Source organism: Arvicola amphibius, chromosome 11, assembly GCF_903992535.2.
Source record: "Arvicola amphibius chromosome 11, mArvAmp1.2, whole genome shotgun sequence".
NCBI classification, from domain to species: domain Eukaryota; kingdom Metazoa; phylum Chordata; class Mammalia; order Rodentia; family Cricetidae; genus Arvicola; species Arvicola amphibius.
The window spans coordinates 109186306-109258011 of record NC_052057.2 but is presented as its reverse complement, the minus strand read 5'-3'; the positions used below and the strand labels follow the sequence as shown (position 1 = coordinate 109258011).

At 43.3% G+C, this 71706-nt stretch overlaps 2 protein-coding genes across 2 annotated transcripts; one reads left to right on the top strand and one right to left on the bottom strand.

Moving 5' to 3' along the window:
• Positions 1–12108: 12108 nt before the first annotated feature.
• Positions 12109–30669, top strand: Ptgr1 (prostaglandin reductase 1). The gene is made up of 10 exons (XM_038347914.2): positions 12109–12219; positions 13939–14054; positions 15842–15887; positions 16799–16855; positions 19176–19343; positions 20285–20402; positions 23025–23180; positions 24959–25067; positions 27198–27316; positions 29621–30669. The coding sequence occupies exons 2-10, from the start codon at positions 13949–13951 to the stop codon at positions 29729–29731; spliced, it is 990 nt and encodes a 329-aa protein (XP_038203842.1). The 5' UTR covers positions 12109–12219; positions 13939–13948; the 3' UTR covers positions 29732–30669.
• A 6615-nt stretch (positions 30670–37284) lies between these two features.
• On the bottom strand, positions 37285–49096 carry Znf483 (zinc finger protein 483). The gene is made up of 5 exons (XM_038348432.1): positions 48682–49096; positions 46396–46487; positions 43433–43559; positions 42451–42561; positions 37285–38720 (listed from the first exon to the last, which is right to left on the bottom strand). The coding sequence occupies exons 1-5, from the start codon at positions 49094–49096 to the stop codon at positions 37285–37287; spliced, it is 2181 nt and encodes a 726-aa protein (XP_038204360.1).
• Between the last annotated feature and the right edge of the window lie 22610 nt (positions 49097–71706).

Below are 71706 nucleotides of genomic sequence, written 5' to 3'. Positions count from 1 at the left end.
AAGCTGTGGAGAAGGTAGAAGCAACTCCGTTCATGTTTAGGGCTATGTCAGAGCATGACTGACAGGGGAAAGAAAACCATAGAAGCTGAAGTCATCCGCCAGGGACTAATTACATCTGAACTAAAGCAAACTATACCTTTCACACACTCTTATAATACTAATATTGACAGAAAGGAAAATACCTCATAAACTGTAACAAATTAGCTGCTGCTTTTCTGGCAAGAAGCTTTCTCCAAAGCCTGGTAGGTGAGGGGAGTTAGCATGTACCAACCTTGCAGTTCAGACTTAGCTGGAGCAAGCCTACTGCAAGGCCCAGCCTCTGCTAGGGAGACTCACGCAAGCATCGTTTCTTCTTTATATTCTTCCAAGCAGATTCCCCCCACCCTCACCCCCACCCCCAGCAGGAAAAAATAGCCAAAAATCTAAGCAGGAAGAGAAGAATCAGAAATCTAGGGTTAGCCAGTTCAGTGACTGTGTTTCAGAAACTAGCTGAAGATAAAGTTAGATTGTAATCTTGAGAATAATCTTGAGAAACAGGGAGTTTCCCCCTTGTGATTATCATTGGGATTTTGGAATGCTGTGTTTCAGGAACTAGCTGATTATGACCCTGAGAGTGATCTTGAGAGGCAGGGAGTTGCCCCCTTGTGATCATCACTGGTAGTTTTGGATTTTCTACACCCTCCCTGCCCCTTTTGGATCACTGGGCTGTGATTTCTTCCTTTTAAAAACTCCTTATACCCGTCACTCAGGGTCGAACTCTTCCCCTGCGTGGGTTATGAGTCTCGGCCCCAGTGCACTGGTTCCCGTCTCATCTCATCATTAAACCTCGTGTGATTGCAGCAAGGACGGTCTCTCGTGAGTTACTGGGGGGGGGGAGGGGTCATGTTATCCCGAGACTTGAGTGAGAGACTCCCCACACTGGGGGTCTTTCACAAGAATATGGTCTAATACTGATTCACCTTCCGAACCAAAGTTTTTATCAGGGTGTGTAGTTCACTCTCAGGAAATCCCACTTGTACTCTTTACAAGCAGAACCTGGAGGGGCCAACACGAAAGGGCGTGTGCGGCACAGGAAGGATGAGATTGTCCCGTGGCTAGCACAGGTGAGAGGATGCAGAGGCTAGAGCGCGTGGTGAGGTTTGCCCTCAGTGACGGCCCAGAAGACGACACTGGAGGGCAAGCAGCGTCCCCTGATGTGGGTTCAGATGTAGTACTGCTCCCCGCCCCTAGAAAAGTGGATCATCTCTCCAACCGTTCCTCTTTTCTTTACGTTCCGTTTCAGGGCTTACCAGGGCATTGCCAGAAGTCCCGTTTCTCTGGACTTCATTGTTATCCGTTCTAAGTTCTTGCTCACAGAATCAGCCTCAGCAAGCACGGAGTGGCAATGAAGGCTGAAAGGGAAGTTAGACGTGGCGAGGGCCTGGGAATGACAAAGTCTATCACGTGCATATAGCCCAAGTACTTCCATACTTTGTTTCCTAAATCCCATCTGTGAGAGAAAGCACATGGTCTTTCTGAATCTATATTTCAGTCAACACGATGGCCTTTAGCTCCAAGCCGCTTTGCTATAAAAGAACAATTTCATTCTTTTTTTAAATGACAGAATAGTATTACGATTGTTCTAATACATATTTATTTTACATGTAATATATCAGCTATGTTATAGTTTCTTTTACTATATAAAGTGTTACATAACATTGTCTTTATTCAGTCATTGATGGGCACCTAAGGGAGAATGGAGGATGAAAAATGGCCGAAGGACATATATAGGATCAAATTATGCTATATGCATACCTTAAAATATTATGAAACCCATTATTTTGCATGTATTTATTAAAGTGTTTAAAACCACATGTCATATAAATTATATGTACAAATAAGCATAAAGTAAATAGTATGTAACATACAAATTATTCTACTTAAAAATTACGTATAATGACAGACATGGTGGTACATCCATTTAACCCCAGTAAGCAGGTAGCAGAGGCAGGCTGATCTCTATGAGTCTGAGACCAGCCTGGTCTACATAGTGCATTCCAGGACAGCCTGGGCTGTATAGAGAGACCTTGTCTCAAAAAAAATTAAATATAATGATCATATCAGAAAACCAGTGATTTAAGTATATAGGTAAACTCATATATTCTGTATATGTATGGCTTTATAGTATGGGTCAACAGGTCTTGCACACATAGTTTGGAGAAATGAAAATTAAAGCATGAATAAGTACATCTTTTTGTTTAATTGTATTTGTGTGCTTGTATGTGAATGTGTTGTATAGGAGTGCCCATGGAGGTCAGAAGACAGTGCTGGGTCACCTGGAGCTGGACTTATAGGCAGTTGTGAGCCACCTGACTTGGGTTCTGGGGTGCCAGGAGCCAAGCCTCAGTCCTCTGGAGGTACAGCAAGCACTTTTCATTGCTGGACCATCTTTCCATTTCCTGTTTTTGTTTTTCTAAAGTGTGTGTGTGTGTGTGTGTGTGTGCGTGTGTGTGTGTGTGCCTGCTGCATGTGTGTGCCACGTGTGTGCCGGTGCCTGCAGAGCCAGAAGAGGGCATCAGATTCCCTGGAGTTGGAGTTGCAGGTGGTTGTGAGCCAGCCTGTAGGTGCTGGGACCCTACACTCAGGCCCTCAGCAAGAGCAGCACCTACTCTTAGCTGCTAAGCTGTCTCTCCAGCCCTGTTAGTTGAATTTTTGGCCCTCAGAGGACAGAAGTGGATTTCTGCTTCCTTTCCTCTCACACACTCATTCTTTCCTGTTGAAAACACTTAAAATCCCTTCTGTAGTTTGGCTCCGAGGCCATCCATTTTTCAGCAGTTCTCCTGATCTACAGCCCTTATTCGGATCACTCAGCTAGGTTGGTCACGTCTGTTGTAGCTGTCCCATGCTGCCCACCACGGTAATTCAGGTCCACTGTCATCAGGTGTCTTTTGCCCTCTCGTTCCTAAGTCTGTCTCCCATGACCATTGTTATTCTCTTGGTCCACGCCCCTTTCCACGCCCACTCCCAGCGACCTCTGGTCTCTGGGAGTCATCCTGAATCTTCTCTCTTCCCTCTCTCTCTTCTCACTGTCCCCTTTTGCGTGTGCACATGCGCCTCTGTCTCTCCCCCTTCTCTGTGTTCTCTCTCTCTCTCTCTCTCTCTCTCTCTCTCTCCCTCCCTCTCCCTCTCTCTCTCCTTCTCCCTCTCCCTTTCTCCTTTAATAAAGCTTTATGCCTATTTTCTGTGTCTGTGCCATTAAGCTTCCGCCGCCACCATTAACCTGCCACCGCCGTTCGCCGCTCTTAATCTTTTTCTCAACTGGAATCGTGTTTGAACTCATCCCAGGGGTCAGTCCACCCACGCGTTAGCACTGCACACTCTATGTACAGTGCATTCGACTGGGGTCCTGGGGTCCTCAGTTTCTTTTCTCTTGTCGTAATCGCCACTCGGAGTGGCCCCCCCCCCCCAGCCTCCCTGGTTTCTGGGTCATCCGACCAGATCCAGCTAGGCCATAGCACCCCACCCATGGACAGAGGACTTGTGGTCTTGGGTGTTTGCGCTGTTTCGCGGGTTTTCACGATTTTGGCTCTGGATAGCAACCAGCTCCCCGGCTCTTTTCAATTCCAGCCGTGGCATGGTGCAATTTCTTCAGTTCCAGCCTTTTGCTCCCCTCTGCGGCTTGTGTTATGGCACGGCAGCTCACCAACAGAGCAGATCACGCCTTTAGGTCCCCCTCATTAAGCTTAAAATCCTTACAGCTCAAAAATTGTGACTTTTTTCATATAACACGTGGGTGCCGCCATGTTGATTGGGGTCAGGTGACTTTGTCGTCGTCTTGGCTGAGGGCCAGGTCAGGTAACTAAGTTCCACCATCTTTACTGAGGTATTAACTGTCTGGTTCTCCAGTGTTAACTTTCTATCTATATATAATAATTGTTCTTTATATCTCATTTCAGACAACAAAATCCTAAGTCTCATATTTTAAACTGGTATGTACTTTTAAGTCTCTTACAAAAATGCCTTAAGCTGTTCTCTACCATTGTCAATTCTGGCATTAACATTCCATTGCCAGCAGTTTCTTCTTTCTGCCTTTTTACGAGTCTGGATCTTACCTGTTAAGAGCCAGTATACTGCAGCTATATTTAATCCAGCCCTCAACTGCTCAGAGATCTGGGGAATGTGATATTTAAATATTTAATTATTAAAAACTTTTCATAACAAAAAGAGACAGGTTGGCTCCTAGCAGCAGCTCTCTGCTCCCTCCAAAGAAGACAGATGTGCACAGAACAACGTCCTTCTACAGTTCACAGTGACTGCCGAGCGCTGACCATTGGGAAAAACTGTCTTTCATCTAAACTAAAGACCTCTAGACATGGATGGGATGGCTGGAATTGACAGCCTAGCTGCTCAGGTCAAGGTAGGCCTGTCTTCCTACAGATTTCTTAGCCCACAAGGTCTTCTGGAGCCTGGCAGGCCTGCGCTAACCAACAAAGGTCAAACACAACCTTCAGCGACTGTGGAAGACCCAAAAAGAGTAGCTCTGGGTGCCAACCAAGTAAGTTCTCTGTCATTTTTTAATCAGTAACTCAAGTAAAACCTTATCCTTCTCAAAGATCTCTGACAGTTTGATAGCTGAGAGGTTTTCCCAGATTACCTCACCAAACAAATTTCAAATCAAATTTATCTCTTATGCTACAGTCATTATATGTCTAAAACTTCTGTTTTCACAAATTCAAGGAGTTCTTGTGAGTTCCAGGGAGCCAAATTAAAGAATCCATCTTAAACAGGTCAGGTACCCCCTCAATTCCCTGGTCTAAAAATTTTTTCCTTAATTTAACTTTGTTCTTTGTTCTGCCAATACCTTAGAGACACCAGACATTTCCATGCCACAAACACCCGTCAGAAGCAAAGAGACCAGCTATGCCAGGATGTGACCAGCACCCAGCCTTCTCTCGGGTTCTCCCCCCCACAAAGACGACGCCCACAATCAGCCGGAAGCAGTTTTGAGAATTCGCCACCCCAATTCCTTCAAACTGTGGTGTCTAATTTGCTTTTTATTATAAGGAAGACCTGGGAATGTTATGGTTTTGGTCCCTGTCCCTTTAAGAGACAAGCCACGCCCATTCCCTCCCCATCCGCTGAGGCAGGCTGATCTTCAGCTTCCGGCCTGAGTTTGCTCTCTTTTCCATCTTCTTCTCGGAGAGGCAGCTTCGCTTCTCCCTCTCTCCCCACTTCTCTGCTTCCCCCCTCTCTCTTTCCCCCCTCTCCCTTCCCCCTTCATAACCCCCTTGAATAAATATTCAACCTCACTCTGTAAATCATGTCTACCCATGTCTCTGTCTTCTGCCCGCCCGCCATGTGTCTCCCTGCCTGGGACCAGCAGCCTTCTCTGCCTGGGACTGGCTGCTCCCAGAGCCCACTGCCTGCCACCACATGAGCCACCACCACTGCTCAGGCCACCGCTCTAAGACCGGCAGCCTTCTCTGCCTGGGACTGGCTGCTCGCAGGGCCCGCTGTCTGCTACCACATGGCCTGCTACCACCATTTGAGACTTTATAGCATTTGCTGCTTGCCTACAGCTGCCGCCTGGGACTCCGTAGCATTTTTTTTAAAGAACAACAACCATTACACTTTGAAAGACCAAAACATGCACTGGTTATTTTCTAGGTTTCTGAACATGACTTTGTCTGCTTTCTCCTCAAGTTCCAACCTAGGCTTTGCATTTCTGTCAGGATACAGTGAATTGTTGGACCGTGTACCCTCTTAAGATAGTTTATCAGATAAATGCAAGGTAATGGCTGTTTCATATTACCAGTTGGACTTGAACCTCTCCTCTGCCAAGACTTTCACACTGTGAAGTTACCTTTGTCCCTTAATAATCTGTGACGATAAGTCAATATGTACTGTACAAATGCACTGCGCCTCACCAAACTTTCACCTACATGTTCCAGCCTGCATGGCTCTTGCCTCAGTCAATTATTAGTATAATAGTTGCAAAATTGTGCCATTCCAGTTCCACCCAGTTGGCTACTGTTAGTGAATGACATTCGATGTTTTGGGGAGATCGTTTCCTTACCTCTGGATTTATGAAATTGTAATTTATGGATGAACATTCTTATGGTTGGGTTATGTGGGTGTTAATTATTTGACTTGATGTTCACACTGTTTTATATTCAGTCAACGGAAGCTCCTAGGCGGTAGCTGGGTCCTTCTGACAGGACCCCGTTCCTTTTCTTTTCTCTGGACCACAAGTTTTTCACATACTTCACTTGGTACTCTCTCCCTTATTGATAAAGGTGTTTTAGGTTCCCTTGGCCTTTTGGGGCCCCAGCCCAAGTGGGGCAGAAAGAATCTTTGTTGCAGAATCAGAGAAGTGCTGGGGAGGGGCAGGTAGGGTGGTGGGAAAAGAAGCTGGGAGGGGAACCAGGAGAGACAGCCCTCCAACACTCAACATACTCTCGAGGAATAACACTGCTCACAGTACCTTCCAGAAATTCCACAAGTGTGGTCCTCCTTTAGGGTACTCCTTCCCATGAGAGGAGTCTGTGTCACCACCAAGTTGAGAGGGAGAATGCACAGGGGAAGTGTCAGCCCCAGAAAGAACGGAGCCACCCCACCGACCAGCAACCCGGTCTCTGGTTTATGGTAATTTGCCTCTTGTTTCCCCCCAGGCTCTGAGGAAGACAACAGTAAAGAGGACTAGAAATGCTGTACCCCAAAGGCTACTCTTGTGCAAGACTCACAGCTGATGTGACACCATCTGACTCTCTACCTGCAGCGAGGGGCAGAGAGCATGCTCTCTCCAGATGTGGTACCCCTCATGCACTAAGGGTTTCCTGCAATTGTGACAATAGCCTCACAAACTGGATTTTTAAAGGTTCAATTGTGTGTGTGTGTGTGTGTGTGTGTGTGCGCGCGCGCACATGAGTACACACGCCCAAGGAGGCCAGAAGAGGGTCAGGGATCCCCTGGAGCTGGATTACAGCGGGCTGTGAGCTATCTGACGTGGACACTGGGAACCAAACTTTTGTTCTCTGAAAGCGCAGTGCAAGCTCTGAATTGCTGAGTCATCTCTCCAGCCCCGCTGAATTGGTTACATAATGGCTTCACAGGAGGTTGTAACCAAGAAAGGGGGATGCACTTGTCAAGTTTCTAAATATGTTGCCACAGAAGAATATTCACAAGGAATCCCCACCACATCAATAATAATTCTTACCATGTGGGCTCTACACATTGTAGTATTCATGTTTTTTGGTGAGAAACATTCTGTTATTAATTACACAATTTTATCGTTTTACGTGTCTTGCTCCCTAGGGTCACTAGATCAGAGCTCAGTGAAAAACCTACGAGCAGATGACTGACTTGAAAAGGCTTTTTCTTAGAGCAAAGCAAAGGAATCTTTCTCCTTTGCCCCATATTCTAACTCTAGATTATTTACTGCGACTTTGCAAAGTCACCATGACTTTACTGATTACAGTCGTCCAGACCTGCTAAGTCAAAGTTATTACCAAAAGTATCTTATTTGACCTGGCACAGTCCATGGCCACGCCTTTCTTTCTACGGTTGAAAATTAAACCCAGATTCTCATGCACGCACGCGAGTTCAGTACTCCCCCACTGAGCTACGTCCCTGGCCACATCTCATCGCTGTGTTCCATTAGTTTCAGTCTCGTGAATATCTGAGACACCTTGTGTTATGGGCACTTTGCTCCTGAGATTTTTGTTTGGCAAAGATTTTTCACACCGGCTGTTTTATTAGCTCTTTCAATACCCCAACTATTAGTATTCAGGCATCTGTACTGGCCTACCCTTGGGGTCCTGACAGGATACGATACATCAGGTGCAGCCACTAAGAGCACCCTTGCTCTTAGTGCATTCGCTAGGTTCCCCATCTCTCTCTGTCTGTTCCTTTCTGTTTCTCTGTCTATCTCGCTCCAGAGGCTGGCTTCCCCACTTCCCCTTCTCTCTTTTTACGTTCCCTTTCCTCTAATAAAAACCCCTCCACGTGAACTCTGTTGCACGGCGTCTTTGTCTTGCGTGCTACTTTTTTTTTTTTTTTTTTAATTACACCACCAGTCATATGGTGTTTTTCTCATCTTAATCTTCGGAAGCCCCTGACCTATACTCAAATGTATTGAGCTTGATAGCTTCCCTTAAACAGTTTTATAATTACATTTATTGACTTATTTATTGTGTGGGGTGGGTACAGGCATGTCACAATATATAGATAGAGGACAAGTTGAAGGGGTCAGTTTTCTCTTCATACCCTGTAAGTTGTGGGGGTCAAACTCAGGCTATCAGGGTTAGCGACAAATGCCACTTGAGACATTTCATTTGATTTAGCTCACTAGCTTCAAGGTATGCTTTTTAAAACACCACACACACACACACACACACACACACACGAAAACAGAAGTGAGGGTCTTGCTACTGGCCAGTACTATACATTCCATGATACACTTGGTTCTTGATCTTCAACAGCTGAGCAGGCCTGCAGGTCTGTGGGTGTCTCCCTTGCGGTCTCTGCACGTGTGTCAGGGAAGCTTTAGTCACTCTCAGCCCCTAGGGCAAGGGGGCCTTCTTGATCAGTTGTCAAGCCCTCCCCTTATATGGAGGAAAGGTGGGCATGGGTGCTCGCCAGGGAACAGTGTACAGGTCTGATGGTTTGGGTGCCACTGGCCTTCGTGGCGCCTAAGTTTGAATGCTTGGTTCCCAGTTGTTGGCTCTGTAAAGGATTAGGAGGTGTGGCCTTGCTGAAGGAGCTTTGTTACTGGAAGTGAGCTTTGAAGTTTCGAAAGCCCATGTCCAGTCTCTCTCTGCTTGCTCCCTGAAGATCAGGATGTAAGCTCTAAGCTACGGCTCCAGCACTCTGCCTGCCTGCCTGCTGCCATGCTCCTTGTCACGGTGGCCATATACTGACTCTCTGAAACAGTGAGCAAGTCCCCAATAGAATGCTTATTTTTTTAAGTTCCCTTGGTCATGATGTCTCCTCACAGCAATAGAAGAGTAACAAAGACAACAGCTTAGACTGGTTCTTTTCCAGGTCAAGTCTGCATTCTAGAGTTCAGAAACCAAACCCACAGTGTCTTAAAAAAACACGCGGCTAATCTGCACTGTATAAGGAGTCCAGTGGACCCAAGAGTGCTCTCTGTCCGGAAGTCCACCTAATCTCTTTCTGCCTGGCCATTCGGCTCTTTATTAAACCAATCTCAATGACACATCTTCACACAACATGAAGGAATATTCCACAACATCATTCTGTTTCTTTCTTTCCTACTCCACTGCTGTGTCCTTAGGATCTACAGAGTCCTTTTATAGGTGTCAAGCATCTTTTGATTGCTGGATTATACCCTACATTTTAGGCGAATACCCTATTAAAGACTGAATTCTGCTCCTATTCATATGCTAAAGTCCATCCCATCCTACCTCAGACTGTAAGCGTGTTTGGAGAGAGGATCATTAAAGAGGATAGTGAATGGAATCGTCTGAGTGAGCTGAAAACATGTGGCAGGGAATTAGGTGGGAATTCTAATGCTGACTCAGGGTGACACAGGTCCTGCAAAGGGAGGAGCTTAAGTTAAACGCTGGTGTTAGGTAGGACTCAAATTCACTTTGACTGCTGTCATCATAAGAAGACTTAGGAGACTTGCAAGCATGGAGAAAAGGCCATGTGAGGACATAGGGGAGGGCAGCCATCAGTGAGGCAGGAAGGCAAGTTTCGGGAGAGAAAAACTCTACATTCCTTGATCTTAGATGCCCCTATTCATTATATATGTCAAATACATCATCTTTCCTGTTGTTTGCATTACAACAAGTGTGTGGCATACACTTCCAACCTCAGACCTCTTTCCTCAGGAGCCATCTATTCTGCTGTTTGACACGGGGTCTCTTGTGGGCCCGGAGCTTGTAAGTCAGCTAGGCTGGCCTGCCTGTGAGCCCCAGGGACCTGCCTGTCTCAGTCTCCTCACTGCTGGAATTACAAAAACGCTCCACTGTGCTAGGGTCTTTTACTTTTTGTTTATTTCTCTTGACTGGCCTCAAACTCACTATGTGGGTCAGGCTGGACTGGAACTCACAGAGATCCGCCTGCCTCTGCCTCCTGAGTGCTGGGATTAAAGGTGTGTGTCCACTACCACTATGCCTGGCCTTTAAAGTTGTTTTTAATATAGATTTTCAAAATCAAACGCAGGTCCCCCTAGTCTCCACCGCAAGCACTTTTCCCACTAAGCCATTTCCCCAGCATCTTGCCAGTCCACCCGCATTCGTGAAACGAAACTCTTGCTTCTGAAATCCTCTAACCCATGGGTTTTGTTGTGGCAGCCCTAGCCAGCTGCCACACACTCTCTCCATTATGCCCACCTTCTCACCTTTGAAAGGTAGGGAGGTCAACAGAGCGCTCTTGCTAGGAAGCTGATAAACCTGCACAGCTGACCCAAGATCTAGTTCACGCAGCCTTCCTGCGGGGGGGTTCGGTGTCTTCCACTTTGAGCTTCAGTGGCTGAAAGCCTGGCAGGCAGGAGAAGAAACATAAGGGTTGGTCGGATGACCCAAGGTGTAAGCTGGTTTCCCTGCTGACTGACAGAGGCGAAACACCACCGCTTTAGTTTTGACAGGGACTCTCAGACGGGCCAGGGAGATACAGATTGCCATGACATTTTTTTTTTGGAAGGCAGAGTGCAGCAACCTCAAAGGGTTAACCTTAGGAAAGTGTTGTTTCTTAAGGTCAAAGTGGTTGGCTACAACATTGTTACTCTAACCAAGCATTATATCAAAAGTCTATTCTTAAGGTGCTTGAGAGATGAATGGCTCAGTGGTTAGGACCATTAGTCGCTCTTCCAGGTAACCCGGGTTTAGTTCCCAGGGCCCACATGATAGCTCACTACGATCCCTGACTCCAGCTCCAGGAGATTCAACATGCTCCTCTGACTGCTTGCAGGTACCAGGCGCACATGTGTCATACATATTTTCAGGCAGGTTAAAGCACACACACACACACACACACACACACACATATATAAATAAATAAATGCCACATTTTGAAATTAGCCTATGGAGAGATAAAGGCATTAGAATATAATGTAGTTTTTAAGGGGGAGGAGAGCCAAGGGCGCAGGCGCTGTGGCCCCCGGCTGTGCTACACTGGAGGTGGCTGCCAGGAAAGAGGTCAAACGATTTACTGAGAGCTAGCCCTCATTGCACCAAAGCTTGTACTAATTGAGACCCAAAGTTGGGAACTAAGACGGACAGGAGAAGGGAAAGAAGCTGCTCACTCAAACATCTGGGGATCAGAAACCTCAACATAAAATGTCAGGATTGCCTATGGGGATGATGGGCGTTCTAAACCGTCTCCAACAAGATTGTATAGAGAATGTTTGTGACTGAGTTTTAAAAAAGAATGGTCTGAGCACTCCCCTCTGCCCCAAACCTGAACAATGTTCCTCAGGAAGCCTCCTTAAAATTTCATCTACAAAGGACTGTCTTTAGGATAAAGTAAGCCAGCTTGCAACCTCAGGACCCTTCCCCACCCATCTTTAAGCTTAGGTGTAAATTACATTCTCTGAGCAATGTGGCTTAGGGATTGTAAAATCACCCAAGAGCATAGTTTTATAAATGTCCCATTTAAATCTAAAACAGGTAAGCTACCTGACTTTCTCCACTGATTCCTCTGGAGCCTTCTGCCTTCTAGTCAAGGAAGGGACTTTACCATATTGAGGAGGTTCCTGATCTGGGAACTCCTCAGGCTGCTGGCAGCAAGCAATGATGGTTGCATTTCCCCGCTGCCATAATTAAGCCTTGACTCATTCTTTACAAAATACAGTTTTAGATGCCATGACTGCTCACCGTCTCGGTTAAGGTTTCAAAGAACCTAGTACCTGCCTCTCCCAGGGACGGGAAATAGTGACAGCAGCATCAATTAGCTTAATTAATGTTGGCCAGAGGTGGCAGGATATTGCCTGAAGTAACTGGGTAATTTATTGATTTCTTTGATTCTGGTCTTGTGAACGTAAATTGAGTTCTTCAGGAAAAAATGTTTTTATTATTTAGAACACAGGGAGACACCTACTCACACAAACCCCTCCGTTTGTCCCTCCCCTGCCGTGCTCTGACCCAAGCTCTAGGCTGAAGCTGCTCCTCCCTGGAGAAGCCCCGCCCTCTCCGACCGGCCCTCAAAAGTCAACTGTTGGGCGCTAAGCTGAGCATTCAGAGCGGCCTCCCAGGAAAGGAGTTTCTGTGAGCTTCTGTAAGTAGACACACTAATATTTTTGATCCCTCTTCTTTTCCTCTTCCCTCGCCCGACCGGTTCTTTCAACCCGCTGAGCATCTAGATCTTGGTTGAGCAAGTGAGCGCGGGAGGTCTCCCCCACCCAGACGTCCTTATACCGGTGCTTAGTGATCCCTGGGTTCTGCGCTCAGGAAGTTAGGAAGTCCAGAATTGCCTCGCGGTCCCTGCAGCTTCTTGGAGAGACTGAGACCTGAGTTAGCGAAACGGCAAAGTCGGCCTGCAGTCCGACTGTACTTGCCTGCGGCGGAAACGCCAGCACCCAGGAAGATCTGGGCTGGGAGTTTGCAGGATTGCTAAACTGAAGCAAATAAGAAAGACGGGTGGGGATTCGCGCGTGAGAGGTAGGAAACCAGCCGAGCAGGCCGGGTCACGCACCAAGGCATTGTACCAGGAACCTTTTCAAAGGGGTCCTTCTAGACTTGTGGCAAGTTCAGAAAGAACAGGTGCGATTGTTTTGAAGAGAGACGGAAATATGAAGAGTCTTAAAAAACAAAACAAAATGGAAATCCACCTCTGAGATGGCTCCGCGGGTTAGGGTCCTTGCCCGGCAAGTCCTACAACCTGAGTTCGATCCCTAGAACCCAAGGATGGAAGAAGACTCGAACCCACTCCTGAAGGCGGTCTTCCGCCCTCTACAAGCTCTCGGTGACACGCATGCGCCCCCCTCCCCCAGGTCATGCACACACAAAATAACAATAAACTAGACTCAAGCTGAGTGTGGTGGAGCGTCCCTGCTGTCCCAGCTTGTGGAAGCAAGGGGATGAAGGGTTCCAAATCAGCCTCCGTTACCTAGGGAGTTCAAGCCAGCCTGGACTACACAGCCAAGCCCTGTCTCAGAAAAACAACAAAGTGAACTCGGAAGTGTGCAGTAGAACGATAGTTATCAGCGACTGAGAAGGGTTGAAGTATTGGTCAAAGGGCACAGAGTCAGGTAGTGTGACTCTTGTCAACAATGATTAGTTCAAAACCAAGCAGATTTCAAGTGTTACATCATAAAATGGTAGGTAAGGAAGAAGACGGGCTTGTTAAACACTCTCCATCGCTTGCACTGTTTCCTCTCAACGTAAACTGTGAGCTGTCAGTTGAGGGAGGGGAGGGGTGGTTGGAGAGATGATGACTCAGCAGTTAGGAGCACTTGTTCTCGCAGAGGGTCGTCATCAGCACCTTATGATGGTTCACGGGAGGATCGGGTTGCGAGCTCGCTCAGAGCAGCCTGGGCTACGGGAACTTCTTGTCGAACCCAGAGACAAGTAGATGGGAAGAGCTGGGCTTTGTATTTCCCCGCTCACCGTCCTAGTGTGAGAGGGACGTAATGAACAAACTGGTCAGTCCTGAGTGCTTATCTGGAGAATTCACTGAGGTCCCACGTGCTGATGTATAGTTCGGTGCCCCGAACCCTTTAAAGCACAGTGCAGCTTAGATTAGCTATCTGTTGGTTTTACCTGGAAGCAAGTTTAAGACAGTTTTCCATTTTGGAGCCGAAACCAGAGACAATGAGATGGAGCAGCGGCGCCCCCCAGTGGCTATGAGGTTCATGCTTCTGTAGAAAAAAAAAAAGGCATGACTGGTTCCTGTATTTCAGGCTTTTCCTAAAGAGTCACCGCGGGAGAGACCTGTTGTGTTTTCTGGCCTCGGGGCTATGAGATGATCGTTGACCACCTGTTTACCATGTTCTAGGTACATCACGATGGTGCGGGCCAAGAGCTGGACCCTAAAGAAGCACTTTGAAGGCTTCCCCACTGACAGTAACTTCGAGCTGAAGACAACTGAGCTCCCACCCTTAAACAATGGAGGTAAATTGGAGCTGACAGAGGCTGTAACCATTAGCTTCTGCCGCCTAATAGAGAATCCATCCCCAAGTTTGACTTCAGACAGTTTTTCTTATTAGTTTACAAAAGTTCTGAGTGTTCAGTTTAGGCTAGTTTAAGCTGGGTGATTCTTTGTAGGTCTCACCTGGGCTAAATGGTTAGTTACTTTAGGATAAGTCTCATTCATCTGCCAAATAATAGAAGACTTTCTACTGGGGTCAGGCTGCAGCATCACCCCCCCCCCCCCTTTTTTTCCTGGACAGCCGGATTGGGTTCTTTCCTTGTAGTGGTCTTGTAGGTTGGTGAGCTCCAATGTTCAAAAAATTTTCAAGTTTCTACTTATATTGCTTTTCTTAAAATCCCATGGATCGAAGCAAGTTGCCCAGATTCAAAGGCTGGCAAAATTTCTTCTTCTCTCTCTTCCGCCCCCCTCTCTCTTTCTCTTTAGGTAACCACTGGTTTTCACCCTCAACCCATGGAAGCAGATTTCTTGATCGAAAGCACACAGTGTTGGGAGGCATTTATGTCCGTTTTGCAATCCACCACAACCTTTTTAGGGTTTCTTCCCTATGCAGCTTTAATGTCATCATGTGTTCCCCTCCCCAGTATCTTTGATGGAGCTCGTGCCTGGGTGCCTTACCCTTCATGACTTTGACAGAGGAGGCTGTTTCCTCTGTCCTGGTGAGCCTAATGATGACAGAGAGGTGAGCATGTCTCAGCAGTTCTACCCAGAGCCCAGCCCGTGAGCGGTGTCCCTAGGGTGCTGCAGTGAGTTAGCTCTGGAGAACAGGGTGCAGTCCCTTGCCATGACAGAGTCACTCACTGAGGTTAAGTTGCAGTGGCCAAAACTTGGATACAAAGTTCCAGAAAATACACAGAAGAGGTCACTTTAGCAAAATATGTCTTCTTTTGTATCGGTTGAAGAAGTTAGTAAAAATGCTATGCATTCTGGTTTTTTGTTTGTTTGTTTTTGTCAAATTGGCACAAGCTAAAGTTATCTGAGAAAAAAAAATATCGCTATGGAATTGTGGGCAGGCAAGTCCGTAGACATTTTCCTGGTCAATGATTCACATAGGAGGGATCAGCCCACTGTGGGCTCTGCCACCCTTGGTGGTCCTAGATTGTATTAAGAAAGCAGATGAGAGTAAGCCAGGAAGCGAAGTTCCTTCATGGCCTCTGCTTCCATTCCTCCCTCCAGGTGCCTCCCTGGAGCTCCTGCCCCTGTGTCTCTTTGTATTCGACTATGATTGGGGCAGATAAACTGAAGTAAACCCTGTTCTACCCACATTGGTTTTGGTCATGGTCTTTATCACAGCAGTAGGAAGCTAAGGTGTTACATGACCACCGTACCATGGCGGCTGCAAAAGTGACCGTGTTAAGTTACTTAACTTGACCTTAAGTAGGATGGAGCAATAGTTGGAAATGTCAAATGAATCGATCCTCCTAAAATAGTACAGGTCGCAGTACCATCATCACCGTCATCTTCATCAGCAGCGGCTGGGCTGGGCCAATCATGAAAGTCTTTCTTCTCTTCAGTGGGAAGCACAGGTTGGGAGCTGGAAGTGTGAAACTCGCAGTAAGAGAGTTTCCCTTACATGCACAAGGTTTTGGAATCAATCTCCAGCATGGTAAAATTAATCATTAATAGCACGGATGAGCAGGAGCCCCTAAGCAGAAAGACTAGGCTTGTTTATTCAGAATGCCAGGATATTGCAGCCATCCTGGCTTGCGTCGCTAACTGCATCTTGATGTTTTTGTTGTTGTTGTTGTAGAGGTCCTGCTGGAAGCCCTGTTCCTCTCTGTGGATCCTTACATGAGGTACTGTCTCCCTCCTCAGGTTTTCATGTTTGTTGGCCCATAGTTCAGCTCGTCTTTTAGGCTAGCCAATGATGGAAACAGCAGGCTTTCTCTGTTCTTCCTGTATTGTAACAGTGGTGAGATTCCAGGGTCTCAGCTTCTGTAGCCCAAGGTCGGCTCTTTGCTGTGTTCCCTTCCATTGCTCCATGTAGCTGCTTCCAGGAGAGATGGGAAAAGGGGGCAGGAGCTGGCCTCCATTTGCCCATTCCCTATGGGCAACAGTGGAGCAGAAGGTGCTAAGACGAAAACCAGGCCTTGCTGCCTTCTCTTCCCCAGTATTTTGTGTTTTGTGATTCATAGTTGACTCAGACTTATAACTTCAAAAGCACGGAGGGCAGAGAGGGAACAAATGCCCTTCCACGGCACTTCAGCAATTCCTTTTAACCTAAATAAGTAATACAGATGATTGGCAAAGATTCGACTCTCTGTGGAAAGATACCACCTCAAGATATTACCTAGCAACCGGGCATGGTGGCTCATACCTTGAGAAGCTGATGCAGGAAGATTGCAACTTTAAGACCAGTCATAGGAAGACCCTGGTAAATAAAACGAAATGGCAAATAGCATCCTTTCAGGGGTGCTTAGAGTTGGAGTAATAGATACCAGCAGGGCCCATGTTGTATTTTGAGTATCGTTGACAGAAACTCACCTCCAACTGAGCAGAGTGGTAAGACTCTCACATTCATTCATAGAATGCATAATTTGGGGTCCAAGGCAGAGCCACCTCATGCTGCTTCTCACCTGGTTTACTGCCCTGGTATATTGGATGTTGTTTTGACCCGGTGTTTTGCCATTTGGCTTGATACTCAAGATATTTTCCTCCAGATAGTCTTCACGCTAAGAATAATTTTTCCTTTTTTTTTTCTTTTTAGAATTGCATCAAAAAGGCTGAAGGAGGGTGACAAGATGATGGGAGAGCAAGTGGCCAGGTAAGGGTTTACGGCCGCCTTGGCGTTCAGATAAATGTCCTCCAGCTCCTGCTGGGTCCGTCTGTTCTCTGCTCCCGAGGCTCCTCCTCCAGCCTCTGTGGTTTTCCAGGAAACCGTTTGGGAAGGCCCGCCCCCTTTTTGACTGAGAGGGGTGGAAGGATGCTGTAGCTGTGCCAAATACCTTAGGGAAGTGATTAAAAGGGAGGAATGGCTCGTTTTGGTTCACTGTTTCGTAGGATTCAGTATGTTGCCCTTGCCTCTGTTGGTCCTGGGCCTGAGGGGAGAAGGATCATGGCAGGAGCAGCCTGTAGGAGAGTGTCTTCCTGCCTCCTGCAGACAGGGAGAGAGAAAGGGAAGAGAGAGAGGGAGAGGGAGAGAGAGGGGGGAGGGAGGGAGAACACTGCACTAGCTGATAACTGGTTCTTTTGGCTCCTTTTTTTTTTTTTTTGGTTCTTCAAGACAGAGTTTCTCTGTGTATCCCTGCAGACCAGGCTGGCCTGGAACTCGGAACTCTCAGAGATCTGCCTGCCTCTGCCTCCTGAGTGCTGGGATTAAAGATATGAGCCACTGAAGGCCAGCTTTCTTTGATTTTTTATTTCCTTCATAGAACATAACCAGCCAGGGGTATGCACTGATTAATCTCCTGGATGATTCTCAAACAGTCGAGTTGGCAACACTAACTCTTATAGATGTAGGGGTATCATCTTAGCCTCTCTACCATCCTTACTTTTAGCAATGTAAATAAAGCTTTATATATTTAATTAATGATGATGATGATGATGATTGGTTTTTCAAGACAGGGTTTCTCTGTAGCTTTGGAGCCTGTCCTGGAACTAGCTCTTGTAGACCAGGCTGGCTTTGAACTCACAGAGATCCGCCTGCCTCTGCCTCCCGACTGCTGGGATTAAGGGCTTGCACCACCACCACCTGGCCGATTCATGATTATTGTAAAAATTCAAATAAATTGAAATTTGGAAATGGAAAGTTCCCCTTCTGAGTCAGTTGTTACTGTATTATTTCAAAACCTGCTAAGTACAGACTTCTACTCTGAATAAAATTATATGCTTGCTAGCAAATAGGGTTTTCTCAGTAAATCATACACTGTTTGTTGTCAGTGCATAAATATATCATCTATATTTATTTAAAGTTATAGATTATTCCATTACATTCTTCCATTTAATTCAATCTACTACTGATAACAGCTATTTTCAAAGTTTTCTATTACCAGTAATTCTTTATGAAGTTTGCATGCGTGTGTGCTCACACACATGAGCACACGCATGTATCTGACCACTTAGACAAGAAGGCTTTGCATTATATTCACCTCCAGGTGTGATGGCATACACCTTTTATCCCAGCACTCAGGAGGCAGAGGCAGCAGGAACTCTGAGTTCCAGGCCTGACTCGTCTATACAGTAGATGAGAAACCCTGTCTCAAAAAAACAAAACAACCAAAAAAAAAAAAAAAACACTATAGTCACCAGAGTGTAAATTCTGCACAAGCTTGTGCATGTGCTTTGATTTTGAGCTATTTTATTTGTTATTATTAGTGTGTGGTGTGGAGTATAGTCGTGCATGTGCTAGAGGTCAGAGGTCAGTGTCCTGGGAACCGCAAGGGCGGAGTAGAGAGGTGGAGTCAGGTATTGAAGAAAAGAAGCCTGCTGGCCTGAGTTCCATCCCTAGAACCCATGATGGAAAGAGATCGGACTCTGGACAGTTGACCTCTGACTTCAATACACATGCCATGGTATTTGTCTCCCCCTCCACCACACACATGAATAACAAATAAGTTCAGCAAGGTTGAAAAAGAATAGCCACTGTTTCACAATCAGAAGGTTGTGAACTCAGTGGGCTGGTGAAGGTAGAAAGCATATTGTTCTGGTTTATCATGTGGATGAGAATGAGAAAATTTGGCTATAAAATAAAGAAGATGGAGGGGAAAGATGAGATTATGAAATGGCTGAGTTGTGCCTTACTGCTGAAAGGACGACAGAGAAGGAAATGCCAACGATGACAGAGAGGGTCCCCAAGGGAGAGGGGAGGCTGATGTGTAGAGGATGGAGGAGAGAGGCCCCTGGATCCAGAGGACAGAGGACCATTGCTAAGAAAGGGGAGAAATGGGCAGAGAAAGGGATTGGTGCAGGACCAGTTGAGAATGTTCTTTGATGGCTCCCATATGACTAAGAGCTAAGGAGAGATTCCTCAGAGTCAGTCATGGACGACTTAGCTCAATGCCCTCTGCTGAACATTCCCTACAAAGCTTGCTGACCCCATGAATGGGAAAAGATATCACCTGTCTTACTGTCCTTTTATCTTCCAGAGTTGTGGAAAGCAAAAACCCAGCCTTTCCCACGGGAACCGTTGTGGTGGCTTTATTAGGCTGGACATCACACTCCATTTCTGATGGAAATGGACTGAGAAAACTGCCTGCAGAGTGGCCAGACAAATTACCACTGTCTTTGGCTTTGGGGACAGTTGGCATGCCAGGGTAAGTGTTGTCATGGCATGTTTTGTTTGTCAGAATGTCTGACGTTATAACTTAACCAACAAGGAGAGACGTAAGGCACAAGGGCTGATTAGAGAAAAACTGTTAGGAATGAAAAAGGAAGGAGCTCAAACAGAAGACTCTGTTAAGTGAATGAATGCAGAGAATGTTATACATATAAGAATACAATATAATCTTTAGAAAGAAAGAAACCTTGGCTTTTAAGAACATTAAGTAAAGTAAGTCAGGTACAGAATGAAAAATTCCACATGTTCTTATCTTCATCGTGTGTCAGCTTCTATTTATGTGAGAAATACCCGAGAGCAAAAATTTAAATGGAGGAAAGTTTTCTTCTGGATCATGGTTTCAGTTCATTAGCACATTTGTTTTGAGCCTGGGACAAGGTCGATGACCATGGTGTAAGGGAATTAATTATGGGGCAGAATTGTCTATTTGATGGCACCCAGGAGGAAGAGAAAAACAGGGAGCCAGAAATGAGATGTATCTCTCTAGGGCATTGTCCTCAGTGACTAGGTCCCAGCTCCTAACAAAGCTATCAGATTATGAATCCATCATGGGATTAATGTATTGCTTACATCAGAGCTCTCATGATTTAATCACTTTGCCAAACCCCCGTCTCTGAACACTGGTGCACTGGAAACCAAACCTTTATCACAAGAGGCTTGGGGAAGACACAGCTCATCTCCAAACTGTAGCATAAGTGGGATTTAGAAAGCTGAACCAATAGATGCTGAGATTATAATGATGGGGGTTGAGAGATATGTGGTTTAAAGATACAAACATTTTTAATTTTAATTTTGGGGGGTCTCAAGTGCTGAGTGGTGTGCACCACCACTGTCTGAGGGGGAAAGTGTGGAGGGGAACGAGATGAGAGAGAGAGAGAGAGTCTGAATCTATTCCCACATCCTTATGTGTTCCCGTAGCCTCACTGCCTACTTTGGCCTGCTTGAGATCTGTGGCGTGAAGGGTGGAGAGACAGTGATGGTCAACGCAGCAGCAGGAGCAGTGGGCTCAGTAGTGGGGCAGATAGCCAAGCTCAAGGTAAGTGTCTTCCTCTAGCCTCACCTCTGCAGGACCCACGGCGTGCTGGGGATGCAGCTGTGACTACAGAGGACTTTCTGCACTCGGGGGGGTGTACGTTCAACTTGCTGGGACTTGTTTAGAAGTTAGAGGCTGAGAAAGGGGAGAATGAGGAAATGAGAACAATAAAGACGAACTGATCAGTGTTAACTGATAACACAGCAGATATCAAGTCAGGTATGAACCCATCTGGTTTACTGAGTATACACATACACACACACACACAGATACACACACATATATGTATGTATGTATATAGTATATGTATATATAATATGTATATTATATATTTATATATACAAATATATATATAAATATATATGTACGTGTATATGTATATATATATACATACATATACACGTACATATATATTTATATATATTTATCTATTATTTATTATTTATTTATATTTATATTTATATATTTACACACACACATATATAAAATGTCTTATTACACACACATATGTTTTGTTTTTACTGTGCCTTTTCTTGCTCAGTTCAATTGCCATCCTTCATGATTCCAGAAATACAAAGAGGGACTTGAGGTCAGCCGGACCAGGAGTCATCACCCACATGTCTCTATTGCAGAGGCTGTTGCATCAGAAAGAAACGAGCAATCAGTATAGGTGGGGCCATTGTTTGGGAACGAGCTCCTGGAACAAAAATGTAGGCAGTGTGTAGACTCTATTTTGGGCAGCTCTCTGCTCAAGGGATCCAGTCTCATGGCGAGTGTACAGGACAGCAGGAAGCTCAGACCTGGTTAGGATTTGTTTTCTCATATTGGAGATGTTCTCAGGTGATTTAGCTGGGTGATGTAGCTTTGTCAAAGGCTTCTGTACAGGACTTAGGACGTGTTCTTATAGGGCAAGGTCAGTGGAATAGAGTTGAATGTAGAGTTATACCCGATAGCCAAGGACTGGCCTCTGTTACTGAGGTTGTAGGAAACACTTAGGTGAGTAAGTCCATGCATGGGGAAAGAAGCTGAATCTCATAAACACTGTCTCAGCTTTTGTTATGTTAACCTTACAACCAGCGAGTTACATTTGTCTTCCAACGTCGTGCTAGCATTCCATAAATTCAAGAAATAGTGGCACACTATAGATTGAAACCTTTGGAATTGATGGCTTTGGGGGAAGGCTGGTAACTGAACCAGGGTCTAGGACATGTTAAGCACAGACTCTACCACTGAGCTGACAGCATTTAAGGAGAATTTTGCCTGTATCGTTCCACATGAGTTTGATTTGTAGGCTTTTTTTTTCTTTTTCTGAACTCAGAAGGTCTAGCTATATTTAACATAAGCTAGATTTACAAAATTAAATTAGAAGTATTTGCAATATTTAAATTGCAAATGTGTTATTAAAAATATGGAGGACTATAGACATACTCCATGGGTAAAGGGGCTTGCTGTACCTATCTGATGATCCGAGTTCAGCCTCTGATATAAAGGTGCAAGGAAAAGGGGAGAACCAGCTCTCCAAAGTTGTCTTCTGAACTCCACATATGTGCTGTTACATGCATGTACCCATACCTACATGTCATAAGTGCATGCACATGGTTAGTAATAAAGATAAGATTTTTAAACTACCTGAGAGAAAGGGAAAATGATATTCCAAAGAAGCATTGCACTGTGCTGGAGAGATGGCTTGGTAGTTCTGAGCACTGCTGCTCTTCCAGAGGGTCCAAGCTCAGTTCTCAGCACCCGCATAGCGGCTCCCAATCACCTGTTTTCTAGATATAGAGGATCTGATGCTGTCTTCTGGCCTTTCTACGCACCTGCACATGCACATGTGTGTATACACAGACACACACACACAATTAACACAGCGACAACCAAGATGAACACCACACCGAGATAAGATTTATGTCACTGGAGGAAAAGAGATGCCCCAGAGTGAAGAGACCAGGAGGTCAAGTGACCAGGTTGTTAGAGCAGCAGGTTAAAATGAATCACAAACCAAATAGATCTACTGAGTGGTCAGGCTAGCTGTAGTTGAGTTCTAGGCTGGGGACCAGTTTCACCCTTAGGGTCTGTTGACGTCTGTGAAATTCCTTGCATTTGGTGTGTGCTGTGGTTTGGATAGGAATTGTGTCCCCATAGGTTGAAGGCTGGTTCCTACTTCAGAAGTGGGACTTTTGTTAAGTGATTGAATTGTGGGGGCTCTGACCTCATCAATGGATCAGCCTACGGATAGGCTCATCGGATGGTTTGATGACGTTGTTGGTAGATGGGACAAACTAGGAGAGCTTAGCTGGAAGAAGTAGGTCACTGGAATTGTCTTTGAAGGTTGTTTTAGATTCTTCTTATCCTGTCTCTGTCTCTTTCTGCTGGCTGCCATAGTTGCGTGGCTTTCCTAATGTCATGCCCTCTGCTGTGATAAACATATCATACACTCCAGAAACAGGAGTCAAACTGTGAGCCAGTTGTCTCTTTCCTCCTTTACATTGTTTTCTCAGCTGTTTTTGTCATAGTGTGGAAAAGTTGACCCACACAAGGTGTGCTCTTGAGTAACATGATTGTGTAAGACTGGGAACGTGGAATTGGGCCCTGCTTCATTAATAGTCTGCATTTTTCCCCATTTAGGGCTGCAAAGTTGTTGGTGCCGCAGGTTCTGATGAAAAGGTTAACTATCTTAAGAAGCTCGGATTCGATGTTGCCTTTAACTACAAGACAGTAAAGTCTTTGGAAGAAGCGTTGAGAACGGCCTCTCCCGATGGTTATGATTGCTATTTTGACAATGTAAGTACAATCTGAGCTTACCTGATTTACCAGTAATGTATTCCATAAAGGAGCATGTTTCTAAAGTTTCCATCTAGAATATACAAATCAAGTACACTCTTTATGGGGGAAAGATTTGTTAAGATATACAGACCATGGAATTCATTCATTAAACTGCATAGCCAGACATAGTATAGTAGCTATACTTATAATGCTACTGTAACACTCATGAGGCTGAGACAGGAGGATAGCAGGCTCAAGGCAAGCCTGGGCTTCATAATGTTACCATGTCCCCATATTGAACACTGAATAAATAAATAAACAAACAAATAAACCCACTGTAAAATTTTAGCCTAAGGATGTAACTCAGCAATAGGGCTTGTTGCCTGCCATATACACAGCCCTGCATCTAGTCCCTGCAGTGTAAATGAAAGAAAGTTCAGATCTTAACCATTTTTAGTATCAAACTGTCTTTGTGACCACAGTTGTTGAATATTTATCACTCCCCAAAGAAACATTAATCCTCAATTACCTCCTTCTCTCCTCAAAAATGTGTTCTTTTGTGACTGGCTTCTTTTACTTAGCAAAATGATTCCAGATCACCCATGTTATAGTAGGTAATCATACTTGGTTTTTTTCTAATGAGTGAATGATATTTCATTGTATGGATTACATTTTGTACCTGTTTATCAGTTGATAGGTGTCTGATTTTTCACTGTGTAATGCTACTGTGAACATTCACACACAAATTTTTGTTCGAATTCATTTTCATTTCTCTTGGATATCCATCTATAAGTAGAATTGCTAGGTCGTATAGAAACTGTTTACATTTTGAGGAATTGCCAATGTACTTTTGCAAAATAACTACACTATCATACATTCCTACCAGTAGTCTCAAAGGGCTAGAATTTTCCCATAGCCTTAATGTTACCCTTCTTCTTCTTCCTTCTTCTTCTTCTCCTCCTCCTCCTCCTCCTCCTTCTTCTTCTACTTCTTCCTTCTTCTACTTTTTCTCTTTCTTTCTTTTTTTTTTTTTTTGCCATGATAGGATTTCTCTATGTAGCTTTGGAGCCTGTCCTGGAACTCAACCTGTAGACCAGGCTGACCTCGAACTCACAGAGATCCACCTGCCTCTGCTTCCTGAGGGTTGGAATTAAAGGCACGCGCCACCACTGCCTGAGTTGTGACTGGTTTTCTTATATCCATCTTATTATATTCTTCTGGCTGAAGTGATTTCAGTATGATTTTGATTTACATTTCCTTGTGACAAATGACACTGAAGACATACTCATGGACATACATGTATCATGTTTGGGAACATGTGTACAGAACTTTGGCCTAGCTCTCAACTGGATTATCAGTTCTTTATATATGAGTACATGTCTCTTCATTGCAGTTAAATTTCGTTATTGCAGTAGCTGTGTTCTGTAAAGTAACCAGGAACATTGAACTATGGCTCCTAGGCAAAATGTCTACATGTGAACATTTCTCGTGCGGATTATAATCTTTAATCCTAATCCCCCTTCTTTGTAGTTTATTTATTTTACAAAGGAGAAATGAGGTTTGGATTGTTATACTAAACTGGTCTTAAGTAACTTGCCCTCATTATGTAGCTGGGAATAACCTCAATTTTCTGATCCTTTTGCCTCTGCCTCTTGGAAATGTCCCTTTCTGATATGTATTTTAGCCGCAATCATTACAACTGCTGCATTGAGTTAACCAATTTTGTTGATTCTCCTTACTGGATTTTTAACATTATTTAACGTGTTTTGTTCTTTGTTTGTTTTCTGGCTATTTAGGTAGGCGGAGAGTTTTCAAACACTGTTATACCCCAGATGAAGACGTTTGGGAGAATTGCCATCTGTGGGGCCATCTCTCAGTACAACCTCACTGGTCCACGTTCACAAGGTGTTGTGCTCCTACATGTAGGAGGACTAGACAGATTCACAGACATGGGGATGGGGCGGGGGTGGTTGTCATGTCTTCACGGGTGTGGGTGGGCCTTGCCTCCTAGAGCAGCAAGATATCTGTGCTTCATGGGGGTCTGACAATTTCCCCTAAAAGAGAAAAAGGCCTGGCTGCTCCCACCCTCCGGGCACACATGCTCTTTGGTTGGCCTCTTTCATTTCTCTTGTGCTCTCCGTCTCTCTCTTCCTCACTTTCCTATACTGAAATCTCTCCCTCCCTCTCCTTTATACTCCCAGGGGTCTAAAAGCAGAGTGAGCTGAGAGCCCTATGCTCTTTGCTTCTGTGTTGTGAGGGATCCTGTGTGAGCCTCTGTTACAAGATGAATGGCTGACACAGACAGAGCCCAGTGCTTCGACTTCTCACATCAGCCTTCTCTCTGTTATCAGGACGATAGATTTAGTTGAGGCTCCCGAGGAAGAAGAAGAAGAAAAAGGAATCTTTGGGTCTCTAATCAGGATATGAGTGACCACAGAACAACTGCTTACTTCTTCAATTCTGGGCTTGATGTGTAAATAAAATCCCATAGTACGGATTTCCAGCAGAACTGCCTAGATGCAGGGGAGCTTAGAGCAGTGGGGCTGAAGACGGACTCATTGCAGATTCCCTCATGAGTTATGGAAAATCAAAACACTGCCTTCTCCAGCCAGGAAACTCCAGATTCACTTGGCAATCTCATTGATAGGGACCCCCCTCCCACCCATCCTCTTTTGAAATTGATGCTAAGGTGGAATCTTGGGAAACCATCTGTCCACCAAACAAAGACAGCTCCGGGATATATTTTCTTAACCATAGTCTAAATAGGTACAATCAAATATTTCTGACCTAGGGTTTTTTTTTTGTTTTGTTTTTGGTTTTGGTTTTTTTTTTTTGCAATTAGTCTTTTGAATTTCTGCTACTCAAATAGGTCTTAGAGATGGCAGTAGAGTTGTCTATTTTAATCAGATGGGATTCTGCCTTGCTTCTGAGGCCCAGAAATTCTAGCACATTCCAGTGTCAGGATAGCTCAGAGACAAGTCAATATTTCTACCAACTTACAACCATATTTGCTTTGTTGCACTCAAAAAAGAAGCCAATGTTCCTGTTGGGGTACTTAGCTCAGCAACAGTATTTCATTCTCCTCCAAGATGAGGAAATGAAGGTTCCCACCTATGTGGGTCACATATGTGTGGGTATGTATGGAGGTCAGAGGTCAATCTTAGGGATCTTCCCAATTGCTCTCCATTTTGACTTTTTGAGACTGTTGCCTCTCACTGAAGCTGGAGTCCATCAATTCATCTAGATGGCTGGCCGATGAGTTCAAGGGATCCTTCTACCTGATGTTATAAATTCGCATTGCTGTGCCTAGCTTTTACATGGGTGCCAGGAATCTGAACTCTTGTTCTCATATCTAATGGCAATCATTTTACTGGCTGAGCCCAATCTCCGTAGCCAAGGCTGGACCTTTAACTCTAAGGGAAATAAAGTTGCTGTGGGCCTGTTGAAGAAGCGCCATGCTGCAGGGGTGGTCTGAGCATGGGCTGTGTTATGACTTAATGCATTTGTTCTGAGGCACATCCCAACATTTATATATGTCCCGCATCATGTGCCAGTTTCTATTGGTTCAAGACAAGGCTCCATTTCCCTGACTACAAATGGTTCTTTCTTCCAAGCAGTGAGTGGAGGCTTCAGCCTTGAGTGACACCAGTTGTCCAAGACACCAAAGATGCCTTGCTTCTGTTCTTCCGACCTTGCCATTCCATATTCCCACTTCCACTGACTCTCGGAGACTGTATAACCAACTCCAACCCTGCACCATGCCTCAGCTGCTGGCTCCCAGGCAGCCAGTGTGGCTTCTCCTTTCCTGCTCTCTGTTTCCCTGTGGAGCGTATATACTCACTGGCTCTGGGGCTTTCGGTGCGGATGTCTCTGGGGCCATTCTTCTCCCCACTGCTTGGTTAGTGCTGGTCCTGTGGATCAGAAAGGAGTGGAGGAAACAGAATGGGGAGGGGGTGCTTGGAGAGCCGTGACGGTGTGTCTCACTGTGGACACGTCCCAGGACCCTATCACAATGAGTCAATCCTCCTTTTCCAGGCCCACCCCCCGAGGCTGTGATTTATCAGCAACTCCGCATGGAGGGGTTCCTCGTTACCCGCTGGCAGGGAGACGTCCGCCAGAAGGCTCTGATAGACTTGATGAATTGGGTCTCAGAGGTAAGGGGACCCAGCCACTCCCACGGCCAACCAGCTCCCACAGACTTTTTGCAACTCCCCCCCTTTTTAAGATTTATTAATCATGTATTTTATATCTGAGTGCTCTGTCTTCATGCACGTCAGAAGAAGGAATCTGATCCCACTACAGATGGTTGTCAGCTACCATGTGGTGGCTGGGAATCGAACTCAGGACCTCTGGAAGAGCAGTCAAGTGCTCTTAACCTCATCTCTCCAGCCCCCAGTTCTTCCCTTTTCTGTTTCTCCTTGTCTGTTGGATCAGTATTTTCAGTTATAAACATTCTTTCCTCATCTTAAAAAGGAAAATAAATTTCTTTAAATTTTTGTTTGGGGGTTGAGGGTGAAGGCCGCAATGGAACCTGTGTGTCACCCATGCTATTCTCTTCTCAGCATCCTGAATCCTGAAGTTACAGGCATGCACCATTTGAGCCCGTAGCCTCTCTGAGTTTCATTGCTATTCAGACCCATCCACTTTATAACAAAACACCTACAGGTGGTCTTGTCTATGTTTACACAGAGTTTCTTTCTTCCCATTCTTTTTTCCCCTTGCTTTTTTTTCTTGATTCGGGGTTTCTTTGTGTAATAGTTCTGATTGTCCTGGAGCTCCCTTGGTAGACCAGGCTGGCCTGAACTCCCAGAAATCTGCCTGTCTCTGCATCCTGAGTGCCTGGCTACCTCTCTCTCTGCATCTTCTCTTATCAAGCCATTTGGTCCTAAAGACAACAGTTGGGAGAACAGGTGCATGCCGTTTGGGGGTGGAGTGGAGAACTGCTTCTAACAATAAGCAGTGAAGTTGAGCTGCCTTAATTTCTTTCTAATTCACCTCTTTGTTTCCTGCCCCAACCCCCTACTCCCCAGCCCAATGCTGGGATTCAACTCAAAGGCTTCACAAACTCTAAGCAAACATTTTCCCTCATTGAGAACCCCAACTTTAAAAAAAATACACTTTTTATTTTAACACAATTACAAATTGATAAGAAAAACTTGGTAAGACAATATAAGAAGCTTCCACATACCCTCCTGTTATACCTTAATTTCCCCTATTATTAAAATTCCACTAGTATTTGCATTAGTTTTCTAGGGCTGCCGTCACAGAGTACCACAGGATGGGTGGCTTAGGCATGAGAAATTTATCCTAGAGGCTGCTCACCTGAGATCAAAGTACCAGCGGGTTCTTGCTTCTTCGGAGGTTTTTCTTCCTACATCGTCTTGTGGCCTTCTCTGGGTGTGTCTGCCTTAGTTTCAAAACGGACACCAGTCCTGCTTGCTCATGACATGCTCATATGACCTCATTACGTTTTAATTATGTCTTTAAACATCCGGTCTTAGAAGATGCTTGCATTCTGGTTACTGGGGAGGTTAGGACTTCCGCAGAGGAATTTGGGTGGTGGGTAGGACACAGTTCTGCCCACAGAAATATTCCTTCTGTAGTTTTAATCATCACACCAGATTTTAGCTTTCTATCCTATGTGGGGGGCAGGGTCTCTGTCCTTGTAAAGTAGGAATGAGCTAGGGCTTTCAAGTCAGGGATTCAAATTCCACTTTCCGTGTGCTTTTTGAGTGACCCCAAGTGGTGGCATGTTCGTAAGTCTATAGAGAGTATTCAGCCATCCCTGGAATAGATGATGTACAAATGTTATCAGGTAGCTTGGGTTTCTACATAAAACCCCTTGAAAAACAAAAACCCTGAAGCTGGGTGTAGCAGTACATGCCTACAGTAGGAGGTAGGAGGACCAAGGATTCAAGGCCAACCTGGACTACAATAGCCAAACTCTGTCTTAAGAGAACCAAACAATCCTTGAATCTGTAAAGTACATAAAAAATCTCCTCTGATATGAACCCTTCCCTCCCTCTCTTCTAAGTAACTGGTAACACGCAGGGTGAACCTTGGTTAGAAGGGCGAACAAAGTGTAAGTTCCATGGAATTCTTGTTTCCTGAACAAGCCCCACCTCTTCCAGTCTTACTTGAGGTGTGGTGTTTCCTATCATTGGGCTACTAGATATGAGAAAAACAGCATCTGTTGAGAGTATACCTTTCTTTTTCCCTCTCTTCTGAGATCATCACATTGTTAAACTTTTCCGTGCAGTGTACACAGGAATCGCTTTATTGTTGCCTGTTTGTTACCATTTACCCTGTGAGTACCCTGTCCATAGATCTTGTTATCCATAGATAAGAGGGCCGACATCTCAGAATTTCAAGATTCTTCTTGTATATCTGATAAAATTGTTGCTAGGATGAGAACATTTGGAAAATGAAATCAACCCATAATTGTTGTTTTGATGCAGGGTAAAATCCAGTATCACGAATACATCCACGAAGGATTTGAGAAGATGCCAGCAACGTTCATGGGAATGTTGAAAGGAGAAAATTTGGGGAAGGCAATAGTGAAAGCATGAAAAAAATGACATAAGCATTATCACTGGAGGATTAGATTTGTTTTTAATCATTTGGTACAAATGCACACTGCCTTATGTAAGAAATAACTGCAAGAAATTTGACCTATCTAATAAAATACCTGTGTGATTTGTTAAAAATCTGTGATAGAGAATGAAAATCTCCTGACAAACAAGAAGGCATGTTTCTGCCTAGTTCTGCCCCTCCTAGGTGACTGTAAGAAATAATGGCTTTGGTGTCTGTTCTAATTTTCTTTTCTATTGCTGCAACGAAAGCAATTTAGTTCAGGAAAAGGTTTACTCGGCTTATGCTTTCTGGTTACTGAAATTAGGGGAGGAAGCTGTAGGTAGGCCTGCTTTGTATTCTGTAAGCTTTGTCTCTAACCAGGGAACTCACAGCCAGGGACACTTGCTAGCTAGCTCATGCAGGCTGGTGCTCAGCTGACTATCTTGTACAGTCCACCACCCACTGCCTAGGAGATGGTACCTCCCACAGTGGGCTTAGCCTCCTACATCAGTGAGTAATAAAGAGGCTTCCACAGACCTGTCCACAGGCCAGTTTGATTGAAGCAGTTGTCAAGATCAACGTTCAAGCTAACTGGAGCAGTGTCCAAAAGCTTAAAGTGACCTAACTACATGCAGAAATATTTGATGGCGTAAGATTTCTACCCCACTTGCGTATAATACTCGATACTTATGATACTAGAAGAAAAACAAAACCAGAACACACTGCTAATATCTGGAGGTCTCAGTGCCAGCCTACACTGGTGTGCTGTGTAGTGAGGCTAATGCCACTTACCATACCAAGGAAGGAATCTGTCATTCAAAACAGCTGGAACTGAGTGTTAGAGCAAGAGACAAACCTTATATTGTATACTGGTGTTATTTGAATCCTGAACATTCTGGAAAAATTTGTTGACAAATAAAATTAAAACCTGGAATTCCCTGCTTTTGTCTCTCTCATTCTGAAGTTTTGAGACAGAGCTTCTCTGTATAGCCCTGGCTGTCCTAGAACTCTGTAGAAAAGACTGGCCTCGAACTCAGATACCTGCCTGCCTCTGCCACCCAAGTGCTGGGAATAAAGGCATGCGCTACCACACCTGGCTGCATTTTCTCTTATCAAGCCATGATGTAGGAGTGTTTCTATCTATCTGCTGTTTCATTGGTTAATTAATAAAGAAACTGCTTGGCCTGATAGGTTAGAACATAGGTGGGTGGAGTAGAAAGAACAGGATGCTGGGAGTGAGGCAGTCGCCATAGGCAACTGCCATGCCTCTCCTCTCTGGGTCAGATGTGATGGAGCCAGCCGCCAGGTCAGACATGCTAAATCTTTCCCGGTAAGACACCACTCGTGGTGATACACAGATTATTAGATATGGGTTAGTCAAGATGTAAGAGGCTGAAACTAATGGGTCAGGCAGTATTTAAATGAATACAGTTTCCGTGTAATTATTTCACATGTAAAGCTAGCGTGGGGTCTCAAGGGCACCATAATACAACTCACAGAACCAACTAGCCTCACTGGGGCTCAGAGACTGAATTGACAACCAGGGAACCTGTATGGGATTGGCCTAGGCCCTCTGCATGTTACAGTTGTATAGCTTGGTCTTCTTATGGGACTCCTAACAGTGAGCAGGCTGTCTCTGACTCTGTTGCCTACTTTTGAGACCCATTCCTCCTATCAGATTGCCTTATCAAGCCTTAATAGAAGAGATGCCTAGTCTCACTGCAACTTGATATACCACGGCTGTCTTATATCCATAGGAGGCCTGACTGTATCTGAAGAGAAACAGTGGGGGAGTGGATATTGTGGGGGGAGGGTAGGGGGAGGGAGGAACTGGGAAGAGGGGAAATTGATTGGGATATAAAAACAAAATTAGATAAATAACAACAACAACAAAAATATTTTTCTCCAACTCTACTGTCCAATTTGGTAACTAGTGGAGGCTACTGAGAACTAGAGATATGCATGGTACTTCTTTCAAAAAATTAAAATCTAGGGCTATAGAGATGGCTTAGCAGATAAGGGGACCTACTGCCAAGACTGACAACCTATGTTTGATCCCTGGAAGGCACATGGTAGTGGGGGAGAATCAACTCTCATAATTGCCTTTTTACTTCCACACACAACATGAAAGGTATGTATGTTCATGTATACACACAAATAAGTTATTTTTGATTTTTCAAGACAGGGTTTCTCTGTAGCTTTGGAGCCTGTCCTGGAGCTAGCTCTTGTAGACCAGGCTGGCCTCAAACTCACAGAGATCCTCTTGCCTCTGCCTCCAGAGTGCTGGGATTTAAAGGCTCCACACAAGTAAATTTTAAGAGAGTCTAAAAAAGTTAAAAACCAAACCAGGGCCGGGCAGTGGTGGTGCACGCCTTTAATCCCAGCACTCGGGAGGCAGAGGCAGGCGATCTCTGTGAGTTCGAGACCAGCCTGGTCTACAAGAGCTAGTTCCAGGACAGGCTCCAAAGCCACAGAGAAACCCTGTCTCGAAAAAAAAAAAAAAAAAAAAAAAACCAAACCAGGGCCAGGCAGTGGTGGCAGATGCCTTTGATCCCAGCTCTTGGGAGGCAGAGACAGTCGGATCTCTGTGAGTTTGAGGCCAGACTGGTCTACAGAGCGAGTTCCAGCACAGCCAGGGCTGTTATCCAGAGAAACTCCGACTCGGGGGAAAAAAAAACAAAACCAACCAATCAACCAACCAGACAAACAAAACCCAAAGCAGGATGTATTCTATATTAAATACAACTTTATTTAGTAGAACTATGACTCACTTTACTGCACCGTACAGGATGCTGTTAGCAGGGCAGAGGAGCATGCGTTTTTCAGTGACACACAAGTACGTCACCAACCTAGGCAGCATTGATAAAACAGAGATAGTTGTCTCTGCACAGGTGGACTATCATAATGCATTACGCAGATGGCACGAGTTTGAGCATTATGTGTATAATTCATAGCCACAAATCAAGGTGCTTCTCACTGGAATTGTGATTATTCTCTAGGTAAAAATACATGGAAAAATAGCTTAAGTTTAGTTAAAGGCAAATTTCTAAGGCAGAATTCAGTGCAGACACAGAAGCTCTTAGTGTAAGTGGCACAGGAGGGAAAGGGGACTAAAAGAAGGCCTAGTGCGTGGTCACTGACAAATGCCAGTCGCGTTTACAGCAGCAGCGGCAGACACAAAAGCTATCGAGTTCAAGTATTAAAGATAACACAGTAGGTAACACTGAAGATGATATTCCAGATCTATATCTCTTTTCAACTTAGTAAAAAAAAAATTCCCAAAAACCAGCTAAATAAACTAAATTTCTAACCAAAATCCCCTTAACAACATTTTAACACGTTTCAGATTTTAAGTGTGTCAGTTAGTTATAAAGTAACTTGGCTCTTGCACATGCACACACGTGCAAAAAATAGAACCATGGGTAGGTAAAAGTAAAGCCAACTACTATAATTCACTCAAAAACTTTGGGAAAAAAAAAGACAGCTTGAAAAATATCCACGGAAACAGAAAACACTACACCAATTAACAATTCTGCTCAGGGTAAACATGAGCAAATTACACATTACTCACAGAATATATACATTTCTATTATCAAAAACCAAGTGACTGAAAATTTGAAAAATTTCAAGTATTTTTTCATTTTAAATGATCTGTGTAAGACACTGACTAAGGAAAAACTTTGATTGTATTGTCTCAAAGAACTCCCAAATTTCCAAAGAGAAGCCAATTCATTGCCTCAGATATTAAACTTCTGATTTACTAAACATGTTTTTGTTTTTTTTTTTTTTCTTTCCCATCTGTTAGGGAATGTCAGCTAAGCAGAAAGATTAGTTTCTCTCAAGAAGATAAAATTGTAGCTGAGCTGAAAGACCAGGTAGGTCATCATTTTCAGGCAAGAGATAGCTTCTTCCTCATTGCTTCATTTCCGGGTCTGATTTGAGCTGTAAGTGTTCTTACTCAGCTTTTGAAAGCAGACATCTGCTCAAGTGTTTCAGTACGCATGTGCAGGTGACTAGGTTACGGAGCCAATGAGACAGAGCACATGTAACGACATTGTGTTCTTTTTTATCAATAGTAACTGGATGATGTAAGAGTTTAAGATTTTCTGTGCTAGCAAATTAAGCGGAAAATTTCCTTGAATGCCTGCAAATACTACCTGCCGAGTGAGATAACGCAGACACACAAAAACACACACTGCGTCATTATTTATGTCAGGGACTAACAAGAGCCAGATGTGTAAAGGAAGTAGAATTGTGAGGACCAGGAGCTTGGGAGAGAAGCAGACAGACAATACGCGCCCCGTGAGTTGAGTGTGGGAGGATGGAAAAGTACTGGGGATGAAGGTCAACCGCAAACGTGCAACAGATCACTCAGCCGGAAACACCAGAATGGTTCACTTTACGGTATGCCAAGTTTACATCAGAAGCAATTCTAAAGTAAAAAAGAATAAAGCAAATTTACTGACAGGGGCTTTGCTTTATCCTGTGACCCAAAAAGAAATTTCTATATAGAAACTCATTATAAGTCATTCTAAAGAACAAGGACTTTGTTTTAAAATGTGTCATGGCGCTGATGAAAATACTTCTCTCTGTAAACAAAAATGCTAAATACTAAAGCTTTAAAAAGCAATTCTATGAGGAGTCATAATCATAAAGCCTTTAGATGACCTGACCATCTAAAAACAGATTTTGGTATATGGGTGCTAGAGCAGACTGAATGCCTTTCAGGCAATTATTAGTTGTTGACAAACATTTTGCAGTGGGGTTTGTAGTTTCCTTCTAGCACACCGTGATAAAAGGGACCATATGTAGGTGAAGGGCATGCTGGAAAAGGGATGTATGTGCACGAAGAACTCGTTATAACTCAACCATTCTGACTTTTGAATAGATAAGGAATTTGAAGAAGAACTCAGAGACACGTGAAAGGCTGAGTAATGGGCACATTAGTCGTCAGGAAATGCAAACTAAAAGCATATGGAAATGCCACTTCACCAGGATGATGATGAGTTTTTAAAGATTGGGCACAGAAGTAAAGAAAACGGAACATTCACATACGTCTGGTCAGAATTTAAAATGATGCAGTCACACTGGAAAGCAATTTGGTAATTTCCTAAGAAGTTAAACAGAAATTTACATTTTTAAAATTTTTACAGAAACTCTACCTATAGATGTCTACCAAGAAAAACAATCAACATTAATGTCTACACCTACTTCCACCCTATGTTCACAGTGTTGTTCCTAGCAGCCAGAAGCCTAAGGAGAAAAAAATGAGAATATCTTCTCACAGGTAATGGATGAAATATCCACATGATAGACTATCAAATCTAACAACCAACCAACAAATAACATTTTAACAGAAAGAAATCACATAGGCTATAACATGCATAAACTTAAAAATGTGATGTCAACGGGAACAAAGACCAATCAATATAAAAAGCCTAGAAAAGGCCATCCATAAATACAGACACTAAATAAAGGTAGCTTAGACGTTACCTGGGGTCCGAGATGCGAGTGGGAATTATGTATAAATGGGCGGATCCAACAGGTACTCTTATTAGCATGATGTTCTGAAAAATGGATTATGGTAAGGAATGTACACTTCAGTAGAACTGAAGAAGCTCACTGGATTGCACATCTTGATTTTAAGCATATGTATTCCATATCTTAATGAAGTTGTAAAAAAAAAGTTTTGTTTCTAATCCCCAACTAAGGTTGGGATAAAAACAGCTTCTTGTGAAATTCCCTAGAACACACTGGAAGAGATTTCTTTCTCAAGAGTTGTTTTTATGTATTAATTTTTTTTTCAATAAAATATATCATTTCTGAAAATTGTTAAGCCCATATAAGTGGTTCTTAAAAGCCAAATTCCTTTGATGTCAGGAATGTGTTTACTTGGTCCATTTGGTAACAGCTATACTGATCAATTTATCACAAAGTAATGTCTGATTTTCTTTTTGACTTTGGGATAAGGAGGAAGGAGACACCCAAAAGAAATCAAAAACCTGACATCCAGAGGTAGCATTTCAAACCTAAGCACATCCGCAGATATTCCTGAGTCTCGGATCAGCACTGCAGATCCTTCTACCCGTAAAACCAGAGCTCTGGTTTAGTTCTTGCTCTAGGAGTTGCCTCAAATTTCAACTTTTATACCACAATCAAGTCCCAAGACCCAACTAACCCATTCAGGGTCTTGAATACCTTCCTCAGTTAGAAGTTAATATTCCATCGACCCACCAATACTCATATAGTCCTTTCTATGAAGTCTCACTTCACAAAAGAAAGTGTCAGGTAGAACTTACTTCTGAGTTCCTTTCCTGAATTTTACCTGTTCTCAATTGGGGGAGGGGGCAGGTCTCCCTTGAGATTTTAGTGTATGTATTATCTAAATGGCAGGGTAACAAAATACCACAAGGCTGCAGTAGGAAAGCCAGATATAAGAGAAACCTGGCATTTCAACTGGCAACCACACCCGGGACCAGCTGAGTACTCCATGGGCATAGTAGGCTAATGTGGTCAACTCCTATACGTTTTTAAAGACAAACTCTGCTTCCCTTAAAATGCAAAACTCCTTATTTCTAAAGAGTAAAAACTGTGTATGTACATACATGCCCCATCCTACAAACCAACTAAAACACGTCTAAGGACTCAATCTAGCATGTCGTGACTTTTGTGTACAGAATTCTTACACCGTGGTGCAGGAGGCCATGCTCGCTGCAGGGGGAAATATCCAACCAAAACAACTGTTTCTGGTTTTTCCTCCTCAGACCGTTATTTTCATGGTGGAGCTGGCTCAGGTGCAAGCTCTCTGGATTTCCAATCCACTGAGGCAAAACTCAAAAGATAAGCAGACTGGGGTGATTTGTGCAAATTCGAACATTCCCTGGAAGCAAACTTGGCTGCGCTTCTCTGACTCGTTCTGTCTATCACATTCGAGGGACCCTACATCAAACACTCCACATTCTCACCAATCTAGAAGTACACCACCCTGTGAGAGAGTAAGCGTCTACCAGACATGACGAGTCCAATGAACCAAACATGTTCAAGTTATTTTCTGCAGTATCAGAATCTCAGGTAAAAAAGAAAACTTAGCCATCATTAATGCCATCTCTTCACTTTGCTGGTAAAGAAATGAAGACTCGGAAGGTCCAAGTGACTTCTTTAGGCGACACAGTGGCTGGTTGGCCAACTGGGATAGAGCCTAGTTTGTTAAGAGTTCAGCCAGTTCTTTTCCGTTCTACTGTCTGGCCGTGGAAAGGAAGCCAAGGAGAGACATCCGTGAAGAAAAGAGTCTTTCGAAGTTTGCCTTTTCAGAAGTAGTTCAGTTCCCATGCTTTCTTCAGGTCAACGTAATTTTACCAGCTCTAATCAAAACTGGCCACCCTCAAGAAGAGGGACCAAAGGGGAAGAAGGCTACTCCTAGTTGTGAACCAACCCACTGACGCTGAAGCTTCTAATCAATGCTGTGGGCAGTTCACATGTCAAGTTTTTAAATAAGATCACAACCGGAACTAGCCTTCTCCCCCCCCCCCCCCATACTACATTCCCAGAATTACTCAGTACAGCAATGTTTAAGACTGTCTGCCCGACTTTTACATTTCTTACCACATTTTTTACACTCATATTTTGTATGAGTTTTCACGTGTTCAATGAGGATGGTGCTCCGAGAAAAGGCAGCGCCACAGTCATCACATTTGTAGGGCTTCTCTCCAGTGTGGCTTCGGAGATGTAAATTAAGAGATGAGCTCTGTCTGAACGTCTTCCCACACTCTTTACATTTGTATGGCTTTGCACCGGTGTGACATCTCAAATGGCGGCTGAGGCGGGAGTGAGAAGGGAAGGCCTTATCACAGTGGGTGCATTTGTAGGGTTTTTCTCCTGCATGAAGTCTTTGATGATAGAGGATAGTACTAAAAAGGCTAAAGGACGAGCCGCAATCCTTGCACACATACGGTTTCTCGCCAGTGTGGATTCTCTGGTGTCGCGTAAGGCAAGAGTTCTGTCTGAAGGCTTTTCCACACTCCTTACACTTGTAGGGCTTCTCCCCGGTGTGTATCCGCTGATGCTTTGAAAGAGAGGAGCTAAGCGTGAAGGATTTCCCACACTCCTTACACGTGTATGGTTTCTCTCCAGTGTGGATTCTCTGGTGTTGATAAAATGACGAGTTGTCATTGAAGGATCTCCCACAGTGTTTACATTCATAGGGCTTTTCTCCCGTGTGGATCCTTTGATGCGTCTCGAGAACTTGTAAGCCAACAAAGTATTTTCCACATTCATCACACTTGTACTGCTTTCCTTTCTTGGATTTTTTATGGGGTTTAGATGGCCTAGGTTTGTAAGTTTCTCTACATTCAGTGCACACAGAGCGTTGTGAACTACTGCCAAGGGCTTTCCCACATTTCCTGCACTTACTGGGCTCTTCGGTTGCAGGCCCTTTGTCTTTATTTGACGTTTCCCCTTGAAATAAATTCTTCTGGCATTTTTCGCATTGAGAGCTTTTACTGTGATACCATGAGTTTTGAGTAAAGGCTACCCCGCACTTACTACACTTGTGGGTCTTACTCAACGAACCAATTCTCGGCTGTCTCTTATGTTTGGTAAGAGATGAAGAGTAAACCAAGCCTTTCTCGCTTCCACTGCATTTCCTTGACTTTTCTGTACCGTGTTCTTTGCGGGTCACAAGATCGGAGTGAAAGCTGAAGGATTTCTTGCCTTCCTTGGACCCCTGAGACTTCTTTGTTAAGTAGGTTCTTCGATGTTTAGCTGCGTCTGAAGTTTGTTTAAAATTCTTTCCAGAGGGAGTCTTTTTTGAGTCAGAATCTTTACTCTGATGGCTACTCTGCTTGCTATGATCTTTCTTGGACTTGCCATATCGTTTCTGGAATTCTGTCTTCAAGCCATAACCATTATCACTAAAGCAGTAGTCTATTGTCTTCTCTAAAGTGAGGTCTTCCAGAAAAGCATCCAATTCACGTCTAGACTCACCCTCTAAAAGAGATAACAAAGCAAGTATTTCCATTTGCAATAAAGGAAGCTGCTATATTTGGGGCTAACATAAGAACACAGCAATACTTTTAAGAGACGAGCTAAAAGCCAAACAGTTTATAGTAAAAAAGAGATATGGCTTGGATAGTTATCAATTACAGCTTTATAAAATAGGTAAGAGGGGGCTGGAGAGATGGCTCAGTGGTTAAGAGCACGGCCTGCTCTTCCAAAGGTCCTGAGTTCAATTCCCAGCAACCACATGGTAGCTTACAACCATCTGTAATGAGATCTGGCGCCCTCTTTTGGTGGCGGGCATACATGGAGGCAGAATGTTGTATACATAATAAATAAATAAATCTAAAAAAATAGGTAAGAGATATGCGATACAGGAAAGCAGATGAACACAAAGGCTAGGGAAAATATTGTGGAAAAAGAAAAGTTTGTGCTTTATGTGAGGAGGGTTGCAGGTTTTCATTCTTCTTTCCAATTTCTGTACCAGGGTCGAATCTATTTCTACTTATTCTCCATAACCCAAACTTTATCTTCATGTCCTTCCCAAATGTCCAGCTCCACAATAAGGACTTCATTTGCATGGTTTCACTGTCTCGTTACAACAACCCGATGAAGTACATCTTGTACTGTACTTTAGAGACATTCGCAATGGGGTACATAGTGTCAGAAGCTTGTCCAGAGTCACATGCATTGTAAGTGGTAGAAGCTAGATTTTAAATTCTTTTTATTTTTATTTTGTACGAGTGTTCTGCCTGCAAATATGTCTGTGCACTACACGCATGCTGTGTTTGTGAATGCCAGAAAACTGGAGTCACCAATGGTTGTGAGCTGGCACGTAGGTGCTGGGAACCCAGTTACTCAGGAAGGACAGCCAGCCCTCTTAACTGCTGAACCATTTCTCCAGACCCTAAAGTCATATGTTAATTTGATAGCACAGCCCATCTTTTTGATCCCTATATTATAAAGTCACTCCTCAAAGCAGACAAATGGCATTAATTTTTATAGAAAATCCCAATCTCTTCACCAACATGCAGCATACCAATGGTAAGAATGGTAAGTTTTTAAACATTACTACAACCTGGCCCTATCAATCCTAAAGACATTATTTTTATTTTTTCTTTTGTGTGCATGAGTGTTTTTGCCTGCACATGTATCTATGTGAAGGTGTTGGCACTCCTGGAGTTGCAATTACAGACAGTGGGAGCTGCCATGTGGGTCCTGAGAACTGAACCCTGGAACTCTGGAGTAGGAGACAGTGCTCTTAACCACTGAGCCATCTCTCCAGCCCTTCTGAAGACATTTAAATCAGAAATCTATTTATTGTTCTTCCTAGATCACTGTCCTTTTAATCCTATTCTTTGAACCTTAAAACCTAATACTTAAAATGCAATGTCTGACAGGCTCAAAAGTTTGCAGTCTGGTAATTAACATGGAGCTTACTCCCAAGCTATATATTGTTTTTCTCAAAACTTTGAATTTATTTATTAAGTATATTATTCACTCTGGCTTTCCCCTGTTATTTAGTTTTCCTCTTGGTATGTGCATGAATGCGGAAATGCACATGCCCATGTACATCCGTGTAGAGATCAGAAAAGGATGTCTGGTATCTTCTATCCTCCTCCCCCAGACAGGGTTTTCTCTTTGTATCCCTGACTATCCTGGAACTCACTATGCAGAGCAGACCTGCCTCTGCCTCCCCAAGTGCTGGGATTAAAGGTGTGCACCACCACTGCCCACCCAGCTCACTCTCCACTTTTTAAAAAAAAATACAGGTCTTTCACCGAACCAAAAGTTGGTCGTTTCGGCTAGTCTAGCTGGGCAACAGCAGCCTAAAATCTACCAGTGTCTACTGCAAGACTGGGATTACAGGCACAACGTTTATGCTTAGCTTTTTACATGGGTCCTGGAGAGTCTAACCTGAGTCTCTACACTTTCATAGCAAGCATTTTACCCATTCAGACATCTTCCCAGCCCCTTTCCTAGCTTTTAGTCATTAAAAAAAAGCAGTGGGGCAGTGGTGCCGCTTGCCTTTAATCCTAGCACTTGGGAGGCAGATCTTTGAGTTCAAGGCCAACCTGGTCTCCATGGCCAGTTCTAGGACAGCCATGGCTACATAGAGAAACCCTGTCTCAAAAACTAAAAAGAGGGGGAAAAAAGGCCACGTGATATCTTCCTAATGGTTTTTCTTTGTTTTGTTTTTTTCTAGGTAGCATTTCTCTGTGTAGCCCCGGCGTCCTGGAACTCCGTAGACCAGGCTGACTTTGAACTCACATAGATCCGCCTGCCTCTGCCTCCCAAGTGCTGTGATTAAAGGCGTGCGCCAGCATTGCCTAGCCCTACTTGGCTTAATAGACAATTATAAAGCTCAAAAACCTATTATTCACAAGTAATGTAAATTTTTCCATATGTTTGGAATAGGAAAAAATTAACATGTATTGATATTTTTCTTTTCTAATTAATAGAAGCTTTTGTGTGATTATTTAGGACTGGGTGATGGGGACAGAAAAGCTCTGCCTTCATTTACAAGGCTGATTAAAATAAATTCTTTAGAAAATTTAAATTTTTAAAAAATAAAGGTACGAATATATGTAATGGCATCTTTATATTCAACATATTAGATATAGTTATTTTTAAATTTTAGGAAGATACAGAGAAAGATAAAGGAAAAACCTAATCCCTTGAAGAGTAACCTAATAAAAACTAATATAAATATTAACATTAATGTTTCTAGATGTTAAAAATCCATGCATATTTAAGCTGTACATTTAAACATGTGAGCATTAAAAATGGAATTATTATACATGTAGACTCCTTGAATTCCCACTTACCTTTCGAGATTTAAGCTCAAATGCTAATTAAGTTATTGTTCACTTATACAGATGCTCCTTGATTTACAATCAAATTATGTCTTAGCAAAGCCATTGTAAGCTGAAAACACCCTAAGTAAAAATGTATTCAACACACCCAACATACTCTGGGGCTTTTAAGCATGAGGTTACGTGATCATGACTGTTCTGAGCGATGCTGCTGCTCAGCCTTGCAAAAGAGGGATCAGATCACACACAGTGAGTCAAGTATAGTTTCTACTGGATATGCATCATCCTGCATCATTAAAGTAAAAAAAGAATCCTAAAACGCGCATTGTGAGTCTGGTCTATGATCCCAGAAACTCCCAGTTCTTTCTAGGCCATCCTTATGGCCTACACTATGTGACTAGTGCCCTTGGTCTGCTAACTGGTCTTTAAGTGTCCATATGATGTGCTTCTCAGATCTGCTGTGGGGAGACTGCCTGCCTGCCTGTCACACACCCTCTCACTCCCAATGCTGAAGCACACGGGCACTCCTGGACTACTTCTGTGAGGTGAGGAACCCCTCTCACGCTATTGTTGCCCAGAGCCTCCCCCTTGCCCTTGCCTGAATCTGCAAACCATCTTCAGCTTCAAATCCTTTCTCCTCACTCAGAGGTTACACCTGCACTGTGCTCTCATGGCATTCCAAATTCCTTCTCCATTTTTCTTCACTTGATTTCTCTCAACACATCTCCACTTTGGGGAGTCACATCTTTTTGGAGGACCCAAACCAAGAGTGTCCCCACTAAAATGAACATTCCGGGAAGATGAAGGCTCTCTTCTAATCAGTCAGCTTGATATTCTAGCATGAGATCCACCCAGCATTTCAAAGGTTTTTTTTTTGTTCCCCATGGTTTTCATTTCCTTCTTACCTTTTACGAACTCACCTGGTCTGGGGTCTTTTGAGATTTCTTTTTCCAGTACCCTTGGCAACTTAACCCACTTCAGCTGGGAAATCAAATCAAAGTTGGAAACTGGAGAGCCTGCTCAGAGAAAAGACCAGAAAATGATTGCTTACACATAGAACAAAGATGGCCCAGTGTTGCACAGATTCTAATTGTTATTAATAATAAAAACCCAGAGGCAGATATAGAGGTTAATGCTGAAGATCAGAGAAGCAGAAGGGCCAGCTACTAGAGAGTTCTTACCCCTACCAATACTCGGTCGGAATGGGCGATCCCATCTTCAGACTGCATTTATCTCCACCAAACCTCAGACTGCAGTGCTCCTCAGACTTGTCCCGCCTTGTATTCCTCTCTCTGCCCAGTCATAGTACTCCTGTCGGCACCTCCCTAGTGCTGGCATCACCTTTGTGTGGGCTCAGCTTCTCTTTTAGACAGATTCAATCTTGTGTAGCCCAGGGTGGCCTTGAACTCACAGAGATCCCTCTGCCTGTCTCTTGAGGCCTAGGATTAAAGGTGTGTGCCACCACCGCCTGACCTCTAGTGGCTTAGCTCTGCACTCTGATCTTCAAGCAAGCTTTATTTGTTAAGACACAAATAAAATACCACTACAACCCAGCATTCATATTTAATCTGTTTCTCTAAGGAAGATAACGATGCCATCAAACACAACAAATACAGAGGAGGAATCCAACGAGGAAGGAGGGGAAGGCAAAACACTGAGGACAACAAAATGATGTTGCACATTTCCAATGCAACGAAGCAAAAACTTGTTTTAGGAGGAAATATCACATAAAGCACACTTTCAGGCTCCTTTTTTAGGAATGGTCATGGTAGGTCCTGGATGCCCAGCAGATACAGTTAAAACGTGGCATTTATCTTTCGGATAGGTTATCAGGGGCTGAAGAAGCTACCTTCTTAGAAGCTAGATCGCGAAGAGAAGATGTCTTACCCAAAAATTCTAGGTTCCTTAAGTTTTCCAGCAGCATTTCCTTATATAGCTCCCTCTGAGATGGCTCCAGCATCTTCCACTCTCCTCTGGTAAAGTTCACAGACACATCCTCAAATGTTACCGCTTCCTGGAAGATCGAACACAGCATCTTTGCATTGTATTAGTTCCCAACAGACCTTAAGGATTCAGAGAAGTGGTTGGGATATCAGCAGTCTGAATGCATCCACGTTGTCTCTGTGTGTGTGTGTTTTGCTGGGAACCGAACTCAGGGCCTGGTGCATGCTAGGGACGTGCTCTGTCACCGAGCTACATCCTCAAACTTTTTTACCTTGTATTTTGAGATAGTTTCTCACTAGGTTGCTTAAGCAAGTTCTGCACTAGAGTTCCTCCCAAGGTGTCCAGAGTAGCTGGAATTATAGGCCCATGTCCAACCAGACCTGGTAAATTTTTAATTTTTTAAAAGAATTTATTCTTTTTATGAACATGCATGTTCTGCCTATACGTATGCATGCTGTGTGCATGACTTGTGCTTCTAGAGGTCAGGAGAGGGTGCTGGATCTCTGAAACTGGAATGGAAGACATGTAACCTGACATGTAGGTGCTGGGAACTGAATTGGGGTCTTTTGCAAGTATAGTCAGTGCTCTTAACTGCTAAGCAATCCCGCCAGGCCAGGCTTGGAAATTTTTTTAAAGCTTCAAAGCAAGGTTCAGAGTCCATACAACCATTATAAGAAACACTGAACAAGGGTACTGTACAGTCCTGACAGTTCCCACTTGAGAATCTAGCATTAAATATTGACTGTACAAGAGTTCTCTAAACTGTCAATACTGATCAAGTTAACCCTAAAACATTCATTCCTAAGAGTAAAAGGAAAATCATACACTAGGGTCTGAACTAACATTCCCCATCCTCAAAACTGTAGACTATAAGCTAAGTACAGGTAATAGTTAAATACGCAGCACTAGCTGTTACAGACTTCAGTCATGTGAAGCAGAGATACTTGTTATTACTCAGAGCCTGGGCTGGCCTCAAAGTCAACAGGATCCGCCTGCTTTGGCACCTCTGGGACTGGCTTACAGGTGTGTGCCAGCAAACCAGCCTGAAGCAATATTTCAAAATATATAATCAAAAAGAATCTGGTTTAGTAATATACTCATGCCTACAAGTATGTCACATTCACAAACAAGGATACTAACTCGTGAAAATCCCTTTTTTCTTTTCTTTTCTTTTTTTTTTTCCTTTCAGACTTGCTTGGAAACCACACTGGCTTCAAAGCAGCCATCCTGACTTAGTGTTCTGAGTTCTGGGATACAGGCGCATCCTACTCTTTTCTATGAGATAGATGAGGGGAGCAGACCACAGGGTCTCTTTGTACTTAGATTAGCAGCTTGCCAATGTCCTATCCTGTAACAAATACCAAGGCCCTGCGACTTCAAACAACAGAAATACATTCTCTCTTAGTTCCAGAGGCCAGAAATAGAGCATCAAGGAGCTGCATTCTCTTGAGCCTCGGGGGAGAGTCCATTTGCCTCTTCCAGCTTCCCGTGGCTGCGAGCATTCCTTGACCTTCCCTGGCTTGTGGCCCAGTCACTCCAAACTGCCTTCCTCTCTCTATAATCAACTCTGTGTTCACATTTTCTCTGCTTCTCTAATAAGGGCATTTGTGACAGTTGTTAGGGCCTACCCATATAATCTGGGATCAACTCCCCATCTTTCCATTTCTATATTATTTTATTTATTATTATGACGACTACTTCTACATTTCAAAACAGGGTTTCCCTGGCTGGCCTTGAACTCAAGAGATCTGCCTGTCTCTGCCTCCTAAGTGCTAGTCGGGTTAAAGGTGTGCACCGCTCCTGCCCAGCCATCTTTCCAATTTTAGTAGCACCCATTCTTCATCTTAAAACCTCTATCTTGCCGGGCGGTGGTGGCGCACGCCTTTAATCCCAGCACTCGGGAGGCAGAGGCAGGCGGATCTCTGTGAGTTCGAGACCAGCCTGGTCTACAAGAGCTAGTTCCAGGACAGGCTCCAAAGCCACAGAGAAACCCTGTCTCGAAAAACCAGGAAAAAAAAAAAAAGAAAAAAAAAAAAAAACCTCTATCTTAATGACACTTGCAATGGCTGATTTTTCTTCAAGCAAATAATATTCACAAGTTCTAGGCACCAGGAAGCAAACCTACTCCTGAGCTCATTACTGCTCTACTGTAGACAGGAGCTTATTTCTGCCCTACTGTAGAACTATTACTTGTTACTATAATTTTTTTTCCTAACTAGTAATTACTAGTACTGGAAACTTACTGATCCATAACCAGTTGCTTTTCCCAGCTACTACCTCACGAGTTCTAGTCTTAATCGGTTGACCCCAAGGCTTTGCAAATGGACAGTAACATTGTCTGTTGTAAAATGACTTTGTCTCTCACACTTTAGCCCTGACATCACTTGGTTGACTACAGTGTTCAGGAAATACCGATCCTTTTGCTTACGTTGTGAGCCCTGCTTTTATTTCTATTTTTTTTTAAATCTCCTGATTCTACCCAGGTGGAGATGTTCTTCATCACGTCAGGGAAATACAATTCTGTTTCTACCTGACTCCTTTTGTCAAGAGTTAACTTTTGAGTTTTAGGAAATGCTTCCCCCCCCCCAAAATTGGGGTGATTGTGGTACATAAGCATGCTACAGAATGTCTGTGGGGATCAGAGAACAACCTGGTGGAGCTGGTTCTCTCCTACCATACAGACCCTGGGAATGAATTTAGGTCATCGGTCTCGGCTACAGGAGCCTTCATGCACCCAGCCTTACGTAATTTTATTTAGCATCAAACTTACGTTATAGTCTGTGAATCTACATCAACAGCAAGTAAACAGTGACCTACAAGTTCTTTTGGTTGATTCTGTACCGTTATGTCCCTCACTAATAGCTCAGTTTCCACTGAAGAATGAAAACCAGTGAAAGAAAACTTACACGTGGCTCCACATTGGGAGGAACAGCAGCTATCTCCTCTTCTCCCAAATCCTCCTCCACTTTGCACACAGCAGGATTTCGTGTGCTAAGACCTGGGGAAGGAAAAGTCAATCTGGTCTTTCAGCTCCATTCTTTGTTCCCAATCCGAACTCACCACAACCCCGTAGCCTGGGTTGGACTGATTTGCTAAAATGGCTCACAGGAAGCGTTTATTTGCTTATTTTCTAAACAAAGGATATTAGAAAGGACAGAAATGAATAACCAGATGAAAAAGCTGCATAGGGCAAAGCCTATCGAAAAAGGTTCAGAGCTCCTAAACTTCGTCCCATCCTGGATACACCCAGATAAAAACTCCCTGCAAGCCTTCTTCATGCAGGTATAGCACCCTCCAGGAATCCCCGTATGTCCAGATTTCTGTAAGACAGTATCATCACAGAGGCATGACTAATGCCATCACCGGTGAGCATCTCAGCTCGCTGGAGGTGGGGGCTGTGAGCTCCATCCCTCCACAGCTGCCCTGGAAATCAGCCTCCGTGTGTGGTCACTTCTGGACACTGCAAGTATCATCTCATTAAGTTCAGGCATGGCTACAAGGGGTCTACGGTAAATGACAAGGTGACTGCCTTTGACCGTGACATCTATCAAAGGCTCTGGACCAGGTTTCAGGAACCGAGGAGGAAAGGACAAATATTTTAATAAGAAGGCATTTAATGCTCTAGTCACTTGGGAAATGGCAGGGTTATAGGGGCTGCAGGCCAAGGAGGGGATAAAAACTCAAATATCTATTTCATAATACCACAGTGTTTTCACGGCCCTCTGGAGGAAACTGCAGAAATCAATCTTTCCTTCTCTTTAAAACACAGAACCATCTGAGTTCGAGGCCAGCCTGGTCTACAAGAGATAGTTCCAGGATAGGCTCTAGAAACTACAGGGAAACGCTGTCTCGAAAAACCAAAAAAAAAAAAAAAAAACACAGAACCACCAGAGACAGAGACAGTTTTTTTATATTATAAAATAGGCTTTCCCCCACTATTTCATCACAAAAACAGAGTTCCTTCCTTCTAGAAGCCCTTAGCTGTAAAACACTTACTTTGTATAATAATTTGAAATATTTCTAATGTGTATAAGACGGATCAGGGTAAACCAGCCTTGCTCAAATGTTACTTACAGCCGTTTACTGAACTTACAGATCTTACTTATAGCTTAGTTTATTGAACAAAAGCACTAAGCTAAATAAATAGTTAAATAAGTAAGTAAGTAAATAAATAAATAAATAAACAAACAAACAAATAGTTAAAAAGACTAACTGTGCCTCTGGGATTTCCAGCTGATTCCTAAGGATCATAGTTAAGAAGCAAGAGAACTCTACTGAAGGGGAAAGAGCAGAGGGTGGGGTTTTGGGTGAGCTCATTGAGATCTTAGGGGTGGGACACTGGGTCAAGACCCCATGAGGAGCCTGAAGTGACTAAACACACTGGGCACCCCTAGACGATGACTCACGTCCACATAGGAGGAGAAAGACTTTCTCCAGATCATACTCTACCATCTTACAACAAGAACTATATGTGGTTTTATTGACCAGAGAGTTGGGGAAAAATTAAGAATTATATAAAACCATATAAGAGGATCAATTTAAGAAAAATTGTTCTTTCTTACAAATGGCTGCTAGCAATAGATTTCACTGCAGGGGACTCCACACAGAGGTCAGGATTTTGGAGAAGCAGTGAGGGACAGAATGGATTCTACCACGAGCCACGAGCTCTAACTAGCTAGGAGGAAGTACTGTCTGCTGCCACCAATTTAATTTGTGGTCACACAGGTAACTGAGATGCCTAAATGTGGGCTGCCTGACTCCTCTCTGATTATCACCGCAGCATGCTCATTTTTCAACCTTAGAGCCTCTAAAAAGAACTCGATTGCAGACCTGATTGCCAGTCTTCTGTAAAACAGAATGTCTTCCCTTAATCAGTGGTTCTCAATCTTCCCAACGCCGCGACCCCTTAATACAGTTCATGTTGTGATGACCCCTAACCATACAATTATTTCTGTTGCTACTTCCGAACGTAATGTTGCTATTGTTATGAATCATAATGTAAATATCTGATATGCAGCCCCTATGGAAGGGGTCTCGACCCACAGGTTGAGAACCACTGCCTTAAATGCTCCCTCATCTTTGAATATATAATTTTAACTCTTCATTTTCAATCTTAGTTCAAACCTCAGGGGATTCCTCATGTCCCCACCCTACCCCACCCCACCCCACCCACTTCCACCCGCAACTCTCACCTTCCCTTTCTTCAAGTGTTTGGTTCAAATCTTCTACCAGGGTCACCACCTCCACACTACTCTTGGGATGCTGAGAATTCACCCAAATCCTCATCTCTCCAGGCAAAACCCTCAGGAACTGCTCAAACACGAGCCGCTCTAAGATCTGCTCTTTGGTGTGAATGTCTGGTCTCAGCCACTGCTTGCAGAGGTCCCAGAGCTGATTCAGGGTTTTTCTGGGCCCTTCTTCTTGTGAGTAACAAAACCACCTGAACTTCTGCCTGAAAGAATCTAGGTCATCAGCATATCCTCTTAAGAGCCTTTCTTGGACCCTAGAAGTATCCATTCCAGGGACCTTGCTTTGTTCTAGTGAAGCCAGAGCTGGAGGGCCTGGGGAGACGGCTGTCTGCATGTTTGAGGGTACTGAAGCCTGCATTGTGTCACCAGCGGGAATCCAGTCCCGTGTAGACTATCTGAGTATGTGTGATCCTATCTACACACAGCAAACTACCAACGCTTCCGGGAATCCAATTTAGAGTCTTGAAGGAACTGTCAAGAAGAAACAAAAGACATTAAATGAATAAATAGATTGTTAATTCCGAAAACATTGACTTTTATCACCAATGCGTGTATCCGCCCCCCCCCCCCCCAATACCTAGTTACTTAGAGACACAGGAGAGCTCTGTCCAACCAACCAGTCTATTAACAGGAGATTTTTTTTTTTTTAAGATTTATTTTGTTAACAGCTTTCTTCTCCCTGCATGTAAGCCTGCTTGCCGGGAGAGGGCACCAGATCTCACTATAGATGGTTGCGAGACAACATGTGGTTGCTGGGAATCGAACTAAAGACCTCTGGAAGGCAGCAAGTGCTCGCAACCTCTGACCCATCTCTGTAGCCCCATAGAAGCAGAATCTTTACAGATTGAACTGAAGGGTTCAATAAAGATAATTAAACATCCTCTGCAAACAGACAGGTACTTCAAACCTAATACAACTCCTGCAAACAAAATGAATGGAAGAATCCCTGGTTCCAAGAGATTGCGTCACAAACACAGGCTAAACGCAGGTCCTGCCCTTTCAACAAACACCATGTCCCCTAGCAGCTGCTCAACTCAGAAGCCTGATGTCGTATGACTATCAAATTTCCCCCCGTCTTACTTTCCACATAATAAATAACCATCTTAATATTTATTTTTAGATTTATCTATTTTATACGTATGAGTGCTTTTCCTGCCTGCATGTATGTGTACCATATGTGTGCCCATGGAGGTCAAAAGAAAGCCTTGGATATCCCCTGGAGCTGGAGTCACAAAAGGTTGTAAGCTGCCACATGGCTGGTGGGAACAGAACCTGGGTCCTCTGAAGAGCGACACATGCTCTTGGCCTGGGGTCCACTCTCCTCAGCATGTTTGTCTTCAGTCAACCCTCACGCTGCAGCCAGAGGATTTCCCTGATACTCAGAAGCTGACTCTGGTATTTTCCTGCTGGGAAGCCCTCACGGGTTCACTAAGACCAAGTTCAATGCAGAAGGCACACAGACCATCTAGAGATTTGCCTAGATACCTCACAGACCAACCTTGCAGCCACAGAGAAATACTCCATACCAACACTGTCCTGTCCTTTACACCAGAGCTTTCCACCCCCTCTTCCCTCAGAATGCCGCCTTCTCTGTCTTACTAATCCTTTACTCACTCTTCAAAATATGACTCTTGGGGTTCAGGGCTGAACAGCAGTTTCTGTTTCACAGAGGAACCAGGTTCAATTCTATTCCTGGCAGCTACATAGCAGCCCACAACCATCTGTAACTCCAGCTTTAGGGGATCCCACACCCTCTTCTGACACGCACGCTGGGCATTCATACACGCAGGCAAAAGAGCCACAAACTCACAGTAAAACTAGGGCTGGAGATACTGCTCAGTGGTAGGATACTTGCCTAGCATGTGGAGGCCCTGATTTCAATGCTCAGGAAAACACACACACACACACACACACACACACTCGCGCGCACACACACACGACCCCCATCAGCAAAAGGGGGGGGGGAATTCCACAAGAAACATATAAAAACAAAACCTCTGATTCTTCTCAGTTGACCCACAACCACCATCTCCAACCCCCACCTCCAACACCCCACCTCTACTCCTTCATCCCCCCACCCCCACCCCACTACCTTGTGACGCTTCCCTTTGATTCCCAAAAGGTCTTTGAACACAGCCTGGCCTGTGCTGCCTGCACGCATGCATTTATTCATTTATTCCATAAATGACTGTGCATTTACAGATATGGGAATAGACACCGTGGGGACAGGAGTGTACAGATCACTTACATCAAGGAAAGATGGTCTGAGATGTACCACTATTTGGCAAGATTACGAGCCTCTTACTGCAATTAGCATAGCGTTAACTAACTACCCACCTCAGGACCCGCCACACAGTGATGTCATTTACTTCTTTGCTAACCATCAGGCGCCCACCATGTTACCTGACGTCCCTTTGGACACCTGGGTCTCCGCAGTGACCGAGACATGCGCAGCTGCTTCACTAGAAGCTCCGTGAAAATGTGACGCAGATAAAGGTTCTCAACTCAAGAGAGAAAAACAGCGGCAATCTGCCCCACAGGTGTCAGCTAGCAAACCCTGGAGACGCTCTGGCTTATTAAGACCCAGGAGGAAGGATGATCCGGGGTTTTTAAGGGATACAGCCAGGGACGCTGCTAAACATCTAGCAAAAGGATCACACACAAACACACGCACGCGCGAGGAAACAAACCAAGGAATTATCCAGTTCAAAATACCAACGGTAACGAAGTTTTCAAGCCCTGAGCAATGGAGGAATGAATGGAAGGATGGGATGGCGCGGTGCCGCAGAAGTGCACGCCTCCGCAGCGGCAGCTGCAGCGCAGCGCCAAGTCCGTGGGATGCTCTGGGTCCTAACCCGCCCAAGGTGTGCGCGCTCGGAGCCCGCAACCCGCGCAGCTTCAAAAACCAACGGCGGAAACCGATACCTGTACCAGCACCCGCAGCCAGCTGCACCTCAAGAAGCTTTCAGAACCTTGTCCGCAGCAGCTGCGCACGCAAGCCCGCGGGAGCCACTGCGCCTGCGCAGAAGCTATGAACTACGAATCCCGGGGTCCGCTGCCCTTGATTTCAGAAACTCCTGGGCATTCCATAGGCTCTTATCCGGCCTGTTGCGCATGGTTACTGAGCGGCTGGGGGTTAGACTGCTAAATTGTTGCTGCGCCAGAGGCTTAGAGGCCTAGAACCCGCTTAGATTTTCAGATCACGGCCCGCATCACGGCAACCTTAAATCTTCCTCAGCTTCTCCCATCACCACCTTTCACTAAAATCCAAAGTGAAAAATCCACCGAGGAAGCATTAGCAAGGCATTCAATGCGAGCTATAAGTAACGCTGCAAATAAGTTCCACAAATGCAATCTTCCGACTTCCACACCTGCCACCATGATCGGAGGCAAAGCACCAAGCATGCTTTGCCTGCACTGTTGCAATAGCATCTTGGTTTTTCCCTTCATCCCCTGTCCATCACCTACACCATGGTTAGATTATGTCCCTCCTTAGGAAGAACTGCTCAAAACTCTGGTAACTTTTTCTCTGACTGTGATAAAATACCTTGACAAAAGCAACTAAGGAGGAACGGGGTTTATGTCAGCTCACAGTTAAGGTATTGTCCTCATGGCCCGGAAGTCAAGGCATTAGGAGTTTGAAGCAGCTGGTCACATCGCAACCACAATCAGGAAGTGGAGAGCAGAGGATGCACGCTGCAGCTCAGGTTCCTTTCTCCGTTTAAACAATCTAGGATCCCCTGCCCAGGGAATGGTGCCACCCACAGCAGGCTGATCTTCCCATCTCAAATATGGCGATCGAGATAATCCCACAGTGGCTCGCCCAAAGAAAGGCTGTTCTCTCAAGTAATTCTAGGGGTGGTTTCACTGATAATGGAAGACAGATCTGTTGCACTAATAGTGTCAAGAGATGATGAAAGTGCTGGGGTTTGGAGATGTACATCAGCTAGTGATGGGCATGAGCAAGATAACACAAGTGTGGCCGACCACAGTGAAGATGATCACACCGATGTCTATGTACTTAAGGCGTTCCTCTTAAAAGTGCAAGGTTGATGTAGCTCCTTTGAGAGAAGTTTCTAGTTTATTATTTTTTTTAACCAGGGTGAGCTCTCTTAGTCCCATAGAATCCAGAAATGGGCAGAGGGGTGCAGTCCAGGGGCACTGTGGGGTGCAAAGGACTGTGAAATGTAGTCCTGGGTTTGCTTCAGATGGTGTGTGTGTGTGTGTGTGTGTGTGTGTGTGTTTGAAAGTTTAAAAGCGGAATTCACTCAAATAGCTCAAGCTTTTTTTTTTAAACATATAATAAAGTGGAGTCGTTCTCGTCTCTACAGCCTGGGATTTAGGTTCTAACTGGAATCAGACGGTGTTCACTCTAGAGATGGCTTCTTTCACTCTGTAGTGAATCCGTGAGATTTGTCAACACTGTTGCACATGGTTGTGAGTTGTTTTCATTGCTGCACAGCCTGCTCCCGCGACCTGCTGTTTACATCACTTTCCTGTTTACACAGCTCCTAACTCAGCATCTGGTCCACTATGTGGATGGGGAAGGAAGTACACATGTGTGCATGTGAGTACGTGTCTGGAAAGGGCTGCCTGGTTTTCCTGATTCCCTTCTAGAACAGAGGTTCTCAACCTGGGGGTTGAATGACCCTTTCACAGGGGTCACCTAAGACCATTGGGAAACACAGATATCCACATTATGATTCGTAACAGTAGCAATATTATGGTTATGAGGTGGCAACGAAAATAATCTTATGATTGGGATCACCACATGAGGAAATGTATTGAAGGGTCACAGCATTAGGAAGGTGGAGAAACACTGCTCTAGAATCAACCTGAAAAGTCAAAGGCTTGCCTATCCCTCCCACCTATTTTACAGAAAAGAAAACACAGTGCAGAGAAAAGGCATGCCCATGGTCACTTAGATAGCAAGCAAATTGACAGCCAATCAGCGTTGAGTAGAAATTTTTTTGGGGGTGAGGAAGCACACCCTCTCCCATCTTTAGAAGGAAAAAAACAAAATATGACCTAGACTAGGTCATAGTCTAGCTCAGGTGGGTTTTGTTTCTCTGCTTGCTTTTTTTTTCTATTCTTAAAAGATTTGTTTATTTGTATTTTATATGTATGGATGTTTCCCCATATGTATGGCCATGTACTACATGCATGCTTGGTACTTTTGAAGGCAGGCCAGAAAAGGGTGTCTGGTCTCCAGAGACCAGAGTTACAGATGGTTGTGGGCTGGTAGGTAAGTGCCAGGAACTGAACCCAGGTCCTCTGCAAGAACAAGCAGTGCTCTTAACAACTGAGCCATCTCTCCAGCCTCTGCTGGCATGCTTTAGTATTCCATTCTGGCTTACAATTTGTTTATAGCCAAAGATGATGATCTTGAACTTCTGATCCTCTTGCCTCCACTTCCCGAGTGCTAAGATCACAGGCATGCACCACCATGCTGGTTTTATGGGATGCTGGGGCTTAAACCCAGGGTTTAATGTGAGTTAACAAGCCCTCTACCAACTGAGCTACAGTCCCAGCCCCAAAGCAGTTGTTTTAAACCTTATTGGTATTAGTTGAACACAGTGGTACACATCTGTAAACCTTTGCATTCCGGTTAAGGAAGAAGGACCACAAGTTGGAAACCAGCTTGGAAAACATAGTGAGACCCTATCTCAAGATAAAACAAAACTTTCAGCTCTTGCTATGTTTGTCCCAAATGCTGTTTAATAAAATAGGTGAGAAAGGTTGTGGGGTTTTTGCTGTTGTTGTTGTTGTTGTTGTTGTTGGTTTTTGAGACAAGTCCTGGCTGTCCTGGAACTCATTCTGTAGACCATGTTGGCTTTGAACTCACAGAGATCCATCTGCTTCCGCCTCCCTGCTCTTGGATTAATGGCTTGCGCCACCTCCTTTCGGCTATAGAGAGGGAGTATTTCTGAATGAAGTCTTGACATGGCTTATCTTAGGCAGCCTTTTAGGCATCTCTTTAGGACCCTGAGGACTCATGGGTATTTTATTTTTAAAAAAACATTTACTTTTTATAAAAAATAAAGCTTATTTGAACAATTTGTGAAACAGGCATCATTTAGAACCAGAAAAGTTCCAAAGGGAGTATGAGGAGACTATTTGCAGAGCCTGGAAGTGAGATGTCTAAACTGATGAGTTAGTTGGCAGCTCCATATTTGCCTTGTCTGGGCCTAGTCTGATGAATGACTAGCCTACGACTGGTGGATGCTTGGTTGAGTCAATTGGATAAGACTCAGCTATTTGTTATGCAAGTATTTTTCTCAGTTAGATTTTCAGTTGTTTTTTTTTTTTTGTTTTTTGTTTTTTGTTTTTCGAGACAGGGTTTCTCTGTGGCTTTGGAGCCTGTCCTGGAACTAGCTCTTGTAGACCAGGCTGGTCTCGAACTCACAGAGATCCGCCTGCCTCTGCCTCCCGAGTGCTGGGATTAAAGGCGTGCGCCACCACCGCCCGGCAGATTTTCAGTTTTTATACCAAACTAGGTTATGGTTTCTTGCATAGGATCTCAAGAGAGAATAACATTAGGATGGAGATTAGATTTAAGGGTCTTCTTCTGAAGGCAAAAGTAGAAATATAGTCTAGAAATGGATAAGATAAAAGAATAGATTACTGAATCTACCTTAAACCAAAAAGCAACTATTAATCCAAATATTTTACATTGTATGGATGTTTGTATATTGATACAAATTTAAGGTTATCTTTGTTATAACATATTGTATATATGTTTCTACTCTTGTTTAAAGTATTTTTTATATTGATACAAATTTAAGGTTATTTTGTTATACTGTATATATGTTTTTACTCTTGTTTAAGGTGTTGTACCTATGTAGCTCACTTAAAAAATGTAATGTATAATTAAGAAATATAGGTTAGTAGTTAGTTATAGTTATAGTCATCTATAATAATCATGTTTGTAGTCATGTTTAGGTATGTTTTCAAGGTTAAACAGAGATATATTTTAGATAGATAGATAGATAGATGGTCTCCAAACACTTCAGAGATCTGTATAATATGGCATTTAAAATGTTTTAATAACCCAAGACTTTACATGACAGTGAGACACTTCTGCTCCTGGCAGAATCAATTTACTTTTTAAAAAAGAAGGATGATGGGCATCAAAGAAACTCCATATGGAGTTTGCTTTCAATGTGGCAAAGCTAGCCATTTGGGCAAGAAACTGACCTTACTTTGATTGCTGACAGTATGTCATCCAAACTGAACAAACAGGACCCAAAAGAAAGTAACAAGGTATGACAGTCCTTCAAAGTTCCTGCTTTGCAGAAAAGTCTGGCTATAGACCAAAGATGGATGTTGTCCCCAATGTTGCAGAGGAACCTTGTGTGACTGTCGTTTTCTTAGTTTTGGAAGTTGCTTTTTCTGCACTTCCTGTTTGCTCAGGCAATATTATATACCTCTCTGGTTCTGATTGAGTTGAATATGAGATAGTTATAGTTATGCTTTTTCTTGTTACCAAATTCAGAAAGAAACTTACATAAGAGATGTAAAGTTTGCCGGGTGGTGGTGGCGCACGCTTTTAATCCCAGCACTTGGGAGGCAGAGGCAGGCGGATCTCTGAGTTCTAGGCCAGCCTGGTCTACAAGAGCTAGTTCCAGGACAGAATCTAGAAACTACAGGGAAACCCTGTCTTGAAAAACAAAAACAAAAACAAAAAAACAAAACAAAAAAGAGATGTAAAGTTTGTAAAGATGAGAAACATAAAAACTTAAGTCACTTATCTAAGAAAATGTTTTAAGGTCTAAAAAGATAGTTTTAGGATGATAATACAAGTTATGATAGAAAATGGTTTAGGTATAAAACTTTAAATTTATCAAGATAGGATTAGTAACGGAGTATTTTCACTGAATATCCCAAATCCAAATGGACTAGACATTGTTAATGTAATTCTTACTTGATAATTGTTCTTATTGCATATAGTTTTGCTATGTTAGAGTTAAAACCTTTCATTTTTATTTAGACAAAAGGGGGAAATGTTGTGGGATATTTGTACACTGTGTGAAGATACATTGCTGTGATTGGTTAAATAAAGAGCTGAATGGACAATAGCTAGGCAGGAGATATATGTGGGACTTCCAGGCCAAGAGAGAGGAAGGAAGAGATGAATGTAGGAGTGCAGAGGAGATGCCAGGAGGCATGGAGAGGAAACAGGAGGTACAAGAGGAAAGAGAGGTAATTCCCATGATTGAATGAAGATGAATATAATTAGGTTAATTTAAGTTATAAGAGCTAGGTGGGAACAAGCCTAGGCGAAGACCAAGCTTTCATAATTAATAGGCAGTCCCTGTGTCTTATTTGGGAGCTGGTGGTCCAAAGAAAGTCTGACTACAGAGTGGTTTTGTGGGTCAGCAGGTGTTACAAAGGAATGGAAACGGGCTGGAAGAAAAGGCTGAAAAGGGGTGGCAGGAAAGGACTAGGGGAACAATGGGTCCACACCAAGAGGTGTAGTCCCCGGGAGTGATATATTCAGAGTAGCAATAAAGTAATAACAATACATAAAATTAAATAATAATAAAGGTTATTGTGTCTATAAGAAGTTATAGGGCATTACTGAAAATGTAATGAACAACCAGAGAAATTAAAACGCAGTTCAGGAATTTAAAGACTGAAAGAGCTTACGACATTGAAGTTGACAGATCTCTTAGGGAGTAGACTTTAAGACAAATGCATGAAAAAACAGAGTGAAAAGATAAAAAGTTAAACTATTAATATCAGAGCTTTATTATCTGACTTAGAGCAATTTCCAGGAGAGTAAAAGGAAGCATTTAAAAAAATTCATGGGAGGCTAGAAGACTTTCCAGACACTGACTGAAGCGTTGGGTGGCAAGCGTTGAACTGTGTGAGGGGGAAGTCAAACTGTTACAGAACAGGTAGCAAATATCCCAACAAGTAGAAAGCAGGGGACAAACAAACAAACAAGAGCAATGCTTTTGAAGTTAGAAAGGGAAACATTTCCAAATATGATTTCCCCTAGTATCCTGAATATTTTAGTGGATCAAAGCCGTTTTCAGAAGCAGTAAGTCCTCAACCATCTCCCCCGCCTTCCTTTTTCATGGAGCCCCTAAGACAAAGAACAGCAAGCTGTGCCACGAGTCCAATATAGCCACAGCCTTTATTTACTTTAACTTTTCACTGACACATACGACGTGTCCATATTTATGGGGTACGGTGTGATATTTCATGTATGTATTTGGTTTGATATTACACTATTTAGTCACGCTGTGCCATGGTATGCATTTGTTTGGAGTTCAGAGGATAACTTGTGGGAATAGATTTTCTCCTTCCACCATGTAGCTTCCTGCAAACAGTTTTGGCAGGAAGGATAGTTGCTGACTGAACCATCTGGCTGGTTCCAGTGCAATGTTTTGATGCATGTGCATGTTGTGTGATATTCAGATTGGAGGAAGCCTATCTCCTTTTGCACATCTGCCATGTCTTCACACGAAACATTCAAATTTCGTTCTTCTAGTTTCCTGAAAGATGCCTTATGCCATCATCACCTCTCATTCCCCTGCTCTGCAACAGAACACAGAACACCACTGCATCTCTTAATAAATTATCTTCACTGGAACAGCTGTGCTTCTCTGCCTAGGACTTGTCTGTCGCGGTTCCTACAAAATAAGGGCAGAGAAGAGTAGTTGTGAGAGACTGTGAGGTCCAAAGAGCCTAAATTATTTACAATCTAGACCTTCATAGAAAATATTTACTATTGCTTATGTGTAGCTGAGCATTCAGAGTCAGATAAAAAAATCTAATCTACAGGAGCAGGGGACAGAAAGTTCCAGGAATGTCCTTTTTGAAAGAGAAAAATGCAGAAGGAAGGAAAGACGGAGAAAAAAAAAGAAAGAAAAGAAACAGCTGTGTCTGCTGTTACTGAGCGTGTTGGGGGGCTTTGGCTGAATGTAAGGACGGATAGGAAGAAAGGGAAGCGAAGCAAAAGCGGAACAATTGCAAACTGATAGGAAGAAGCTCTGGGTTGGAGCAGACTGAATGAGGAAAACGGCGTTGACCTAAAAAACTGCCAAAGAGCCAAGACTGATGAGCACAGCCCTCAGGAGTCTGAGGCAGGAGCATCATACATTTGAGGCCAGTCTGGACTACATCGTGAGATTCTGTCTCGAAGTGTGCACCCACACAAAGCTGCAAAGCTAAATGGTGGCTAGGTCATATAGGACTTTTGACATTCATCATGATGGAGAACGTCAATATGAAAGTGAAGATTATAATGACAGGAAAAGATGGAATATTGATGATGAGGGCTGTCATAGCTGCAGTCTTCAGGCTATGATGCAATTCAGAGGTTGTAGAATCTTTTTTTTTTTAAAAAGATTTATTTATTTATCATGTATAAAATGTTCTGCCTGCATGTATCCTTGCAAGCCAGAAGAGCACCAGATCTCATTACAGATGGTTGTGAGCCACTGTGTGGTTTCTGGGACTTGAACTTAAGACCTACTGGAAGAGCAGCCAGTGCTCTCTACCACCGAGCCAGCTCTCCAGCCCCTGGGCTGTAGAATCTTTAAGAGGTTATAGTTAGGGGAGAAAAGTCGCATGAAAAATGCCTTTGAAGGGGATGTTGGGACTCTGCCCCATCCCGTTCCTAGCTGCTGTTAGGTGAGCAGCTTCCTTGAAGCACGCACTTCCACCTAGAGACAGGCAGCCAACCTGGCTAAAATGGGAGCTCCACCAATGCTATTCTCCTCATAAATTGATGACCTTAGGCTTCGTTACATGAATGGAAATTGACCCGCACAACCACTTACTCCCCCCATTTCTGTATCATCCAACTAAAGTAACAGCAATTCATGTTAGGGTACAGATTCACAAAGACATGAGAAATGAAAAGGATGTAACCGTAATAAGATTTTGTGAGGAAAAAACACAGATGATGAATGGGTGGGAATTTACCACATCCCAGAAAATAAATTTTTACTTCAAGGAGTCTGGAGCAGGGGTGGCAAAGGTTAAGGACTTGGTGGCATTGAATAGATTTTCTTTGAGCAGTAAAATTGAAAGAGGTCAGCCGGGCGGTGGTGGCGCACGCCTTTAATCCCAGCACTCGGGAGGCAGAGGCAGGCGGATCTCTGTGAGTTCGAGACCAGCCTGGTCTACAAGAGCTAGATCCAGGACAGGCTCTAGAAACTACAGGGAAACCCTGTCTCGAAAAACAAAAAAACAAAAAAACAAAACAAAAAAAAAAAGAATGCAAAGGGGTGATGTGTAGTCTTTAAAGACAAGATCAGCACCAAAAGATAAATGGATTAAAAATGGATTAGAATATGACTGATATTGGGTCTCACATTTATAATGCTGCTCTGCTAGAAGAAGTAATTCCTAAATGTTTTAAGAAAAATCAAAATGTCAGATGTTTTAATTGTGGTAAGCAAGGTCATCTGAAAGGGGATTTTAGGCAAAGTGTTCCTAAAAGCAATAATATTTTTTTTGTGAGATAATCTAAACAGAAGGTCCTGACCTTCTGGAGTATGCAGATGGTGTAGCCAAGGCTGTCATTAGAATAATGAATGCTGATCAGCAAGGGACAGGCAAGATAACCCTTGCCATTGTGGTGAGAGCCTTAGGGGACTCCCAATGTCAAATTTAGTTCAATCATTCCCTGTCAACATTGGAGAAACTCATCCCCAGAGCAATTAGAACTGTTACCGACTGTTGTTAAAAACAACACTGCTCTGGGTGTGCTGAAGGACAGGACAGTTTCAGTAGATAGGAGAGACCAAAACCAAGCATTTTGGCAAACTAAAGACCGAAGCTAAAAATACAAATAAACGGCACTGTAATTAAGGGATTATTGGATACAGGTACGGATGTAACAATAATTTCACCAAAATCTTGGCATCCGGATCGGTTCTTTAGGAGGTAAATATACAGTTTTTAGGGATTGGAACTTTATCTCAGGCAAAACAAAGTACAAGATAGGTTGAGTGTATAGGGCTAGAATGACAGACAGGAAAATTAAGTCATATGTGGCTAACATAGCCATAAATTTACAGGGACATGATTTGTTACAACAGTGGAAAACACAGATTAAAATTCCTCCAATCTCAGAAACAAACCATAAAATAAAGAACACTTCTGAGAAAAATATTAAAAGGTGTTATCAAGAGCAAGCCCAGGTCTTTCTGGTTGTGCATAAACAGAGCATAACAACTGATGGTCTTTTAAAGGTACAAATCGTCCTACCTTTAAAATGGTACAGACAAACCTGTGTGTGTGTGTGTGTGTGATGGCTTTTTGCATGAGAAAAATTACAGGCACTAGAACAGCTAAATGTTCAACATATTGAAGAATCAACCAATCTGGAAAATGGAGAATGATAACAGATATGAGAACTATAAATAAGGTGATCTAGCCAATGGGTTCTTTGCAGCCCAGAATTTTCTTGCTTCCTCTATTAGATATAATATACAAGACTTAAAGAGAAAGTGTATTATAGTGTATTATAGTGATTGATTTAAAAGACTGCTTTTACCGAAACAGAGAACTCTCAACAGAGGAATCTAAAATGACTGAAAGACACTTAAGGAAATACTCAACATCCTTAGTTATCAGAGAAATGCAAATCAGAACAACTCTGAGATTCCATCTTACATCTGGTAGAATAGCCAAGATCAAAAACACTGAAGACAACTTATGCTGGAGAGGTTGTGGGGAAAAGGGAACACTCCTGCATTGCTGGTGGGAATGCAAGCTGGTACAACCCCTTCGCTTATCAGTGTGGTGATTTCTCAGAAAATTAGGAAACAACCTTCCTCAAGACCCAGCAATACCACTTTTGGGTATATATCCAAAGGATGCTCAACCGTACCACAAGGACATGTGCTCAACTATGTTCATAGGAGCTGTTTGTCATAGCCAGAACCTGGAAACAACCTAAATGCCTCTCGACCAAAAAAAAAAAAAAAAAATAGATAAGGAAAATGTGGTATATTTACACAATGGAGTATACACAGCAGAAAAAAAAATGACATCTTGAAATTTGCAGGCAAATGGATGGAGCTAGATAACATCATTCTGAGTGAGGTAACCTAGACCCAGAAAGATGATTATCATATGTACTCACTCATAAGTAGTTTTTAAACATAAAGCAAAGAAAACCAGCCTACAAATCACAATCCCAGAGAACCTAGACAACAATGAGGATCCTAAGAGTGACACACATGGATCTAATCTACATGGGAAGTAGAATAAGATCTCCTGAGTAATTTGGAAGCATGGTGACCTTGGAGGAGGGAAGAAGAGGTGGGAGGAGGCAGGGAGGGGAGCAAAGAAAAATGTAGAGCTCAATAAATATCAATAAAAGATGAGATGAGCTAGAACATCACAAAAAGCAGCACACCTCACTGGACAAGCTGGGTGTGCTATCCAAAGAGAAAAATAAAATTTCTGGGAGCTATTACCTAGTTACAGCCCACAATGGGGTTAACTACTCGAGAGCTAATCATTGTATTTTAAACCTTACAAGGTGATAAGGACTTGAATAGTCCGAGAAAATTATCAACTAATGCTGAGAGAATATTGCCTCTAGTAGAAAAGAAATTAGAGGACCCACATGTGGATCATTTGGATCCAGACCTGAATTGTATTTGGTTATTTTACCTTCTCAGTATTCTCCTACAGGAATTCTTATGCAGATAGAAGATATCTTAGAATGGATATTTTTTGTTGTTGTTTTTGGTTTTTTGAGACAGTGTTTCCCTGTAGTTTCTAGAGCCTGTCCTGGAACTAGCTCTTATAGACCAGGCTGGCCTCGAACTCACAGAGATCCGCCTGCCTCTGTCTCCCGAGTGCTGGGATTAAAGGCGTGCGCCACCACCGCCCGGCTCTGTAGTTACTCTTGATATGCAGAAAGAGTTGTTTTACATATTGAATCCACTAAACTTATTCCAAATGATTCAGAATTAACTTTATTCTTTATCAAAAACAACAAAATAATCAGAAATAAAAATCATACCTTGTATATAACATGTGTCAGGTCAAGTACTCTAGTACAAGGTAATTATAAAATTGATCAGTAAATTGGTAGGAAATGTGCTTAGAATTCTCAGGATTTCATAAGAAACACCATGGTAATACTAAAGGTTTGAGAAAGATTTTTCTTTCACCATATCATAGATACATATTCAGGATTTCAGTGGGCAACAACTTTAAGTTCTGAAACAGCCAATTATGTAATTACACATTCCTTAAAAGTTATAGCTATACTAGGAAGGCCTTTACAAACTAAGACTGACAATGTTCCAGCATACATCTCTAGTAAAAGGAAACTGTTTTCTACGTATTACAACATAAAGCATATTGCCGGTATTCCACACAATCCTACAAGACAAGCAGTTATAGAAAGATCTGTTTACACTTAAAAAATATGCTTAATAGGCCGGGCGGTGGTGGCCTTTAATCCCAGCACTCGGGAGGCAGAGGCAGGTGGATCTCTGTGAGTTCGAGACCAGCCTGGTCTACAAGAGCTAGTTCCAGGACAGGCTCCAAAGCCACAGAGAAACCTTGTCTCAAAAAACCAAAAAAAAAAAAATATGCTTAATAAGTGAAAAAGGGGTAATAAAACCCCCAGATATAGATTACACATTGCTTTTTAATTTTTAAAATGCTAATGAGTAAGGAACAATGGGTGTGGAGAAACAGTGGATATTAGAAAAAGTCATTGAAATAAATCAGTTTACTTTAAAGATGTGTTGACCTCAGAATGGAAAGTAGGATATATATTATGTTGGGGAAGAGATTTTGCTTTTTTTCCACAGGAGAAGAAAAGGTATGGATGCCATCAAGATCGATAAGGACTAGATTTGAGTAGGAAAGACCTCGTAAATTTACAAGCACCTTTCATTTGAAGGTTTAAAAAAGTAAAAATAAAAAATAATATTTTCAAATAATAATTTACTAAAGGCACACTTGCTTTACTGGCATAAAAGGAAAAAAAGGTTTTCTTAAACCATATATCTTAATTATATGGTAGAATGTTAGACTATAGATTGCCACATGGCTATTGTCATCTTGGACATGAATTTTTGAGTTTTCTTCTTATATAAAAAGGGTATTTTTGTTATTTGGTATTAAAAGCACAGTTAAGAGATTTAAAATATTTTAAGTAAATTCAAAGTAAGTTCAAACTTGTTTTTTAAATCTCTAAGAGTTGCAGTGATTTGGAGCTAAGATAAAATATTTGAGCAAGGCAGTGGTAGCCCATGCCTTTAATCCCAACAGAGACATTTAGATCTCTATAAATTAGTTGTTTGCTAACTTCTAGAGTTACAGTGAACAAGGTGGTAGTGGCACATGCCTTTATTCCCATAACCCAGGGACAAATTTCAGATACAGTGCCAAGTTGATTTCTTTGCATACTAGACAAATCACATGCCATATTACAGATTACTAAAAACCGTTCACGGGTACATACTACAAAGGCAGGTTGAAACTCAAAATGAATGTACTCTGTTCAGAAAACAAATACACTTTAACAATGAGTTTATATATAAAGGGAAAGGGAAATATAGATATATTTATGCACACATACTAAGGTAGATTTAGTTTCAAAATTAAAAAAAAATATGTTTGAAAAATAATACTTTTTTTGTTGCCAAAAAAAATTTGCCCTAGCAGAGATATAACCTGCCAAAAAAGGAACTGCCCAGAGTTAGGTTGGGGCAGGGTTTTGTTTCAATCTTTCTAGGAGAAAAAGAACACACAACTAAGCGATCTAGGGACCACTGCACAAGTGAGACAGACATCTGAAGAAGGACCAACCATCAAGAAAAAACTCAAGAAAAAGAGTAAACTGGACAGTGGTATCGCCTATCTTGAGCCTCTTCTTATCAGAAACCTTTAAGGTCTCCAAGAAGATGATTTGTCCCTGCAACGATGAACCCAGCTGGATTGTGGTAATTCCACTAAGCTGACAAACACCTGCAGGTTTTTTTTCCCCTTTGGGGGCCTGCTTCCCAGCTCCCAAATAAATACATGAATACATTTTTATGAGTGCTAGGCTTTAGCTTGGTTTGTTTCTTGCCAGATTTTCTAACTTAAATTATCCCATTTCTCAAGTAATTACATTTTGCCTTTAGGCTTTTTAACTTTCTTTATTCTATATATTTTTCTTTTCTTCTTATTCTGTGACTGGCTGTGTGGCTGTGTGGCTGTGTGACTGGGTGGCTGTGTGGCTGTGTGGCTGTGTGGTTGTGTGACTGGGTGGCTGTGTGGCTGTGTGGCTGTGTGGCTGTGTGACTAGGTGGCTGTGTGGCTGTGTGGCTGGGTGGTTGGGTGGCTGGGTGGCTGTGTGGCTGTGTGGCTGGGTGGCTGTGTGGCTGGGTGGCTGTGTGGCTGGGTGACTGTGTGGCTGTGTGACTAGGTGGCTGTGTGGCTGTGTGGCTGGGTGACTGTGTGGCTGTGTGACTAGGTGGCTGTGTGGCTGTGTGGCTGGGTGGCTGTGTGGCTGGGTGGCTGTGGGGCTGTGTGGCTGGGTGGCTGTGGGGCTGTGTGGCTGGGTGGCTGTGGGGCTGTGTGGCTGGGTGGCTGGGTGGCTGTGTGGCCGTGTGGCCGTGTGGCCGGGTGGCCGGGTGGCCGTGTGGCTGTGTGGCTGTGTGGCTGTGTGGCTGGGTGGCTGGGTGGCTGGGTGGCTGGGTGGCTGGGTGGCTGGGTGGCTGGCCCCTGGCATCCTCATCTCCTCCTTTACTTGTTTCTCCCTCTTCTTTTTTCTCTCAAGCCTACATTTCTCCTCTTATTCTCTCTGCCTGGAAACCCTGCCGATTTCTCTCTCCTGCCTAGCTATTGGCTATTCATCTCTTTATTAGACCAAACAGGTGTTTTAGTCAGGCAGAGTAACACAGCTTAAATTAATATTCTACAACAAACACCACTCAAAGATCAGCTTCAGACTGCAAATCACTAAGGACATTCAAATAGCTGGGTTCCTATGGGACTGACATGAACATTTTACAGAATATTGAACTCAGAAATACTTCATCCTAAGCCTGCCAAATACAATCAAGCTGGGCATTAGAGAAAGGTTGGCCAAAATAGCTTCATTATTCTAAATAGTTTTACTGTGTTAGAGTTAAAACCTTTCCTTTATTTAGACAAAAAGGAGAAGTGTTGTGGGATATTTGATCTGTGACCCCTCATAGACTGCATTATTTAAATAAAATCAACCATTGGTCAAGAGGCAGAGCAAGCATAGAGACCACAGAGAGTGAGAGGAAGTTGGGGGTTGAGAGAGAGAAAGAGAGAGAGAGAGAGAGAGAGAGAGAGAGAGAGAGAGAGAGAGAGAGAGAGAGAGAGAGAGAGAGAGGCACAAGAAGTAGAAGACAGGGACATCAGGTTGGAAGAGTTTTCATTTTAGTCCAGAGAAGAGAAAAGTTTCTTTCTGAGACAACAGTGGAGGAGGAAGGTCAGCTGGCTGCTTTCTTTCCCTCTCTGAGCTAGAAGGTTTTCACCCCAGCATCTAGCTCCCAAGTCTTTATTGGTAAAGCAAAAAGATACTTAGTCAAAAACAACGTTTGCCTTCCTACATGAAGGAGTTTGAGTCAGTGGCAGAGGCAGTGGCAGCAGAGGCTTGGGTGCAGTCAGCAGCTAAGACAATGATAGGATTAAACAAAGCTACTGTGCCACAGGTAAAATAAAACAGATATAATTCTTTGATAATTCAAAAACCCTTTTCTGTTCCTCACATTTCTCAACAACAAAGAGAAGCAATGAGAGAATTTACGTCTCGGTGACTACAGGAGAGCAATACATAAAAGATTAAATCTCAAGAGCAAAGACTATATTAACATTCCACAGTCATGCTTTGTTATGGTTTTAATGTTTAATAAAGGATTACAGAGGAATTGTTTTTTAATAATTGTATTTCTCGTTCCTGCTATGAGTGATTTTTCTAGTCTTGTGTAGTACATGCAGAATCAGAATGAGGCTGTCTTATTGGCACTGGAGAGATGACTCAGCTGCTTAGAGCCCAGATTCAGTCCCCAGAACCAGCCTCAGGTAGCTGTAACTCTAGCTCCAGGAAGTCTGATGCCTCTGCGAGACTCACATAACATATTGCTCATACTAGTTCACACAAACACATACATACATACATACATACACATAAATAAAAATAAAATTGATCTAAATTTTTTAATTAAAAGACAACTCTGTTGACTATCATCCCATACTATTAAGGTAACTGGATATATCCAAACAACACAAAGTTGGTTTCTTCAAAACTGATCAAAGTCCTGAGAGCAAGGAGTTAGTTCACTTAGCTTTGATCTCATGTTTACCCCTTGATGGGAAATTGGGCTGTAGTGATATTTCATTTGTATTTTAATAAATAAAGCTTTCCTGAAGATCAGAATGCAAAACAGCTACACTAGTCAGCCATATAGGCCAGGCAGTGGCGGCACACACCTTTATTCCCAGCAGTTATACTAGTTAGCCATAGAGGCTGGGAAGTGTTGGTGCATACCTTTAATCCCAGCACTAGAGAGAAATACAAGATGAGATGAAATAGGAACTCACTCTTTTTCAGTCTGAAGATTTCATAGAGGTAAGAGCTCTCTAGTGACTTGGTTGCTTTGCCTTTCTGATCTTTAGGTTGAACCCCAATATCTGTCTCTGAGTTTGTGCTACCTTTGGCACTCAACGTTTGGGGTATGAATTCACAAAAAGCTGCTGTGACTTTATAGCCACCTGCACAAGCCGGAGCTGCACATGGGTCTCCAGCCCCATCTGGCTAGGCTTTCTTTTCTTTTTCCCTAAAGCCTCTGAGTGAGTTTGAGATTTTCCTGTTGTAGCCTCTTTTAAACAGTCTCCAGCTGCCAATCAACTTCAGGAGCACCTGGGCTCCAAATGCTACAGGACTTACTTGCCATAGACTGGCTGGTTCTGCCTTCAGGTAGCCCCCCCCCCCCCCGCCGCTGCCACATGTGCTTCTTCTGAACAATCTCCTGTGTAGTTTTTCAGACAGCTCTCTCTCTCTCTCTCTCTCTCTCTCTCTCTCTCTCTCTCTCTCTCTCTCTCTCTCTCTCTCTCTCCCCCCCACCCATGGGTTGCAGACTCTCCCTGAATCCCTTCTCAGTCCAAACTAGGTAGCTGCCTTGAAATCCAGTCAAGCTTTTACTGTTCTACACAGCAGCAATAAGCCTCACATCTTCATCAACATCATCGGCTGATTGGTAAGACAGCTGGGAATCCTTTTTTTTTTTTTTTTTTTTTTTTTTTTTTTTGGTTTTTCGAGACAGGGTTTCTCTGCAGCTTTAGAGCCTGTCCTGGAACTAGCTCTTGTAGACCAGGCTGGTCTCGAACTCACAGAGATCCGCCTGCCTCTGCCTCCCGAGTGCTGGGATTAAAGGCGTGCGCCACCACCACCCGGCTCAGCTGGGAATTCTTTTTTTTTTTTAAATATTTATTTATTATGTATACAATATTCTGTCTGTGTGTATGCCTGCATGCCAGAAGAGGGCACCAGACCTCATTACAGATGGTTGTGAGCCACCACGTGGTTGCTGGGAATTGAACTCAGGACCTTTGGAAGAGCAGGCAGTGCTCTTAACCTCTGAGCCATCTCTCCAGCCCTGGGAATTCTTAAAGAGAGGAATTAGGAGAGTTTTCCCCACATTAAAAAAAATGGGGAAACTCATTACAATGGAGGTATTGTATGATAATATGCTAGACAGTTTGAAACTGGAATGATTAGAAGAGAGAATATATAATTTAGATGGAATTTATGTAATGTCAATTATAAACATTATCAGCTTTATCATTTTTATTGTATCAGTAAAAAAGTTGGTTAATATGAGTGTTAAGATACAGATCTTAGAAAATTTTAATAAAACAGATCACAAATATATTCAGATCCAGACATGGGAATTTAATGAAGAACCAATTTCAGCATTCCCCTGTAAAAATATAAAGCAACAGCCTAAGGTTTTCAAACATATAGGACTTGCCAAATGACAAAGTAAGAGCTGAATGAACTTCTGTTCCAATGATGTTCATAGTGTGATTAAATATCCTGCAACATATGTGAACAAGATTTTTTTTTTGAGAAAAGATTTCTCTGTGTAGTCTTGACAGTCCTAGAACTCACTCTGTAGGCCAGGTATAGACCAGGTTATCCCTGAACTCAGAAATCCACTGCTTCTGCCTTTTGAGTGCTGGGATTAAAGGCGTGCATCACCACCACCACTGGACTGACAATGAAATTCTTTAAATCTTATTCAATATCACTTCAGTCTATGGTTTTCTTTGCATTGTTGTAGGCAGAAGTTTCAGACTGTCCAATCCCAAATAACCACTCTGAGACTTAATATTAATCATAAATGATCAGCCAATAGCTCAGGCTTATTGCTAACTAGCTCTTACATTTTCAGTTAACTCGTATTACATCTTTTTTTAAACATTTATTTATTTATTATGTATACAATGTTCTGTCTGTGTGTATGCCTGAAGGCCAGAAGAGGGCACCAGACCTCATTACAGATGGTTGTGAGCCACCATGTGGTTGCTGGGAATTGAACTCAGGACCTTTGGAAGAGCAGGCAATGCTCTTAACCGCTGAGCCATCTCTCCAGCCCCTCGTATTACATCTTTTTTTTTTTTTTGGTTTTTTTTCGAGACAGGGTTTCTCTGTAGCTTTGGAGCCTGTCCTGGAACTAGCTCTTGTAGACCAGGCTGGTCTCGAACTCACAGAGATCCGCCTGCCTCTGCCTCCCGAGTGCTGGGATTAAAGGCGTGCGCCACGTATTACATCTTAATACGCTCTGCCAGATGATGGTACCTTTATTAGCATGGCACATTCATCTCCTGTTCCCTCTGTATCTGGCTGGTGACTCCTGACCCTTCCTCATCTCATTACAGAGCTGAGTTTGTTGCCCTGTGACAGAGTGTTCTTGGAGTGTCACCTTATCAGCCAGACTCTGAATCATGTAAGGGAAACAAAATGGATTTGGGGTACTGACTGTATAATTCAGTGGTAGACGCTTGTTTAATATGCACACACCTTGGGGGCCATTCCCAACACAGTTCACATACTACACAAAACAACAAATTAGAACCCCACCGGATGAAACCGAACCAGAACGCATGCTCTAATCCTCTCTGGACTCAGCTCTCCACTGCTCATTTACATTCCTAGTTTGTGGTGCTGTGCTTGTATCCCTGCATCACTCCGTGCAACAAAAAAGCCCACTTCATAAAACTGTTGAGAGGACTATGTGAATCCAGTACCTAATTTCATTAGGAAGAATTAGTATTTTATTAGCTATCATTATTATCAGTGATAGAGAAGGGGTTCTTGTGGTATAGTATTTGGAACAATTATAATACATAGTTATATGTGTAATAAGAGTCCACTTTTTTGGTTAAAACAAAAATCTCTGTGTATACACATGCAGGTGGTGTGCACACATCGATGCTGGTATTTCTACATATAATGACAAAGCTGCTGGTTTTGTCTAAAGGCTACGATTGCCCCACTCACTGTCTTTTACTTACATCCGGTTTTTATTTGGGATTGCTCTAGAAAGGTCCACTTGAAATTGTGGAAAGTCACTTTCCCTCACAGTTATTGTGAGACGGACCCGAGGGACTCAAATCTCTTTAAGGTCACTTTTACTAGGTGTCGAATACTGTTAAACACTGTGGTAAGCACTGATTCCTGATCGGTCTTTAATGTCAAGACTCTTTGATGTCTTCCCTTTGAAATGATCAAAGCTGTCATGACTGAACTACTTACCATTCGACGGACAACTGTCAGACTCTTCCCACGTATTAGACTGCTTTGATTCGGAAATGTCAATCAAACAATCCAGGGACTGCCGCATGAGTGTTATCATGGTGGCCTGGCTGCTTTGAATACTGTGTGGAAACCGAGGAAATTCAAAAGCAATTTTGAGGACCATTGGCATTATAGGTGCTCAAGGGGTCTCATTTGAGTCAAGTCTGTCTTAGATAGCTTGCACCAGCTCTTGGCAGCTTCACTTTCATCACGAGAAACCTCAGCGACATCTTGATGACTCTACCTAGCTTGCTGCTATGCCTGCTTAGGACAAGGGTGTGGGGGAGCATTTCCCTGATGACTTAGCAGAAAGCTCATAATTGACACACACAAACCAGCCAAATGAATCGTGAGCATGCAAAGTGGTGACTAGTGGAGCTCCAAGCTGCTCCTGAACCTGCCATGCCCCCTTCAGCCTGCTTGTTAGGCTCTGGGGTCAGTTTGAAGGCTTCTTTTCTATGTACTATCCCTGCATATCGTGGTAGGCCCCAATAATAGGCTCTCTTGAGTGGCCTTTTACTTGCCCGCATATAGTCTTTACTGTGGGCTGAACTTGCTGAATGGAGAAAAGACGAAGCAGGAGGGTTCTCAGCCACAGCAGTGGATCTGTTTGAAGTGGTGGTTGCAGCAGCAGAAGTGAGAAAGCAGCTGGAAAGCTCCAGAGAAGGAAACCTTAGCGAGTAGAGCCTGAAGGTAAGAGACTGTGAAAAGCTGAGTCAGCAAGCTGCAAGCCCTGATCCATGGAAGACTTCCGGAGTGCTGGCAAGGGTTAAGAGCCACAAGTCCTGATCCACGGAAGCCTTCCAGAGCGCTGGCAAGGGTTGAGTCAAGGGTCCTGATAATTGAAGCTTTGGCGCTGTCACACCAGCTACTAGCTCTGTGCCTAGAGCAGTCAATAGCCTCTGACCCGCGTTCCTAAGGTTCTAAGTCTCTGACCGTGCAACGTGGGAGCTTTGCCTGAGTGCTTACCTATATAATATAAGCCTCTGGCTTTTAGTGCCTAGAGCCACAAGGCTCTAGTTTTCAGGGACAAGAGCTACATGCCTCTGGGTTTTGTAGGCTCTAATGTTCAAGAACTCAGAGATAGTATCACTAAAGAAGCTATCCTTGCTATTCTTTTCTTTTCATGTGTCTGAGCCTTTGGTCTGCACTTA

What these genes read in the sequence shown, in the direction of transcription:
- Ptgr1 (XM_038347914.2), top strand. Translation starts at nt 13,949, where the DNA reads ATGGTGCGGGCCAAGAGCTGGACCCTAAAGAAGCACTTTGAAGGCTTC. An exon ending in ATGGGAGAGCAAGTGGCCAG is followed by an intron (nt 16,856 to 19,175) that starts GTAAGGGTTTAC and finishes TTTATCTTCCAG; the next exon opens with AGTTGTGGAAAGCAAAAACC. An exon ending in TGATGAATTGGGTCTCAGAG is followed by an intron (nt 27,317 to 29,620) that starts GTAAGGGGACCC and finishes GTTTTGATGCAG; the next exon opens with GGTAAAATCCAGTATCACGA.
- Znf483 (XM_038348432.1), bottom strand. Translation starts at nt 49,096, where the DNA reads ATGCAGGCTTCAGTACCCTCAAACATGCAGACAGCCGTCTCCCCAGGC. An exon ending in AACACTTGAAGAAAGGGAAG is followed by an intron (nt 46,488 to 48,681) that starts GTGAGAGTTGCG and finishes TTCCTTCCCCAG; the next exon opens with GTCTTAGCACACGAAATCCT. An exon ending in CTCCCAATGTGGAGCCACGT is followed by an intron (nt 43,560 to 46,395) that starts GTAAGTTTTCTT and finishes TCGATCTTCCAG; the next exon opens with GAAGCGGTAACATTTGAGGA.